General features: G+C 35.0%; 14 protein-coding genes across 20 annotated transcripts; 3 read left to right on the top strand and 11 right to left on the bottom strand.

Annotated features, from left to right (window-relative positions):
• Nucleotides 1-1,306: 1,306 nt before the first annotated feature.
• On the top strand, nt 1,307-5,755 carry LOC123911018 (cytochrome c-type biogenesis CcmH-like mitochondrial protein). Of its 5 annotated transcripts, none has more exons than XM_045962334.1 (4): nt 1,307-1,473; nt 1,736-1,933; nt 5,026-5,157; nt 5,261-5,755. In XM_045962334.1, exons 2-4 carry the CDS (start codon nt 1,742-1,744, stop codon nt 5,486-5,488), a joined length of 552 nt encoding a protein of 183 aa, XP_045818290.1. In that variant the 5' UTR covers nt 1,307-1,473; nt 1,736-1,741; the 3' UTR covers nt 5,489-5,755. The 5 variants fall into 5 exon arrangements, with proteins under 5 accessions (XP_045818290.1, XP_045818287.1, XP_045818289.1 ...); XM_045962331.1 differs by having other exon boundaries at nt 1,732-1,933; XM_045962333.1 differs by having other exon boundaries at nt 1,307-1,477.
• Nucleotides 5,756-6,155: 400 nt separating this feature from the next.
• LOC123911017 (expansin-A7-like) lies at nt 6,156-7,697 on the bottom strand. Its single transcript, XM_045962329.1, has 3 exons — nt 7,443-7,697; nt 6,901-7,216; nt 6,156-6,803 (listed from the first exon to the last, which is right to left on the bottom strand). The coding sequence occupies exons 1-3, from the start codon at nt 7,603-7,605 to the stop codon at nt 6,491-6,493; spliced, it is 792 nt and encodes a 263-aa protein (XP_045818285.1). The 5' UTR covers nt 7,606-7,697; the 3' UTR covers nt 6,156-6,490.
• Nucleotides 7,698-9,321: 1,624 nt separating this feature from the next.
• LOC123909936 (PGR5-like protein 1A, chloroplastic) lies at nt 9,322-12,899 on the bottom strand. Of its 2 annotated transcripts, none has more exons than XM_045960880.1 (11): nt 12,508-12,899; nt 12,177-12,295; nt 11,976-12,072; nt 11,804-11,904; nt 11,517-11,573; nt 11,198-11,274; nt 10,991-11,042; nt 10,758-10,868; nt 10,579-10,676; nt 10,336-10,450; nt 9,322-9,699 (listed from the first exon to the last, which is right to left on the bottom strand). In XM_045960880.1, the coding sequence occupies exons 1-10, from the start codon at nt 12,713-12,715 to the stop codon at nt 10,381-10,383; spliced, it is 990 nt and encodes a 329-aa protein (XP_045816836.1). In that variant the 5' UTR covers nt 12,716-12,899; the 3' UTR covers nt 9,322-9,699; nt 10,336-10,380. The 2 variants fall into 2 exon arrangements, with proteins under 2 accessions (XP_045816836.1, XP_045816835.1); XM_045960879.1 differs by lacking the exon at nt 9,322-9,699 and adding an exon at nt 10,071-10,278 and having other exon boundaries at nt 10,375-10,450.
• A 6,949-nt stretch (nt 12,900-19,848) lies between these two features.
• Nucleotides 19,849-22,071, top strand: LOC123909938 (leucoanthocyanidin dioxygenase-like). The gene is made up of 2 exons (XM_045960881.1): nt 19,849-20,412; nt 21,340-22,071. Exons 1-2 carry the CDS (start codon nt 19,916-19,918, stop codon nt 21,911-21,913), a joined length of 1,071 nt encoding a protein of 356 aa, XP_045816837.1. The 5' UTR covers nt 19,849-19,915; the 3' UTR covers nt 21,914-22,071.
• An 877-nt stretch (nt 22,072-22,948) lies between these two features.
• Nucleotides 22,949-29,536, bottom strand: LOC123909138 (subtilisin-like protease 3). Its single transcript, XM_045959908.1, has 2 exons — nt 27,504-29,536; nt 22,949-23,171 (listed from the first exon to the last, which is right to left on the bottom strand). Exons 1-2 carry the CDS (start codon nt 29,534-29,536, stop codon nt 22,949-22,951), a joined length of 2,256 nt encoding a protein of 751 aa, XP_045815864.1.
• A 939-nt stretch (nt 29,537-30,475) lies between these two features.
• Nucleotides 30,476-31,599, bottom strand: LOC123904708 (subtilisin-like protease 1). Its single transcript, XM_045954336.1, has 2 exons — nt 31,543-31,599; nt 30,476-31,429 (listed from the first exon to the last, which is right to left on the bottom strand). The coding sequence occupies exons 1-2, from the start codon at nt 31,597-31,599 to the stop codon at nt 30,476-30,478; spliced, it is 1,011 nt and encodes a 336-aa protein (XP_045810292.1).
• A 619-nt stretch (nt 31,600-32,218) lies between these two features.
• On the bottom strand, nt 32,219-34,601 carry LOC123904707 (subtilisin-like protease). The gene is made up of 2 exons (XM_045954335.1): nt 34,573-34,601; nt 32,219-34,520 (listed from the first exon to the last, which is right to left on the bottom strand). Exons 1-2 carry the CDS (start codon nt 34,599-34,601, stop codon nt 32,219-32,221), a joined length of 2,331 nt encoding a protein of 776 aa, XP_045810291.1.
• Nucleotides 34,602-36,412: 1,811 nt separating this feature from the next.
• LOC123908910 (subtilisin-like protease) lies at nt 36,413-38,736 on the bottom strand. Its single transcript, XM_045959637.1, has one exon. It carries the CDS (start codon nt 38,732-38,734, stop codon nt 36,452-36,454), a length of 2,283 nt encoding a protein of 760 aa, XP_045815593.1. The 5' UTR covers nt 38,735-38,736; the 3' UTR covers nt 36,413-36,451.
• Nucleotides 38,737-40,067: 1,331 nt separating this feature from the next.
• Nucleotides 40,068-42,708, bottom strand: LOC123909707 (subtilisin-like protease). Its single transcript, XM_045960584.1, has one exon. It carries the CDS (start codon nt 42,655-42,657, stop codon nt 40,288-40,290), a length of 2,370 nt encoding a protein of 789 aa, XP_045816540.1. The 5' UTR covers nt 42,658-42,708; the 3' UTR covers nt 40,068-40,287.
• Nucleotides 42,709-42,921: 213 nt separating this feature from the next.
• Nucleotides 42,922-48,577, bottom strand: LOC123908520 (protein TPX2-like). Of its 2 annotated transcripts, none has more exons than XM_045959186.1 (18): nt 48,075-48,577; nt 47,898-47,990; nt 47,736-47,807; nt 46,830-46,971; nt 46,449-46,557; nt 46,213-46,263; nt 45,818-45,915; nt 45,651-45,726; nt 45,497-45,559; nt 45,252-45,338; nt 45,031-45,092; nt 44,865-44,943; nt 44,174-44,239; nt 44,021-44,083; nt 43,822-43,866; nt 43,685-43,729; nt 43,396-43,484; nt 42,922-43,320 (listed from the first exon to the last, which is right to left on the bottom strand). In XM_045959186.1, the coding sequence occupies exons 1-18, from the start codon at nt 48,271-48,273 to the stop codon at nt 43,302-43,304; spliced, it is 1,458 nt and encodes a 485-aa protein (XP_045815142.1). In that variant the 5' UTR covers nt 48,274-48,577; the 3' UTR covers nt 42,922-43,301. The 2 variants fall into 2 exon arrangements, with proteins under 2 accessions (XP_045815142.1, XP_045815143.1); XM_045959187.1 differs by having other exon boundaries at nt 43,822-43,863.
• Nucleotides 48,578-49,531: 954 nt separating this feature from the next.
• Nucleotides 49,532-50,199, bottom strand: LOC123904706 (21 kDa protein-like). Its single transcript, XM_045954334.1, has 2 exons — nt 50,177-50,199; nt 49,532-50,085 (listed from the first exon to the last, which is right to left on the bottom strand). The coding sequence occupies exons 1-2, from the start codon at nt 50,197-50,199 to the stop codon at nt 49,620-49,622; spliced, it is 489 nt and encodes a 162-aa protein (XP_045810290.1). The 3' UTR covers nt 49,532-49,619.
• Nucleotides 50,200-52,960: 2,761 nt separating this feature from the next.
• On the bottom strand, nt 52,961-53,966 carry LOC123909901 (NAC domain-containing protein 7-like). The gene is made up of 3 exons (XM_045960831.1): nt 53,784-53,966; nt 53,357-53,661; nt 52,961-53,215 (listed from the first exon to the last, which is right to left on the bottom strand). Exons 1-3 carry the CDS (start codon nt 53,938-53,940, stop codon nt 53,072-53,074), a joined length of 606 nt encoding a protein of 201 aa, XP_045816787.1. The 5' UTR covers nt 53,941-53,966; the 3' UTR covers nt 52,961-53,071.
• A 3,218-nt stretch (nt 53,967-57,184) lies between these two features.
• Nucleotides 57,185-60,881, top strand: LOC123908119 (probable aminotransferase ACS10). Its single transcript, XM_045958655.1, has 4 exons — nt 57,185-58,368; nt 58,453-58,584; nt 59,441-59,601; nt 59,690-60,881. Exons 1-4 carry the CDS (start codon nt 58,000-58,002, stop codon nt 60,534-60,536), a joined length of 1,509 nt encoding a protein of 502 aa, XP_045814611.1. The 5' UTR covers nt 57,185-57,999; the 3' UTR covers nt 60,537-60,881.
• On the bottom strand, nt 60,803-64,379 carry LOC123908117 (probable LRR receptor-like serine/threonine-protein kinase At1g12460). Its single transcript, XM_045958654.1, has 2 exons — nt 62,684-64,379; nt 60,803-62,584 (listed from the first exon to the last, which is right to left on the bottom strand). Exons 1-2 carry the CDS (start codon nt 63,853-63,855, stop codon nt 61,078-61,080), a joined length of 2,679 nt encoding a protein of 892 aa, XP_045814610.1. The 5' UTR covers nt 63,856-64,379; the 3' UTR covers nt 60,803-61,077.
• Between the last annotated feature and the right edge of the window lie 3,817 nt (nt 64,380-68,196).

Raw genomic sequence — 68,196 nt, 5'->3', positions numbered from 1 at the left:
CGACTCAGTCACTCCACAGCCAAAAACACAAGCATCAGCGGTAGAAGACAAAACACCACGAATGACTAGGTTGGCTCTCGTGGGCAGCCTATCCCGCAATAAACGCCACGCAAAAATGGAAACCTTCAACGGGACCTGAGGGTGCCATATAAGGTTTTCCGCGTCATGTAAAGCAACTGAAGCCTGATGAGTCAAGATCTGATAACCTCCCGCAACAGTATAACCTGCGTCAGGATCTGGGCTCCACTGCCACCTGTCCAAAGTCTGATCCTGCAAAGAAATGTCAAGAAGTAAAAGCTGACACTCCCTCAACAACTCCTCCTCCCACGCCCTCAACCTCCTCTGCCACACCCACGCCTCTCCATCTGCCCCCCACCCTAAAGCAAACATCTCCGCGACTGAGCACGATTTGGTCTGAGCCAACGCAAAAAGGCGACCAAACCGCTGCCTCAACGAGATCCCATCCAGCCAAGGATCGGTCCAGAACAGAGTATCTGAGCCATCCCCCACCCTCTTCACAACATGCTCCCTAAACCACCTACCACCTAACTCACTCTCACCCTCTCTAAAACGCGCTATCTCCCTCCACCACACCGAACCTCGCTGACCACCCTCACAAAGTCTACCCTCCTCAAACCCATACCGAGCTGCCAAAACTCTAAACCACAGGCCCTCTCTGTCCACCAACATCCTCCAACACCACTTTCCCAACAACGCTAGGTTGAACTCACGCAACTGTCTAACCCCCAAACCTCCAGACTCCTTACGTAAACAAATGTCTTTCCAACTAACCCAAGAAATTTTCCTAGAATCCTCACACCCCCCCCAAAAAAATTTAATGAAAAGTTTAAAAATTACTATTTTCAGTTGATTCATCTATAAGTCATAAACAGATTATGATGCATCTAACTACTTTAAAAGCAGACCCTCGAACCCGAGTCGCAAAAAGATGAGGCTTAGAGCCCTGTTGATAATTGTAAATTTCCACCTCATAAAAAGAGGATCGGAATCAATTAAGATAAAGACATTGTAGAACAATAGAAGGCAGAATAATACGATCGAAACTCTGACCAAATAATTAGACATTCGCGACCATTTCTATTCAACATGACTTAATATGAAGTTTTTCCTAATAGCGCTCTAACATAAAAATAAAATGGCACTAAACAAAATAGTTTATAATAATTTTGTTATTTTGTTTATATAATAAAAAGAAGAATGATTGATTCGATTCTTAATATAAAAAAAATAATTTATTATTTAGATTTTCTTGAATGATCGATTATATAACCAAAAAATACAAACTTTTTCTTTTAAGGAGTACTGTACAGTGGAGTTGTGGTGTCCTACTCCTACGCCATTCAAAGAAATCAAAAGACCCCTTTTTCATTTACTTCCATCACAGGTTCCTGTAGCTTCATTTTATAACAAGGCAGCAACAACCCAATAACAAGTTCCGTTATTTCTTCACCAGTGAGTGAGTTTCTATGCCAACCCAATTTTCATGTTTACAATTCCACATATTATAATCATTTAGGTATTAAAGTTAAACTATCATGATTCTTTTTATTCTGTGTTTTAATGTTCGTGTCATGGTTGTGACTTGTAACTGTTTGATGAAATGCCTAGCTCAAATAAAACTTCCTTTGTCATTGCCTACAAGTTCAACTCACTAGTTTTTATTTATCTGTATGAAGAATAGTAAAAACCGCTAATATAATTGTTGTTTAGGTAGATTTGAATGGCGAGTAAGGATGATGATGTGAAAGAGACACTGATAGTTGATGCACGGGCAAAAAATGACGACGCTGTGAAAGATACGCTGATAGTTGATGCACGGGCAAGAAACATTAGTCACAATGTGAGATGTACTGAATGTGGGAGTCAATCTATTGAAGATTCTCAAGCAGACATTGCCATTATACTTAGGAAGGTACGTGGCTCTTACTTTCTCAATCACCCGCATAGTCAGTTTACTTATACAATTTGAATAGGAAAAGGGAACCTTGTTTCCCTGTCACTAGAAAATCACAGTTGCAAGGCATGGTTCATATTTTTTTTTGTACTCAGTTTATTAGTTTGTTTTCCGACTCTATGCAACTCTTTAAAATAAGATTCTAATGACCATGCTCCTTTTGAATATATATTAATTTCATATAATGAGTTATAAAATATCAATGCCTTATGTGGATATATTAATATCTGTTAACTTATCTTGCCCGTGCTATAAAACTTATGTGGAGTTACATAGTATTTTTACTGTCGCTTCCCAGGAACAATGATATGTCAATTAACTTAACCATTTTCAGTCCTAAAGGGACAACTATATAAGTATTCACATCATATTTTACAATCGTAACAACACTAGATAATTCTTACCACAAATGATGCATAGTTTATCAGTTTGCTCCCTGCCTTCCCTCCATGATACTATTAACAATCATAACCACGAGCCATTACCCATTTTTCAAGATCCTAGACACTCTAATACACAGTAAAGCAAAATTTTAGGAGGGAAAATTGAGTTGGGAATAAAAAAAGTCAACGAAAAGTCCACAACACCAAACACACATATAAAAGACTAATTTTTGTCGGCATTCATATGAAACTAGGAAAATTCACACAGAAACATAATCAGAAAAAATCCTAGGAGCATAATACTACGAAATTAAGAAAATCAAGAGCTACTACCTACTGACAAATTTGCATGGTCAGAGCATCCATTAGTACAACCACAGCCTTCTGGAGGGACAAGATTGCAACAATCAGGATATATCATCTTAGTTATGTATTTAAAGGGAGGGGGCTTCTCGTCATTTATGGTGTTCACAGCACATATGGGAATTCTCTCTTTACCGTAGGAAATATCTTTGACGCATTGACCTTCTCTTATTTCTCTCTTATTTTCAGTTCCTTCAAGGCAAGCTCTGGTTGACCTGGGATTCTTCGCAAGCGAAACTGATAAACCAGCTTCCCATGTGACCCCATTTCCTGTCAACATGACTCAACTAGATAAAGTCCATCATAAACATATATCTTGCTTTTTACATCCATTGATTCCGAACCCCGTATCACCCTAACAGGATTCTTTTCCTCACTGCTGTTCTTCAGAGCAAGGTTGCCCCTTACAAGCTTCTGATCTTTTGGGTCTTTGTCACTGCTCATCACATTTCCACCCTGCCCTGTATATATCAAAACATCTGTATTATCTAATTCATCAGAATAGCCCCCTGACGCAACAATACTAGTTGCAAGGACTTTATTTTTCTGCTTCACATAATATATACCACCCTGAATCTGGCGATGAAAGCCAATTATATTAAGCTCTATTCTGTATTGAAATTCATCACCGACTACAACCCCGGGGACAGATCCCAAGATCTTATCCCCTTCGTTAACATAGTTCCCTTTCTCCTTAAGTATTTTCTCAGCTTGTAAATCAAACCTCCTTCTTTCTTTCTCGTTTGACTTTGCTTTTGCTTCCGCTTCCTGCAAAAGCTTTCTAGAAACAGCTTGGAACAGGCGCAATGCATTCCTCACTTTATTACGGGCCATTGAGTCATTCTCATGACAACTGAAATTACTACAACCAAGAGGAGGAACATTAACACCATGTGATTTTGGGATGCTTTTAAAGTTTTTATGTATAGGGTATAGAGAATTATTCTCCCGTCTTACTAATTCACCCATTTAATCAGAAGTAGCATTTCCATTTTTCTTTTTCAACGTGCCCAGAATGATTCGGTACATGTTTTGTCTTGACAGCAGTTTTAGACCTGTCTAGCTGGGCATAATAATCAACTATCTTTCCCTTCCTTTCATCTGTGCCACCTATTGATGCTGGTTTAAATTTGGGAGAACTTGTATCAGATCTCCAAGGACATTCTGATTTAGACATCAAACCTAGCACTATTTTCCTGCCTGATGATCCCTCGACCTGTACAATGTTCGTGTTTTCCTCTTTAACCACTGCCTTTGGATTTATGTTAACCTGATGGTGATTATATTTTTCAGACTCTAGTAGAAACTCACAGTTGCAAGGCATGGTTCATTTTTTTTTTGTACTCAGTTTATTAGTTTGTTTTCCGACTCTATGCAACTCTTAAAAATAAGATTCTAATGACCATGCTCCTTTTGAATATATATTAATTTCATATAATGAGTTATAAATTTTGTCTTGAGTTATAAAATATTCAATGATTATGAATTATAACAGATATTAATATATCCACATAGAAGTAATATATTCATCAACGAAAAGTAAACCCCCAAAAACAAAAAGTAAGTTACCACAACACCGCACACACATATAAAAGACTAATTTGTGTCGGCATTCATATGAAGCTTGGAAAAGTCACACAGAAACATAATCAGAAAAAATCCTAGGAACATAATACTACGGAATTACGAAAATCAAGAGCTACAAACAACAATACCTTGAAAAATTGTTCATTAAAGTGATCAGGTGAAAACTCGTAGAAGAAGTAAGAGTAGTAACTGTGTGACTTTTCCATCATCTGCTGATGTTGCTCAAAGTCTCTAACACACTTGAAAACCGCTGGTGCACATACTTGACCAGGCAATGACTCTTTAAAACTTGCATCTGCACACCAAGAGATATTATCTATATCATATAACCATGTAGAGGAATCCCACATTGAAAACTTTAAGATATAGAGGGTGGAAAATGAGATATAAATTGAAGTGTAATGCATTGAAATTTATATCACACTGTCATGTTTTGGGTTAGTTGAGGCCTCCAATCCTGAAGTCCACTTCACCCAAAATGTTGTTTCTACATTTTTTAATTTAAAAAAAACAGTCCAACTTGTAAAACTAGCCCAACTGCCGATTTTTAGCAGTTTTCTCCCCAGTTTTAGTGCACTGCAGTTTTCAGGACTGAATGGACCGGACATAGGTCGGGTCCCTGGTCGAACCGCCGGTCCATTCCAGATTTGATTACCTTGTTTGAAAGTAAGTTTTTTTGTTATTATGTAAATCCTAAACATTTGAACAATTTTCCAGTTAATTCGTGATGAAATTCGTAAAGGAAAAAGTGACAAGGAGATATTCAAAAAACTTGAAGATGATTATGGAGAGACTGTACTCTATGCACCAAAGTTTGATATGCAGACAGCAGCTCTGTGGTTATCACCGGTAAATTTTTCCTCATGGATTGAAAGCACTTCTTGAACTTGTAATTTATTTTGTAGTGCATTTTATATCTGTACTGATTCCAGAAACACGTGCTTTTGAATAGCTCTTGGTCGCTGGTGCAGCTGCTGGAGTATGGGCTTACGGGAAGCATAAACAAAAGACTAATGTTCATATCATGGCTCTGAACCTTATTAGAGGTGTTCCATTGACCCCAAGAGAGAGGGAAACACTGCTTGACGTTCTTACGCCTCCTGCTTCACAGGGATTTAAATCACAGGAAGTTAAGACTTCCCTCTGGTGGAGGAGATTGCGAGGTCAATGGTCTCGTTGACTATTTCGATCGGGCTTTAACCTTTTAGGCAACTCTGCCAACTCAGTTTGTGGCTTTAAAGAACGACAAAAGTTGTCAACTTATATATGTTTATGACTATATATATTAGGTTTCACTTTGATGTTAATCCATAAATTTCCAAGTCTAGTATTTTAATTTTATGTGTCAATACCCAAACTTGGTGCAGATATACATTGCCAAGAAGAAGTTCATTTTGTAATAATAATGATTTCACCGATTAATTTTCATGCCAATCCTTAAACTCTATTCCGGACTTGATATCCAGCATTTCTGGCATTGTGATTCTGTCTATTGACATTGCATTTGAGCAATCAACAACAGATAGCCGCCACACTTTTCTAGAACTTAATAATATTCTTCTCGTTAACACTTTTATTATGACTGCCCAATGACACTGTAGATGTGTATTGAAACTATGGACGCATCCTTCTGATTTTTTTGTTTTGTAGAATTGTGAGAAGAATATATGTGCAAAAGGGGATGTTTGGATTTTAACCAAACCATGGTGCCATTGTTTTGTTGCTTCAAGAAGCCACGGTGAAAATGTCATCAACAATGGTAAGTACTTTAATTTAAACTTTATCCTTATTCTTCATAACTATTATAGTTCTAGTTCTAGCAACAGAAAAAAAAAACACCATTCAGTACGCCGAAGTCTATACTTTTTTTGTGATAAGCACTTTAATTTATAGTTTAAACACAAATTTCCAAAGTGTCAACCTTGTAGAAAGATTAAGTTGACTACTGGGGGTGGGGGTCACATTTGAAGTTTGCCAAACCAACAAAAAGATGGCAGATTCTTTACATTAGCAATAAGTACCTGCTGAGCTTGTGAAAATTTCATCTACAGGCTGCAAGCAGATACAATCACTTATTTACTAATAAAACCTAGAAAGCTAATAAAATAAGTGTTGCAGTTTATAGTATATATTATAAATAAGCAGTGGCTGGTCACACAGTTTGTGGCATGCCATGAATTCTTCAGTGGAAGTTGGTGCTAGCAGAATAAGTGAGTCCCACGTTCCAATTAGAAGGAGCAACATTCCATGCAATAATAGTTTCCTTAGTGGTGTAGGAAGTAATCCTGAAAGATAGAGCTTGACCACCTAGTGTTGAAAATGCTTGGTAGGAAGCACCCCAGTTATGGCTCATTTTAATCCATCCTGTTCTACTTCCTTTCACCATCATGCTTGAAATATCTCCTCCACCTCCTACATTCATCACATACACCAATAGCCAGTACCCATTTCCTTGGAAAGAGAATCTAATCCCTCCCTTTCTTTGGCATGGAACCCTATAAATAAATTAATCAACAAAACACATTATTTTAAGGAAAATGCTGATTATTTATTTCATACTAAGGAGAATTGAAATGAGCATTGTGAATTTACCTGCGGTACATAACAGGGACGATACCAGCTTTCCACTGTGCAATTTTCATGAAAGCGGGTTTGGCCATGTCGAAATGAACTCGTGGTGGGTTACACCATCCACCATTATCGGAGGGTTTCGACCAATTAGGAGGACAGAGATTAGTGGCTGTGACAGTGGTGAAGGCCACATTTCTATAACATGCACTTGATTGGTAGCATTTAATCTGGAAACAACTCCCACACGCATAACCATTGTTGAACAACGTCGAGCTTAATGCCACTGTATCTGTCCCATAACCATTCTGAAACAGATTACCGTATCCACATGCTCCTCCTTTAATTTTAATCCCACACCAAAAAATAATCAATATTGAGGATAGATAAGTAACACTAGTTGAATTAAGTGATAATATGATAAACCTTTACACCTACTGTGCATATTAATTAAATTCACGAGCACTAATATTAATTAATGTTTTTCTGTTAAGCTGTATTATTGTTGAAATGGTTTAAGCAAAGTGAAAAGTAATGAAATTTGAGATAGCATTTAAAATATATACCCATTGTTTCAGAAGCAGTTTCATCTCCATAAAATGTGGCATGAGCAAGAGACCATTTACTGGGTCTAAATATCACCACAGCTACTGTTGGTTCTCCCATCAAAGTGAACATCATTGCATAAGCAATCAACATGAAGCTACGAGCTTGAAAAATAGATGCCATGGCCAAGTTTTTTTTTGGACAACTAATAACTTATGAATTAGTTATATATCTTTGTATATAGGACAAGTTATTGATGCAATTCGATGCTCAATGAGGATAACAAGTACATGTATCCCTTTATATATGAAGTACAGTTCCTATATCACGTTGTTGATTAATTCTAATTTGTATGAGACGTGATCCCACGATGTATTAGATAGTGTTTCTTAAATTTCTACAAAGTCAACATTAACATATTGTTGATGTATAGTATATATTGTTTTGCAACAACAACATATGATTAGGCAACGATACATTGTTTGTACGTATGTCGGCGCCAAATAGAATTTGTGTGAAATATCTTATGATGAATCGATTTTATTTTATTTTTTGTTAATTAATTGAAAGGTGATTGATCCACGATTAATAATCCATAAAGTCAGGAAAAGAAATATAGTAGAATATAAGGTAAAGGTCATATACTCATATTGCACATTTTCTCATATGTATGACTGAAAAACGTGCCTACAACAAGTTTCATAGCTATGCATTCTCTCAAAAAAAATAATTAAAGTTTCATAGCTCTGCATGCCGAGAAACGATTAGAAAAATCATTTTTGTTTGTAGTTATTGTAACTCAACAAAGTATATTCAATAGCTGACTTTCATTTTTAATGTAAGTTTTATTAGTCAACTCTTTGAATCAAAGAAAAAGATGAATTAAAAAAAAATATAGAAAATAAAGCTGTCTTTAATTTTGTCATTTTGTGTGTGTCATTAGCAAAAAACTAGTCAGTAGCTTCAAATTTTACTCTTTTTGTCTAATTTTTTTTTGCTAATTTATTTTCTCCTAGTTTAATAAGTTCAATACACAAAAAAAAACTACAAACGTTGGTGTTAGTTGTGTGGACTTGTTATCCAGTAATCCCATCTTCAATACTTCAACATCTTGCATGCAATGTCACTATTGTTGTGTGCCTTAAAAATTAATGTCAAATTTTGGTTTTGGAAGATGACTGACTTAGGTGCACACGGTCATGCACTGGGCGCGTGGAACAACATTGGTATACAAAATTAAGTTTATATACCAATGTTGTGTGCCTTAAAATTAATGTCAATTTTCGTACCAATCTAGCAATTAAATTATTGTGTGCGTGACTCGCAACTTCAAGTGGCAGAAATGAACCTTCAAGCTTGGCACTAGCTAAGCGCGGCAACGGCTCCTCAATATAATTTAAACAGTCAGCTAAGTGAAAATCATTAATCCTTAATGAGATGGAAATCAATTCTTCTAATAGAAGACATCCATGCAAGAAACTGATCACGTTTCCACAAGTACAAAATTTAAGGTTGATTATCTAGAGTTTCTTCAAGAGGAGAAACTTGACATTGCATTCATAATTCAACCCAATATCACGCAGTGTAAGTTCAACGAGATGATTCAAGTTGAGAAATGAACTAGTGGTTATGGTAAGTGGAATGCATAAATAAAGCTATTCGATCATTTTCATAGCCAATCCATATAGAATGACCCTAAGTAGTGGGTTACTGAAAGTATTCTTATCTTAAAAAGAAAATAATATAAAGTTGTCATTTGATAATACACACATAATTGGTATTGAAAATGAAGCATAACTATTTATTCCATTTTCGTTACCAATATATTCGAACCATATCCAGCAGCATTATCCTTTGGATATGGGGAGTGTTGTTTAGTGCGAAAATTGTTTAAACGAATTTCAACGAATAAACTAAATATGTTATTTCTTTCAAACTATATCAAGCTACTAAAAACAAGGTTTTTTTTTTTTTTTTAGTGTAAATGAAGTTTTTTCCCTCAAATCATATGAACCAAATGCACAGCCCAGCCCAACCCAAATAACATATAACCCTTCCCTTTTTCTCTTTTCGATCGTCTTCTCTTTTGTAAAGCCGCAGAGAAAAAAGTACAGAAATAAAAAATGAGCTGCTCCAAATCCCGAGATTCAACATTGGTTCGTCAGTCGAGAATGACTCGAGGTTCAGGCTTTACAAAGAAAGCCATACTCATTGGTGTTACATACAAAGATTGTGACCCTAATGTGCTGCGACTCATTCCTCGTACGCCTGTTGATGCTGCAAAGATGAAGAAGATATGTGAAAAAATAATTTATGTGAAAAGTTATGTATGAAAAGTTAAATTAATTTTTAAAATCTACTATCATTCAAAATTAAAATATGACGCCTAAGTTATATTGTGACCCTAAGTTGTTTGGTTTCATACATATTTTATTATTATGTTAAGTTATAATTAAAATCAAGGTCATGTTATAAAATAAATAAAAGAAGTTTTATGTGAAAAAAATTAAAATTCTACTTCCAAAATTATATTTTTAGATTTAATTTTTTAACAACCTTAAAATTTTCTCCAGTTCTGATACCTTCTTAGAATTGAGAGTTAAGTCTAACTTAATCTATAAAAAATCAGTTTGTAAAGTGAGTCTTACTTTTACTTTATAAACATATATTCAGATTATCTTGCAATCGATGTGAAACTCTTAACGAACAAAATAAAATCCGACCCAGTCTCAATATACAAATTTCAAATATCATAAAATTACAAGTATAGTGACACATTTAAGCTTCTCTACCAATTATGAACTAATCCCTCCACATGTACAATGATATGACACACCACAGGCATGCCTGCATATCCTGTAATAGAGATATGTAAAAGATTAGTTACACTAATTAGGGATGAGTTGTTCTTACTAATTATATTCAGTAGAGATATTCAAGGAATTAATCTACCTCGACTTATGCATTACTTCCTTCTGGCAGTGTAATCAATCTTGTTGTTGAATCATATACCATCACAGTTCCACAACTGATGCATAAATTTGGATTGTTAAATTAATCTTAATTATCATAAATCATACTATTAACTTAATAACAAGAAAATGAATATGAAATTAATCACATGACTTAATAGTGCACAAATAGTTTGATACTTACTTCTCACATTTGACTTTGTTAGTTGAATTGCCACTTGAAATTGACAATATAGTCCCAAAGAAGGATGTGTTTTCAGTAGCACAATTAGGACATGGACCCTTTAATTAAAAATAACTACATCTTAGTATATATGTAACGGTTCAATATAACTTAACATATATAAATTACCAAAACAATACCTTCAGAATCAAGAAATCTTTTATAATTGCATTTGTAATTGACTGAGCAAACCACAGAATGAAGGGAACAGCAGCAAACCATGTCAAAATGAAACTAAAAGGTTCTGGAATCTGCATTTCACAATTCACAAAACCTATTACAATCATTAATTTTACAGGGCGAAATTCGAGCAGTAATTTTATATATTTGAGAATCGAGATAATTACACATGAATGAAAATGAGAAGATATACCGCTATAAGATAATTGATCTCGAATCCAGTCACATCATCAAGGAAGAAGAACCTGATATTATAGAGGAAACATTTTAAAAAAAGCAAATGTTATGCAAAATCCAAGTAAAATGTTCCTAACAAACACATATATTATTCAAACTTTCAGTTTCATCGATCGAATTGCATGCCCTGTGTGTAATCGATAAAAGAAGGAAAATTACTTACAATCCTAATGCAACAACAGTTGCTGGGACTTTCAGTAGGAATGCCTTTAAATAATCAACCGAAAGGTCACTGTAAACCTATAAAAGGGTATGTTTTGATTAGTAACTACTAGTAAACATTGACAATAAATACATAATATTACCGGCGTCCCTTTCCCCTGAGAACTGAAGAGTTAACGCCTATCAAAACTACGTGCTAAGCAAACATCTCATATAGACCTATAATATAAATGATCTATGGACCCTATGCTATGGTTTTCCCTTTATATATACTAAATTGAAAGGGAACAAACAAGCTACAAATTCAACATGAAACATACCTTTCTACTACGAAGACTGCACCGGGGACCCTCGGCAACAATATCACTCCCTTCAATCTAAAATAATGAAATCCACATAGAATCATTATTTGATACTACTACAAGAAAGAGTTACGTGCGCGCGCGCACACGTTATATAATAAACACCATATATTTTAAAATGATATAAATTTCATATATAATAGTACTAGTAGGTCCAAACTGCTTATGTCCTAAGGGTTGAAGTATCCCTTATACTCTCATTATATGATATACAATTTTTCGTTGATGAAATGAAAATAACACACCTTTAGCTTCATTTTTAATTCATCAAACTCTTTATCACTGATGATTGGTTTTCCAGACACATAAGCAATAGATGCTTCCAGAAATTTTTGCTCAGAAGAACCTGTACAAAAAAATTCATGCATTGTTATAAATTATAGTAACAGTAGTAACATCAGTCTGATTGGTTCATACTTAGCATTACAACAGTGCTTCCTTCCCACATGAGTTCTTCTTTGAGATTATCAAATTCCTCATTTGACATAGTTGCCTTTCCCTCATAGTAGAATGCCTATTCAAATATTCAATATAATAAACAGAGTACTCTGTTCTAAAAGTTGCTTAAAACAGAACACATAATAATAAGATGAAAAAATTGAAATGAATTGTATATACTTGTAGTGCTTGAAGAAAATCTTGCTCAAGTTCACCAAGTGATTTCTTCTCTTTTTGGTCAATGCTACAATATTGTAAGATTTTACTATCAACAACACCATCTTCTTCAACCTTGCCATCTGAAAGTGAACAACAGCAATTAAGTAGATAGAAAGATCATAAAGAGGAGGAAACAATGTTAGACCAATGAAAGAAAAAAAAATACTTCCTCCTGTCCTAAATATACGAGAAAGTTGGGTCAACGGAGGTTGATTTTTGGACCAGACACATTAACTTTTGTTAATCCAACTTTATGATATATTTAGGATCGAAGGGAGTACCATCCTAAGACCTTGTTGATCAGATGTAGCTTTGGCGGGAAACACAAATAGGCTTCGACGAAGGTAAGAGTGTCGGTCGGCATTGAGTTGAATAGGATGGAGTCTAGAAGCAAAAGTGGAGAATGTTGGAAGCAAAGTTGTTGAACTTGGAAATGGTGCTGTAGAGGCAGTAAATGGACGTGGACATGTTAATGTGAATGCTAATAATTTGCTAGCCATGATGATTATGATGATGATTTAATGAAGAAAATTATGTTGGTGGTGATGGAGGTAGTTGTAGTTATGTATTTGGTTTGGTATTAGCATTATTATTTTGTGCATTTGGAGAATTCATTAAGGGTCAATATTGTTTGGAGGGAAACAAAAGAGAGCCCAACGATAAGGTAACTGTTAATGTGTGGAGGGACATGGAAGTGCTTAATTCTTCCTTTCTTCTCCTCTTGTTTCACTATTTTTTTTTTTTTTTGTTGATAATTAATTTTGTGATGTGATAATTGTTAACAATGGTAATCATACAGAAACATAGAGAAAGAGAAAGACCTCTTTAATTTAGGGTTTCAATAGAATGAACAAATTAACTTAGAAACACAAGGGTTACAATAGAGTATATAAACAAAAGATTTGAAAAGGCCAAACTACCCTTACATAATAATATAATTACTATTATCTAACATCTCCCCTCAAACTCACGATGCAGTGATAGGCAACATCGAGAGTTTGTCAATCAAGAAACGAAAACGTTTAATAGAATGTGTCTTCGTGAATAAATCAGCAATCTGCAAGGAGGAAGAAATAAAAGGCAAAGCAATGGTGCCATGCTGAAGATGATGACGAGTGAAATGACAATCAATTTCAATGTGCTTAGTGCGTTCATGAAATACTGAGTTGTGGGCAATTTGAATGGCACTTTTGTTGTCACAATACATAGGAGTTGGTTCAGAAAGATGAACACCCATATCAGAAAGTAACCAGCGCAACCAAACAATTTCAGTAGTCGTGGATGCCATAGCACGATATTCAGCTTCAGTAGAAGAGCGGGAGACAATGTCCTGCTTTTTGCTCTTCCAAGAAATGAGAGAATCTCCGAGAAAGATACAAAACCCTGTGGTAGACTTACGGTCGGTAGGATCACCAGCCCAATCTGCATCAGAGTAAGCACGTAACTCTAATGAAGAAGATGATGGAAACAAAAGGCTTTGAAACTGAGTTCCCCGAAGATAACGAAGAATGCGAAGTACGGCTGCCCAATGCACAGTAGTGGGAGAAACAACAAACTGACTGACAACATGCACTGCATAAGCAATATCAGGTCTAGTAATAGTGAGATACACCAAGCTTCCAACCAGAGTACGATACAAACTAGGATCTGCTAAAGGAACACCATCAAATGGAACATATTTCACATTCAACTCTAGTGGACTATCTACTTCTCGAGTATCAGAGAGGCGAGCTTGCTCAAGAATGTTGGCAATATACTTGGATTGAGATAGAAGATAACCCCTAGGAGAGTAGGCAACTTCAATTCCCTAGAAATAGCGAAGAGGGCCCAAATCCTTCATCTCAAATATTTTTGCTAACTTTAATTTCAGCTCATCAATTCCATCAACATCATCACCTGTAATAATCATATCATCGACATATAAAGAAAGTATAATGCGACCATGAGAAGTTGTCTTAACAAATAAAGCAGAATCATGATCACTAGAGCAGAATCCAAGAGATATAATCACAGCAGAGAACTTCTCAAACCAAGCTCGTGGAGCTTGTTTTAGACCATATAGTGCTTTCTTCAACTTACACACTTCCCCCAGATTATGAGAAACACCTTCTGGGGGTACCATATAAACTTCCTCTTGAAGATCACCATTTAGAAAAGCATTTTTAACATCCATTTGAGAAATATGCCACTGACGAATAGATGCAACAGCAATAAGAGTACGAATAGTAGTCATCTTAGCCACAGGAGCAAATGTTTCTTCATAATCTATACCATACTTTTGAGAAAATCCCTTAGCTACTAGACGAGCTTTGTAACGCTCAACTGACCCATCAGACTTGGTTTTAATCTTGTATACCCAACGAGACCCAATAGCACGTTTTCCTGGTGGAAGAGGTACTATGTCCCAAGTATCTGTCTTGTACAAAGCAGCAAGTTCCTCATTCATAGCCTTCTGCCAAAGGGGATCAAGAATGGCTTCTTTATAGGTAGATGGCTCAAATAAACTGTGAATAGAGGTTAGGAAAGAAGCAAAAGAAGCAGAATAAGTTGAATAAATAAAATCAGGCAACTGAGTAGACTTACGATCACGAAGAGGATACCGAGGAGGAGGTGATGGAGGAGGATGTGGTGGTGACGGAGGAGGTGCAGTAGGAACAACAGTCATATGAGGTTGTTGAGTAGTCGTTGGGACAGAAGGGACATATGTATCTGGAGTAGCACTAGTACCATCCCTGCAATTCTCAAAATTACAGTCACTAGAAATATCATCATCAAGGCCAAAAGGATCAATATTAGTTAGTTCAGACCTGCTAGGAGTATTCGAATCAGAGGAAAGAGAGAAAAAAGGTATGTGCTCAAGAAACACAACATGACGAGAAACATACAATTTTTTACTTGAAGGATCATAACAACGATAACCCTTTTGACCAGCACCATAACCAAGAAAAACACATATAGTTGAACGAGGAGACAATTTATTACATTCTACTTGTGGACGAAGAACAAAACAAGTAGAACCAAAAACTTTCAAAGAAGAATAATCAGGAGTGGAACCATACAATTTTTCAAAGGGAGACAAACCTGAGGTGATCGATGACGGAATTCTATTAATAACATGAACAGATGTGAGAATTGCTTCACCCCAAAACTCACATGGAACTGAAGCAGACAACAAAAGTGAACGAGCAGTTTCAACAATATGACGATGTTTCCTTTCAGCAACGCCATTTTGTTGAGGAGTATCAGTACAAGAACTTTGGTGAATAGTATCATCATAAGCAAGTAACTCAGAGAATTTATTAGAAGTATACTCACCACCTAAATCACAACGGAAACACTTTATAACAGCATTAAATTGAGTTTTAACCATAGCACGAAACATATGATAAATATCAAAAAACTCAGAACGATTTTTCATAAGATAAACCCAACAATAACGAGTATGATCATCAATAAAGGAGACATAATATCTTGACCCACCTTTGGTAAGAATCGGTGATGGACCCCAAACATCAGAATGAACCAAGTCAAAAGGTGCTTTGGACACAGAAACACTTTTGTTAAAAGGCAAGGCAGAAAATTTGGCAAGTTTGCAACCACAACAATCAGAAATATCATTTATTTGCAATTCTCCTAAAGCTCCGGTAGAGGCTAAGTATTTTAATCTAGATGCTGAAACATGACCAAGACGAGAATGCCACAAATAAAACTTAGAAGATGATAAATTCAAACGAAAAGATGATAAATCAATAGTGGGAGTAGAAGTTGAGGCTGCGGTATCTGGAACTTTCAGCTCATCCAGAACATAAAGTCCCCCATGTCTACGGCCTGTCCCAATCAACCTCCCAGACTGTGGATCCTGCACATAACAATGAGTGGAAGAAAACATAACCGAGTAACCAGAATCACACAATTGACTAACAGAAGCAAGACTCAATGTGAGGTTAGGAATATAATAAACATCATGAAGAAACAAATTAGATGTGGACACTGACCCAATTCCTGCTATTGGCATAGGAGTGCCATCAGCAGTCATAACTGACATAGATGGTTTAGAATTTAAAGGCAAAAAGGACTTATAATCATATGACATATGATGAGATGCTCCAGAATCAAGGATCCATATGGAAGAAGACATACCTGACAAGTTAGAGGGGGTTAAACCTTTAATAGACGAGACAGATGTTGCATGTGGCTGAGTAGCAAGAAATTTTTGGAACTGCTCAACAAGATCAAATACTCGTGAAGTAGTCTCATGTGGATATACACAATCAATACCAGAACCAATAGGGAGAGGAGCAACCAAAGAATGAGCCATAGCCATATCAAACTCTCGTATAAACCAACCAATAATAAATCAAACACTAAAAATGGACCCAAATATCCACAATGTTAAATAACCAGAGTGCCAAGCAATGAAGAATCCAATAGATCATATGCCAACTAATTATCTGCAAGTTGCCCCTCACTAACAAACATGAAATTTTAGTTTTAAACCTCAATTTTCAAAGAACATAAAATATGCAAATTAACACCACGTAACCGAATGAAATCGATGGTCTCCACAACAAATTGCAAAACTACTTCTATCAAAATTGACTTCCAACAACCAATCATATACAAACCTTTAATTGTTGATTAACCAAAACAACTTGCGGAGGCTAAAATCAATTGAACAGATTTCTCAATTTTCAGAAGCGTGTTTACTGTTCGGCGGAAGTACTAGCTTGCTCTTTCTATTTTATTTTATTACCGATCAACCAAGCTCTTTGATACCATGTCAACAATGGTAATCATACAGAAACATAGAGAAAGAGAAAGACCTCTTTAATTTAGGGTTTCAATAGAATGAACAAATTAACTTAGAAACACAAGGGTTACAATAGAGTATATAAACAAAAGATTTGAAAAGGCCAAACTACCCTTACATAATAATATAATTACTATTATCTAACAATAATAATATCAATGTCAAAATCAATATCCTAGGTAGTATTAGGTTATTTGTTGGATGTATTCTATTTGCCGAATCTGGATTTACTAAAGTTGAAAAACCCCACAGTTTAACACTGTAATGAATCTTTATCGCTGATTTTTGATCAAATGATTTTGATTAAATATACTTTAAAGTAATCCTGACCATCCATTACAATCGGACGGTTCACACTGTAACTGCATTGACGCAGTTACAACATGGAATCTTTTTCCCTATTTGCTTCACGGTTGTCTTAAGTTATCACGTGGGCATTTATGGACCTATATAATTAATGTACTTTGCTATGACAAAAAATAAAATAAAATTAATGTACTACTTACCAAGATTGATTTTTCTAAATTTAATTTATAGAATATTAAATAGTTTTAGAATTTTTTTGAATTGTCTAGATTTATTTGAGCTGCATGTTTGTCGTCCATTTTTCGTCGCATTATTGGCTCTCAAATGGAGATATGAGTTTGAGTTATAAAAAAAAAAAGAGAGGTGTGATATGGATTCGAAAAATAAAATAAATGTGTTTGTGGGAGGAAAGAGATGAAGAATCGAGTATTTGGAAATGAGAAATATAGATGAAAGATTTTGGTTTGGGGTTGTGACGACAAGTTTAGGGTTCACAGAAAAAGAGAGATGAAAGGTTGACGAAAGATAGACAAAGACCAAACGAAATAGAATGATTTCATTCTTAGATGAAGTAAATATAAATAATTTTTATGAATGCTAGTTGAACTTTGCAGTTTTTCCCAATATAAGGATTAAATATCATGATTAAAAAAATTAGAAAAATATAAGGATTAAAAAAACAAAAGAAAGAAATTTTTATTTGAAACACATAATAATATAAGAGTTAAATATCATAATCTTATATGTCCTATATATTTCCGATAAAAATTATTCATCACAATTTGTAATATCATGATTAAAAAAAATTAGAAAAAGTAACTAATAGTTGAAAAAACACTTAAGAAGGAGGCATAGTGGGATATTCACGGAGCAAAGCAAATGCCCATTTCTGTGAATGAATTCTCCCACCCACCCCTCTTTCGTTGGAATAAAAAAAGATGTAATATAACCAACTTGAATTGGTGTAATGGTCTTAGTTTGAGGCTTTGGAGTGTGCTCCTCTTAAGATTTTAAGTTTGATTTTTTTTGGTGTCAATTTTGGTAGGCTAGTCCATACAGAGCAAAATAACTCCGACGTTAAATGCAGGGGCGGACCTGTGTGAGGCTTGGTGTGGCTATAGCCACACCAGCCCAGCCCAAATATTTTTTAAAAATAATAATAATTTTTTTATAAATAATTTTAAATTATTCTATATACATATTTGTACAAATATTAATGTAAATATTAGTTTAGAGTTTATTATTAATGACCGTAAGTCTCTCGATACATATTAGTTTAAATATTAGTGCAAATTAGTTTATAGTATTCAACTCGTTGGTTATACAAAGTGTATTATTTTAAGTTATATAATTTAATTGTATAATAATCAACTTTAACGGTTGTGGCATATAAATATGAAATGACATAAAACAATAGATTTAATTTTTTCAAGTAAGAAGATACGGGTAAAATTGGAATAAAAATTAATAAGTTATAAGTTAATTGAATTAGTTTATCAAAATAAACTATAAGTTAATAAAATTTTGGGTTATATATATTTTGGTCCAAGATAGAATCTTGTGATGTATCAAACAATAGTAATATGTATGATTTCACATATATTCAAAAAGTTATAGTCTTTTCTTTTTTTTCCGAATAGAAATTTTGTAGTTTTCTGGATATAGTTTGTTAATTTCTTTTTTTGAAATAGAAATTTTCTGAATTGTTGGTGTTTTTTTTTAGATACACATGTGTGTATTAATAATAATTTCATACGTTGTTCATTGTTTAACTGAATTATTAAAATAACGATGAATTTTTTTCCAGTAATGCCTAAAAATTTAGCCACACCAGTAATCATATTTGGGTCGGCCCTGTTAAACAAAGGTGAACATATAGAAATAAAGAAGAAGAATAACAAAAGGAGAAGAGAACACCCTTTAGGTTAGGGTTTCTATCATATGAGCAAAGCTTAATGAAACAATAGTACAATAGAGTATATAAACTAGAAATTAGAAAAGACTAAACTACCCTGTATAATAATAATAATAATAATATAATTATTATCTAATAGGCCCCTGGTTAAATGGAATCCGCAAGTGGACCCTAAAATTAGTCTCATAAATCACTATAGACTTGTTGTTGTTGCTCCCTACACTTCCCCAAACAAACCAACAACGATCATACAAATAAAATAGTAATTTTTGGGGGTAGCCAAATGATGATATCTTAATGAAGCTAATCATATATGTTTGGTAGAGATTTTGGAGGTTGGGGAAAGACGTAGGTAGTGCACGTAGATCAAACAAAAAAGTTCAATACGACTGTTAAGTTAAGCATAGTTGCACGAGGTTTCATTTCATATTTAGCTACCTTTCAATACAAAACATGTTGAATGTTAAGTTTCACGTGACAAGACAACTACTATTGTCATTTTCTTAGGCAAAGGTATATTGATCTATCCTTCATATAGTTGAAAGTGAAGTAGGTAAAAATAATCATTATAAATTTGATCAATCAAACATGTATATAAATACAAGACATAAAGATAGAAAATATATCATATCATATCATATCCCAAATAATAAAATTATTATTGTAAAAATGGCAACCGTGGCACAAAGAGTTGAAAGCTTAGCATTGAGTGGAATATCATCAATTCCAAAAGAATATGTGAGACCAAAAGAAGAATTAACAAACATAGGTAACATATTTGATGAAGAAAAAAAACAAGGGCCACAAGTTCCAACAATTGATATAAAAGAAATAAACTCTTCAGATGAATTTGTTAGAAGAAATTGTAGGGAGAAGCTTAAGAAAGCTGCTGAGGAATGGGGTGTGATGAATTTGGTGAATCATGGTATTTCTGAAGAATTACTTAACCGACTTAAAAAAGCTGGTGAAACTTTTTTTAAGTTACCTATTGAAGAAAAAGAAAAGTATGCTAATGATCAAAGTGATGGGAAGATTCAAGGGTATGGAAGTAAATTAGCTAATAATGCTAGTGGTCAACTTGAATGGGAAGATTATTTCTTTCATTGTATTTTTCCTAAGGATAAGCGTGACTTATCCATTTGGCCTAAGACTCCAGCTGATTATACGTAAGTCATTTCTTCTATACTTTGTAAATAAAAAAAACCTACAAAACTGGTTTATAAGATGAATAGCGCTCTTACTTATAAAGCCATATTTAAGCCAACTCACATGTGAGACTTCTTAATAGTAATAAACTATACTTTTGTTTTATTATGTTATTTTTAGATTTTATGTGCTTCGGTCTGCCAAGTTATTTTTATTGCATTTTAGCATGGTAGTATTTTTTTTCTTTCATATTACCTTGGTCTGTTATTTTTAATATATATTACCATGTATAGTACCTTGGTCTGTTATTTTTAGATTTTATGATGTTTGTAACTTCTCAAAATGAAATGAAAATGATTTTGAAAGAAAACAAATGATATTACTCTTTTCCAAAAAAAATAAAATGATATTACTATGAATTGGTCTATCTAATAAGAGTTTTATGTCGCTTACGCAATTATAAGTTCGATTTCTACTTTTTACGTATAAGAAAAATTTGGTTGAGAGAAAAAGTTAATATTGTTTGTCACACAAGTTCTTCAATAGAGATTAACCATCACTAAATTTGGGGTGAAAACATCGTACACATAACATCGTAACGTTAAAAAAAAAAAAGAAGCACAAATGATATTACCAAATTTTGTGTGTTACGAAAGAGGTTAGACTCACACAACGTGCAAACTAATATTTGTATCTCGGCTGAAAGATGTATTTGTATTTAATATTTGACATGCTTTAAATATAATTACCTCTAGTGGATGAAACTGAAATCTATGGAAATAAAACACAAATGACATTGATTAATCACTTCATTTTTATTTATAAAATTAATCTATTTCACTTATCTTTTTCAAAACAAAATTTTTATTAAATATTCAATGAAATAAAGTATATAGTACAATTAAACTCAAATATTTGTAGCTAAAAATTGTTGCATTCATGTGTAGTGAGGTCACAACTGAATATGCAAAGGAACTAAGAGGCTTAGCTAGCAAGATAATGGAAGTCTTATCTCTTGAACTTGGCTTAGAAGGAGGAAGGTTAGAGAAAGAAGTTGGTGGAATGGAAGAGCTTTTACTTCAAATGAAAATAAACTATTACCCAATTTGCCCTCAGCCAGAATTAGCACTTGGAGTTGAAGCTCATACAGATGTAAGTTCACTTACTTTCTTACTCCACAACATGGTACCAGGTTTGCAACTTTTTTATGAGGGCAAATGGGTCACAGCAAAATGTGTACCTGGTTCAATTCTAATGCATATTGGTGACACAATTGAGATTCTTAGTAATGGAAAGTACAAAAGTATCCTTCACCGTGGATTGGTTAATAAGGAAAAAGTTAGAATATCTTGGGCAGTGTTTTGTGAACCACCTAAGGAGAAAATTATTCTTAAGCCACTTCCTGAACTTGTCACTGAAATTGAACCAGCACGTTTTCCGCCTCGTACTTTCGCTCAGCATATTCATCACAAACTTTTTAGGAAGAGTGAAGAGGAGAAGAAAGATGATCCCAAAATTTGAGTTTTCATAAGTCATAATTTAACCGAGATTGTATCGTATTTATCGTATCTATCTTAGCTTATGAACTTTTTGTGTGTAAGTGTAATAATAGACTGTTTATATGTATGCAGTCTAAATTTGTTGTATGTTGTTTCTTTTAATAAGAAAACTATTAGTCATGTTTTTAGATTTTATTATAACAGTTGCTAAATATAATATTTAATTTACTCTTTTTTTTTTTATCCTAATCGGTTGGTTTTTAGAGGAGTGAAGTCGTAGTAATCAGACGCTATATATATGAGAAGTCTCATTCACACATTCCTTACATTAATTTTCTTTCAAAATGAGTTCACATGTGATGTTGGTCCATATAAAGGCAAGTTAACTTGTTGACCAAGAAACAGTAAGTTCACCTTAACTCTCAATTGAAGCACGTAGGTAATTGATCAAAAATGGTATACCTGATTCGAATTCACACAAGGGTGTATAGCCTTTTACATGAAAGGTTGTAAGTAAAGTCTAATCAAGAATTGTTTCCCATTAAGAATTTACTCGGATTCTCCTGAACAATTCGTCCTAAGGGAAACTTATTAACCACTTGAGCTTAATTTCTTGGTTATTGTCATCCTACTATTCAAACCATAGGAAACAACTATATATTCTGTTAGCATTAACCCGAGTATTAGAAATGGAATCGAACTCAGATTCTCCCGAACAATTCATCCTAGAAGTTTTATTTTTTTTTATTTTTTTTATTTTTTATTTTAAAAAAAGTCCTTTGTTGAAGAGCTTTTAACTTCAACCAAAGAATATAATCTACTATGGAAATGATGCTATAAAGGAATATTGAAATAGGAAAGTTGGTCAACACATTGTTTAATGTATTTTCTTAATGCACCCTTTATTACATACTGTATTCAGAGAGATGAACTTAAAATTAACATCTAAGTAATTGAAATAAGCTCCAAGGTTCCACACCATGTTTGCAAACATTTTGGTTCCTATATTTATTCGTTATAACATACCATATAGGAATTGATAAATTGTGCTAAATTGTCACACAAAGATGACAGATATAGGAATGCTAACAGAATACTTTCCAGAAACCCATTTGATAGACCCCTGAGCAATCATGTTATCACCTCTAATCTTGTTGTCTTCGGGTACAAAATCAACGAAGTATGTAACCTTTTGCTTCACCTCAGTGAATGTTATTTCAGATGGGCCTACACTTATACCGACTGCTAAAGGCGCATCAATTACCACATTGTAAGTGTAGAAAATAATAAGTGAATACTATTATGTGTTATTCCTCAGCTCAAGGCTGGTTTAAATAGGAAGAGTACAAACATAAAAGGAAATAATAGATAAGCTTAGAATCTCCTAGAAATAACAAACTAGGAAACTAAATATTTTCCAACACCCCCCCTCAAGTTGGTGCATAGATATCTGTCATGCCCAACTTGCCGATCAAATGCTCAAAGGTGGGTCTTGCCAAACTTTTGGTTAAGATATCTGCAGTTTGCTGACTCGAAGTTACAAAAGGTAGACATATGATTCCGGCATCTAACTTCTCTTTTATGAAATGTCGATCGATCTCAATATGCTTGGTTCTGTCATGTTGAACTGGGTTATGAGCTATGCTAATAGCGGCTTTACTGTCAGAGTATAATTTCAATGGAAGCTCAATTTTCATCTTAAGCTCTTCTAGGACTCTGTGGATCCATAATCCTTCACATATACCTTGAGCCATAGCTCTAAACTCAGCTTCTGCACTACTTCTTGCTACAACTCCTTGTTTCTTGCTCCTCCATGTCACAAGATTACCCCAAACATAGGCACAATATCCAGAGGTTGATCTTCTATCAGTAATCGAACCTGCCCAATCAGCATCGGTAAAGATAGACACATTCCTTTCACTAGTCTTCTTAAAAAATAATCCCTTTCCAGGATTTGCTTTCAAATATCGCAGTATCCTATAGACTGCCTCAAGATGTTCTTCAAAAGGAGAATGCATAAACTGACTTACTACACTAACCGAGAAAGCAATGTCAGGTCTAGTGTGTGACAAATAAATCAGTTTCCCAACCAATCTCTGGTACCTTCCAGTATCAACAGGAACACTACCTTCTTCCCAAAGTTTTGCATTAGGATCCATGGGAGTATCTGCTGGTCGACATCCACTCATTCCTGTTTCTTTCAATAAATCTAGAATGTATTTTTGTTGGGAAACTACAATACCATCTTTTGATCGAGCAACCTCCATACCAAGAAAATATCTCATGGATCCCAGGTCCTTGATTTCAAAGTCTAATGCTAATTTCTCTTTTACTCTTGCCATTTCAACTATATCATCTCCAGTAAGGACGATATCATCAACATAAACAATTAGGACAGCAATTTTTCCATCTTGTGAGAACTTTGTGAACAAGGTGTGGTCAGCTTGTCCTTGAATGTACCCTTGTTTCTTCATAGAATAAGTGAATTTTTCAAACCAAGCTCTAGGAGACTGCTTTAATCCATACAAAGACTTATTTAGTTTGCATACATTTGATCCAAACTTGTCTTCAAAGCCAGGAGGAATGTCCATATATACTTCTTCTTCTAAATCACCATTGAGAAAAGCATTCTTAACATCCAACTGATGTAGGGGCCAATCTAAGTTAGCAGCAAGAGACAAGAGAATTCTGACAGTGTTCAATTTTGCAACAGGAGCAAAAGTCTCCGAGTAGTCTATACCATAGGTTTGACTAAAACCCTTAGCCACCAATCGAGCCTTGTACCTTTCGATTGACCCATCTGAATTATACTTCACAGTAAACACCCATTTGCATCCAACCGTCTTCTTGCCATCCGGTAGTGTCATAACACTCCAGGTTTTGTTCTTTTCAAGAGCTTTTATCTCCTCAAGTACAGCTTCCCTCCACTTTGGAACTTCTAGAGCAACCTGTACATTTTTTGGAATCTCTACACTAGACAATTTTGAGGTGAAGGCAGAAAAAGACGAAGACAAATTTGAATATGATATAAAATTGGACAATGGGTATTTAGTGCAAGATCTAACAGGTTTTCTAACAGCCACAGGATCATCGATATCAGGATACAAAATACGACTCTCAGAAACAGAGATAGACTTACCTTTTCTTTTTTTAGGAAGTTGATCATCCCCCGGTTCAGATTCATGACAGTGTTGAGATGTGGACTCATCACTTTCTTTGTGATTCTTTCTCACAAAAACCTTTCCTTTCCAAGTCTTGTTTCCTGATTCAAACCTATTATCTTTATATGACTCATTATTTTGTGGCATTTCAATTAGATCACCATTATCATCGTTTTCAAGATTCTCATTGTTTTCTTCATGAGAAAATTTAGGCTCGGATTCACCAAGTTCACTACTCATAACAGGAGTAGGATTAGATAAAGAATCATGACCATTTTTTGTTGGTGCAGAAGTATAAGTCTTAGAACTTTGTGATACCGGCAAAGATAAATTATTAAAAAAACTCATGTCCTCAGTTTGAAACGAATCTTCATTTAAATTCCCCCCCTGAAGATGCGTGTCAAAAAAAGGTTTGTTTTCAAAGAATGTAACATCCATGGTGACAAACATTTTCTGGTTTTTTGGATCAAAACATTTATATCCCTTCTGGGTTGGAGAATACCCAACAAAAACACATTTTATAGCACGCGGTTCGAGTTTGCTAATATTCTTATGTTCATGAACAAATGCAGTGCAACCAAAGATTTTTAAGGTCAAATCGTTTGAAACACGATCATTAGGAAAACATTTTTTGAAAATATGAATTGGAGTTTGAAAATTAAGAACTTTGGAGGGCACTCTGTTAATTAAGTATGCAGCAGTTAAAACTGCTTCACCCCACAAATAATTTGGTACTTTACTTGCGAAAAGTAAAGCTCTAGCCACCTCCAACAAGTGCCTATTTTTCCTTTCTGCAACTCCATTTTGTTGGGGAGTGTTAGGACATGAACTTTGATGCACAATTCCATTTTCACGAAAAAAATCACTCAACATTGTGTTAAAATATTCTTTGCCGTTATCACTTCTAAATACTTGAATATTTGTTTGAAATTGATTTTGCACCATTTTAACAAAATCTTTTACGGCCTGACAAACGTCAGATTTCCCCTTTAACAAGTACACCCAACAAACTCTTGAGTGATCATCTATAAATGTGATAAACCATTTTTTATGAGAAAGTGTACTCGTTCGGTTAGGGCCCCAAACATCACTGTGAATAACAGAAAAAGGTTTTGATGGTTTGTAGGGCTGTAATGGAAAATGAGAACGATGATGTTTTGCAAATTCACATGCTTCACATTTAAACAAGGACAAATCCTTATTACGAAATAACTCAGGAAATAAGTGTTTTAAATAAGGAAAACTAGGATGACCTAATCGTGAATGCCATAACATAACATCATCATTATTATTATTCAGAACTAAAAAAGATTCAAAGCATGAACTTATTGGTTTGGAAGGTAGTTGTGATTCAGGTTCAATGTCGAAGTAGTAGAGTCCTCCACTCTCCTTAGCACTACCAATCATCTTCCCCGAGTTCAAATCCTGAAAAACACAATGAGTACGGAAAAAATTAGTTTGACAATTTCTATCTTGGGCTAATTTACTGACAGACATGAGACTACAAGATAGATTTGGGACATGAAGAACATCTTTAAGGGTTAGACTTGGAGACAACACAACCGAACCTTTACCCGCAATGGCTGAAAAGGATCCATCCGCAATTTTTATTTTATGGTTACCTGCACATGGACTATAAGAAGAAAACAAAGTAGAATCACCTGTCATGTGATCACTTGCACCAGAATCTACTATCCAAACACGACTGGGACTGACACTAAAAAGGGCAGAAGTACCTTTTGGGGCAACAGAGCCAGAAAGAGTGTTAGATTCAAGAATTTTGTACAGTCTGTCTAGTTGTTCCATCGTGAATGAAAGCTGAATTGAAGAAGATTGTTGCTCTTGATCAGAATTACTGGCTTGGAATGTATGACCCTCACCTCCACCTTTGTTCTTCCGATTTGAAGGTCGCGGAAGACCATGTAATTTCCAACATTGAAAAATAGTATGTCCCAAACGATGACAATATTTGCATTCACGACGGTATTTGAAAGTGGATGATCGTCGTCGAGAATAAAAAAACGTCATAATTAATAATCTTAGCCAAGTAGTACCGGAAGCAGCAAAGAAAAAAGTAATGCCGGTGAACAGTACACGCGAACAGTAATTCCGTGAACAGTGCGCGTGAACAGTGCCGTCGGTGAGCAGTACTGCTGGATGAACAGTGCCGTATGAACAGTACCGCGGGTGAACAGTGCCGCACAAAATCAGTTGTCGTGGTCGGATTGTAAACACGACGGCGGCTAGGGTTTTGCGGAAGCGAGACCCCCAAAATCGGGAGCTCTCGATACCATGTAGAAAATAATAAGTGAATACTATTATGTGTTATTCCTCAGCTCAAGGCTGGTTTAAATAGGAAGAGTACAAACATAAAAGGAAATAATAGATAAGCTTAGAATCTCCTAGAAATAACAAACTAGGAAACTAAATATTTTCCAACAGTAAGTTGTGTTAACAGGTCCAACATTTGTCAGTGTTCTAGTATAAAACTGCGACGAAGACCCTAAAATAATAGAAAATGATGGATAATTAAGTTGTGCCTGTGGTATGCTCTTTACCTCGGAGCATTTCACTTTCTGTTGCAAAATTACTCCAACTTGTATATCGGTGTAATTCAAACCACACAAATAAGGAACATAATCATTTGCTTCAATATCATAAACAAGTCCTGGATCGTTCGCTTTTAAAGGGTTAACATGTCCGGCACCAACGGCAAATAAATCAGCTGGTTTAAGCCTTTGGTCCAAAATAGGCTTTTCATGAAGGTTGAGAGTATTAGCAGTTGTCATGATTGCTGATTTTATAGCAGCTGGTGACCAATCTGGATGAGAGTTTTTCAACAGCGCGGCAATGCCACTGAGATGAGGACAAGACATTGAGGTACCTGAAATTATGTTAAACGGAGATATAGTACTATTGTCTAATGATATAGGCCATGCTGCTATAATGTTCAATCCAGGTCCAATTATGTCCGGTTTAAGAATTCCAGGGCTTGATTTGCTTGGACCTCTTGAGGAAAATGAAGCAACTTGAGGGGCAAGTGGATTTCCAATAACAGTTCCTTTGAATATGATTGTGGCTATAGGTGTTGAAGTTGAGTTTATATAATCTTTGATGGATAAACCAGCAGAGTAACTTACATGGACTGCTGGTAGAACATGAACATCAGCAATTGGATTGAAAGCTTCAAGTTCACTGTTAACAAGTATCATAGCAGCGCCGCCAGCATCTTTAACCGCTTGACCTTTAACTACTCTTCGAACAAATCCGCCTTGCTCACATAAAACTACCTTTCCCTTAACATCAACGTTCTTCATGGAAAAAGGGTCACAAAAGGCAATGGAATCATCACTTGTATTAAGTGAACCTGCATACACAAGTGGCAATAATGTTGATGCAAAGTCTTTTGGTTGGAAGACTGATTCTCCGAGATATTCCTTCCCGTTTCCGAGCTTAGCTATTGCCTCTATTTTTCTGTCAATTGTGCTAGCACCAACAGTTAGAATCCACGGTGCTTCATTAGATAATGTACCATAAGCAGGACCTGAATTTGCAGCTGAACAACTAACAAAAATTCCCTTTTGTATCGCACTAAATGTGCCGAGTGCAATTGCGTCTTCAAATAAAGGTTTGGCGGGTCCTCCAAGGGAGAGAGAAAGTACATCAACACCATCATCAACTGCAGCATCCATTCCAGCTAATATTGCACTTTCAGCACAACCGTAGATGCTGCATACTTTGTACATTGCCAAGTGTGCACCTGGTGCCATGCCAGTTGCTGTACCATTAGCATTTCCAAAGACATTGGCACCTTGCACAGACCTTCCGGCGGCTGTGCTAGACGTGTGAGTTCCATGGCCAACATCATCGAACGGGAGGGATGAATTCACAAAGTTCCTTGCTCCAATGAGCTTATTATTACAAATCCTCTTCCCTGTGAACTCACAATGACCATTCCATTTTGCAGGCGGAGATGACATTCCTTCGTCAGAAAAAGAAGGATGCAAAGGGTATATTCCTGTGTCCAGGACTCCAATTATGATCCCTTTACCGAGATTAGAATTCTGCCACAATTCTTGATTCTGCTGCAACCCCAAGAAGCTCGGAGTATGAGTTGTGTGCAATGAAAAGATTTTCTCCGGTCGAGTTGACAGAACCTCCTCCTTCTCTTCTAGAGCCTTGGCTTCTTCCGCGGTCAATTTAACCGCAAATCCATCGATTATGTTTTGGTATGAGAAAATAACGCGCTGTTGGGTTTGAGTTTTGGTAGTATCTGGCAAGAGTGAATGATACCAACCATCCAAACTCTCCTTAGATTGAAGAGAAGGCTTGTTGACATGAACAATGTAAGTCAATAAGCTACTATCATCTTCAAGGTGTTCATTTGCTGCTATGAATTCTTGGTATTTATTATGTGCTGAAGTTGAATAGAAACTTAGCACAAGAATGAAACCAAGAATCAATAGTGTTGGAGTTAGTTCCATCTTGGTTAAGATCATGTTTGTGAAAGATACATGAAAATGTGTTTATGAAAAATCAATCTCTTGCAAGTAAGTTATATAGTGTGAAAGGAAAATCATGGACATGGGTGATAACGTTAACACGGCTAACATAGATTCTTGTTGGATAGACATGTAGAAATAAATTAAGGTACTTGCATGGTGATGTCCGTACATTGGATTTGTCTGGTTCATAAATTAAGGTACTTGCATGGTAATGTCCGTACATTTATCATCAGATTATGTACTACAAGGAGATCTGCTTAATATATACATTGGAGAATCTCAATTTCATATGAGTATAATTCATTGAATTCCTTTAGTTTTTAGTGAATTATTATTATAAATAAATGTTTTGATTTTCCAGCTTGCTAATCTGTTTTCTGGTTATGGCTACATTTTCTGTGTTTAATCCAAACGGCTAAAGAAAGAATCTTCAGCAGGCTAATATGAAAGAGAAGGAAAACTGCACTAAGTTACTTTTCAATTACTTTGTATCTTATACTATATCTCAACCATTCGATTAAACACTTCTTTGCCTCGCGATACTCATGCACAATTTTCACATTCCATCGTCAATAGTTCGCGTATCAGTTTCACATCATTCAACACCGATCACCCGCTCGCGAAGTCCCGAACTAAACCATTGTAGTTTATTATTTTCTTTTATTTTACATTATATGTTGTGAATTCGAACCTCTTAATGAATCAACAATCACAACAGAGTGGAGCAAAAGTTCAATGGCAACCAACACTAAGTAATCCGAGCAATAATAATTCTAACAACCTAAGTGTAAGCAAAAACCAACTAATGAGCTCCCAACCAACTAATGAGCTCCCAACCATTCTAGAACTTGCCCTTCCCCAACTGATCTATTCTTGCTCTAAGTGATGCTCCCACTACTTTCTACTATCTTTCAACTATCAAATAAAGTCTTCGCCCCTCTCAATAATTTTTCTGATATTGTACCTGTATACTTTGAACAAAAACATCCATCTCTGTATCATAAGAACCGAAAACACAGTAACAACAATTGTGCTTGCACCCATTGTGAAGATCCAAGTAGCTGAGGGAGTGCTGTATTCAGGGCCGGAGTTTGCAGCAGAACAACTAACAAAAACTACTTTTTGTGTAGCAGCAAATGCACCAATTGCAATTGGGTCTTCAAAAAATGAAACAGAAGAATCCAAACTAAGAGAGAGTGAAAGAACATCTACACCATCTTCAATAGCTATATCCATTGCAGCTAAGATAGAACTTTCGTAGCATTCCCAAGTGCCACTAGCACAAACTTTGTACATTGCTATGTGAGCATTAGTTGCCATAACAGCTGCTACACCTTTAGCATTTCCAAAAACACTTGCATCTTCTACGAATCTCCCTGCAACCTTTGCAGCTGTGTGTGTTCCATGGAAGAAATTTTCAAATGGAGGCTCTTTAATTGCACTTTTGACTAAATTTCTTGCACCTATGAGCTTATTGTTGCATGTTGCTTCTCCGGTGAATTCGCAACGTCCTTTCCATTTTGCAGGTGGAGACGGCATTCCTTCGTCAGAAAAAGAAGGATGCAAAGGGTATATTCCTGTGTCCAGGACTCCAATTATGATCCCTTTACCGAGATTGGAATTTTGCCACAATTCTTGATTCTGTCGCAACCCCAAGAAACTCGGAGTATGAGTTGTGTGTAATGAAAAGATTTTCTCCGGTCGAGTTGACAGAACCTCCTCCTTCTTTTCTAAAGCCTTGGCTTCTTCCGTGGTCAATTTAACCGCAAATCCATCAACTATGTTTTGGTATGAGAAAATAACGCGCTTGGTAGTATCTGGCAAGAGTGAATGATACCAACCATGCAAACTCTCCTTAGATTGAAGAGAAGGCTTGTTGACACGAACAATGTAAGTCAATAAGCTACTATCATCTTTAAGTGTTCATTTGCTGCTATGAATTCTTGGTATTTATTATGTGCTAAAGTTGAATAGAAACTTAGCACAAGAATGAAACCAAGAATCAATAGTTTTGGAGTTAGTTCCATCTTGGTTAAGGTCATGTTTGTGGAAGATATATGAAAATGTGTTTATGAAAAATCAATCTCTTGCAATTAAGTTATATAGTGTGAAGGCTAAATCATGGACATGGGTGGTAACGATAATACGGCTAGCATAGATTTCTTTTTTTTTTCTACCACAAGTATATGGCCTAGTGGACCGCCTAATATGGCTCGAGGGTCAGTTCTGACATCAAGTGGTTTCAGCCCCCTCTCGGTCACAGTTGCGGGGGATCGAATAGTGGCCCTCCCTACCAAGTTTAGCGCAATCACCACTGGACCACCTAACGATTGGTCGGTAGCATAGATTCTTGTTGACTAGAAATGTAGAAATAAATTAAGGTACTTGCATAAGGATGTCCGTACATTGATTTGACATCGCTTTTGTCGATAACATTTACCAGCTTATATATAAAAACAAAGATAACTTATCATAAAAACAATGCTGTTGCATTTTCAATAACAAATATAAATATAAGTGCCAAGTGAATTATCAATAAACTAGTACAAAGGAACTTCTTAGTAAGTTAATTAGTATCTCTAGAATTTCCCAAACCAATATATTCCATTCCCTTATTTATTTCTGAAGCATAAATATCATCACACTCTCCCTTTATATGTATCACTTGAAAATCACAGAAATAGGTACCCTAACAGCATGTTTATCAGACACCCAAGTGAGAGACCCTTGAGCAAAAGTATTGTTACCTCTATTTACCTTAACTTGTGGTATAAAATCGACCGAGTAGCTAACCTTCTCATTAATCTCACTAAATGTTATTTCACTAGGATTAACACTCATGCCCAAAGCCAAAGGCACATCAAGTTCAACTCTATAAGTAGCATTTACTGGTCCAACATTAGTCAAAGTTCTTGTATAAAACTGTGATTCAGACCCTAACAGAATCGAAAAAGACGGATAGTTCAGTTGTGCTTCTGGTATACTTTTCACATCAGAACACTTGACTTTCCACTGAACAATAACTTCAATCTCTCTGTCAGAATAACCCAAACCACACAAATAAGGAACATAATCTTCCGGTTGAATATCATACACAAGACCAGGATCATTTGCTTTAACAGGATTAACATGTCCTGCACCAGTAGCGAAAACATCAGCAGGTAAAAGTCTTTGATCCACTATAGGAGTCCCGCCGAGGTTGACAGTATTAGCAGTTGTCATGATTGCTGATTTTATTGCGGCAGGTGACCAATCAGGGTGAGAACTTTTGATCAATGCAGCAATACCACTTAGGTGAGGACAAGACATTGAAGTACCAGAAACAATGTTATAAGGTGGGAGTTCGTTGTCGACAGAAATAGCCCAAGCAGCTAGAATGTTGACACCTGGTCCAATAATGTCTGGTTTTAGAATTCCAGGACTTTCTTGACTTGGTCCTCTAGAAGAAAATGAAACAACAGTTGGAGCAAGCGAATCACCGATTACCGTTCCTTTGAATAGTACTGTTGCTGTTGGATTGTAGGTTGAGTTAATGTAACCTTTGATTATTAAACCAGCTGCATAACTCACTTCAACAGCTGGAAGAACATGAGGAATAGCGAAAGTGCTGAATCCAATAGCTTCTGAGTTTGCAACGATCATTGCCACACCGCCAGAATTTAGAACTTCTTGTCCTTTGACAACAGCTGGAACACCTCCACCTATATCACACACCACTACTTTACCACTTACATCAATGTTCTTTAAGGAACCTGGAAGACAGAAAGACTGATTCTGGTTCTGGTTTGAATTTCCATTTGAACCTGCATAAACAAGTGGCAACAATTGTTGAGAAAAGTCTTTGGGTTGGAACAATGTTTCACCATAAAATTCATCTCCATTTCCTAGCTTTGCTGATGCTGCAATTTTTCTGTCAATTGTGCTAGCACCAACTGTGAGGATCCAAGGAGCTTCATTTGACAGAGTACTGTATTCGGGGCCGGAGTTTGCAGCAGAACAACTAACAAAAACTCCTTTTTGTGTAGCAGCAAAAGCACCAATTGCAATAGGGTCTTCAAAAAATGAAAGAGAACCTAAACCAAGAGAGAGTGAAAGAACATCTACACCATCTTCAATAGCTATATCCATTGCAGCTAAAATAGCACTTTCAGTGCATCCAATTTTGTCATTACAAACTTTGTACATTGCTAAGTGAGCATTAGGTGCCATACCAGCTGCTACACCTTTAGCATTTCCAAAAACACTTGCATCTTCTACGAATCTTCCTGCAGCCTCCGCAGCAGTGTGTGTTCCATGGAAGAAATTTTCAAATGGAGGCTCTTGAATTGCACTTTTAACTAAATTTCTTGCACCTATGAGCTTATTGTTGCATGTTGCTTCTCCGGTGAATTCGCAATGTCCTTTCCATTTTGCAGGTGGTGGTGGCATTCCTTCGTCGTTGAATGATGGATGAAAAGGGTATATTCCTGTGTCTATGACTCCAATAATAACACCTTTTCCAAGGTTATCGTCGCTCCACAATCCTTGTCCTTGCTTTAACCCCAAGAAAGTTGGAGTATGAGTTGTGTGCAGTGAAAGTGTTCTTTCAGGTCTTGCTGACACAATTTCACCTTTTTCTTGAAGAGACTTGGCTTCTTCTGGTGTGAGCTTCACGGCGAATCCAGAGGCTACGTTGCGGTAAGTGAAAACCATTCTCTGTTTGTGAGCAAAAGTTTGTGGGAGAAATGAATGGTACCAGTTATGAAAATCTTCTGATTGAAAAGAAGCAGCATTTTCTGATTTTTTGACATGAACAATGTATGTCATTAAGTTCTGATCATCATGTTCTTGATTCACCTCTGCAGCAAGTACTGATGTACTTTGGTTGATGCTGCAGAGAATGAAAATGAGACCAACAAGAAATGCAAGCTTCATTGTGTAATTGGTTTTTACAATGATACAGAAAGAATTGCTTGTGATTTTCCTAGTGCCATGCACATGGTATATATATAGATAGATTAGAGATAGATATATACAATAGAAAACAAAATAGCAAAATGGCCATAGTTTTAGTTTTATTTTAATTACTTACTACATAGGAAGGAGAACAAGGAAATGCATTGTGTGCTGGCTGGCTGGCTTAGGACGGCTTATGAGTGACAAAAGATTTTTTAATTTTTTTTGTTAAAATAAAATTTATGGTGAGGGGATGGTTCCCCATGTCAAGATTGTGAAGACCTTAAGGTTCAAATAGTACTTATGAAGCAGAGACACATACATCAGACGCGAAACATACACTAACACGTGACAGTGCGACACTGAGACACATTTAATTTAAGGAGTTTTTATACTTGCAATATATTTAAATTTATCTTTGTTCAAAAATATTAGCGGAGCTCGAACCGCAACCTCTCGTATTCAAGTCTTGTTTTGTTTAGGTAATTTGAATTAAGCAACTTTCATAGTAATGCTCGCTATATATTTGATGTTAATTTGTATGGACTGTCCAATGCTAATAGCTAAATTGTACATGGTACATTGGTGTTTCACAAAATACAAAAATGGTACATTGGTACATTCATTTTCTGGACATATCTGGCTAACATTGTCATATGTTGTTTTTGGTTTGGAAAAGTTTATCAACAAAAAGACAAGTTTTGTAGTATTATATTAGAGAAATTCAACATATTTTTTTACGACCAGTATGAATATGTTTGTTACAACTTTTAAAAAATAAATTATTTTATAGTATTTCATCTCTATATTAAAACTTTTTTGAAAGAATTTTTCTAAAAATATGTTCTAGATGAGAAATTTGTTTGAATAGTTTCTTTCTTATAAAAAATATTTTAATTATTTCATCAATTTGCTACGATTTTTTTTAGAAGATAAAATTTCAATAAACACCAATTTTGAGAGATATCTTTTTGAAAATAAATGTGACTTTTATTATGTTAAAATCTTTAACAATTAATATATGGATATCTAAGTTTTTGAATGTTTAAAATTACTCTTTTAATGGATAGAAAGTTACTTTAGGTGGCAAAAGCACTTAGATGAGATGATGCGAGTCTCTTCTAGCTTAACCAATAGGTCTTGCGTTAGTTCTAGGCTTGAGCATGCAATAGTGTTAAAACTCTTGGGGATAGTTTGTCTCTCATTTGGGTTCCACAAGACTCGAAAGTTTAGTTTCTACAGTTTCACGCAGAGGATACTCGATTTACGCAAAAAAAAAAAAAAAAGAGTCTACTTTAGATTATCGTACGTATGTATGGGAAAACTTGATAACTTGTAGAGTAAGAAGCAAATAGTAGTTGCAAGAAGCAGTCCATATTCCAGGGGCTAAGTTTAGGGTAATGGCTCAAAGAATTTCTATTGACAATTATATTGTGACAACATGATTGAACAAAACATATTAACTAAAATTGATCGTCACTTTACTCTGTCTAACTTTTGTGTCTTAATATTAGCATACATCAATACATATCATATATTTTGCGGGAAGGCGGTGGATGTGGCTCAAGCCGTCGATATGCGCAAAACTATGTGATGGTGCACGGCTTGGCGTATCAAAGAAGCGCTTCATAAGACAACTAGCGCGTGTCTATGGAGGTTGCGGTGGTAGTGGCTCTTATGCTGCTTGACAACACAACCAAACTAAAAAAAACAACGATTAGCCTCGACGAAAGCTGAACCGAAAGAAAATCTTTGCTCTAGATAGTAGATACCAACTTGAATATGAATATTTCTCATTAACCATAAGAAGGGTTGAACAAAATATTTATTATATGCATATAAAATGTAATCTAAATAGGAATAATATCATATCATAATGCTAAAGGACACTAACAAATCTTAATATAATAAATCTAATAATCTCAACACATATCATCACCCTGTCCCTACTTATAAATATCACTTGAAAATCACAGATATGGGGATCCTGACAGCATGTTTATCAGATATCCAAGTGAGAGAACCCTGAGCAAAAGTATGGTTACCTCGATTTTCTTTGACTTGCGGTAAAAAATCGACCGAGTAACTAATCTTCTCATTAATCTCACTAAATGTTATCACACTAGGATTAACACTCATACCTAAAGCCAAAGGCACTTCCAGTTCAACTCTATAAGTAGCATTCACTGGTCCAACATTAGTCAAAGTTCTTGTATAAAACTGTGACTCAGACCCCAACAGAATCGAAAAAGACGGATAGTTCAGTTGTGCTTCTGGTATACTTTTCACATCAGAACACTTCACTTTCCACTGAACAATAACTCCAATCTCTTTATCAGAATAACCCAAACCACACAAATAAGGAACATAATCTTCCGGTTGAATATCATAAACAAGACCAGGATCATTAGCTTTAACAGGATTAACATGTCCTGCACCAGTAGCGAAAACATCAGCAGGTAAAAGTCTTTGATCCGTTATAGGAGTACCGCCGAGGTTGAGAGTATTAGCAGTTGTCATGATTGCCGATTTTATAGCGGCCGGTGACCAATCAGGGTGAGAGCTTTTAATCAATGCAGCAATACCACTAAGATGAGGACAAGACATTGAAGTACCGGAAACAATGTTATAAGGTGGGAGTTCGTTGTCTACAGAAATAGCCCAAGCAGCTAGAATGTTGACACCTGGTCCTATGATGTCTGGTTTTAGAATTCCAGGACTTTCTTGACTTGGTCCTCTTGAAGAAAATGAAACAACAGAAGGAGCAAGTGAATCACCGATTACGGTTCCTTTGAATAGTACTGTTGCGGTTGGATTGTAGGTTGAGTTTATGTAATCTTTGATTATTAAACCAGCTGCATAACTCACATCAACAGCCGGCAGAACATGCGCGATAGCAAATGTACTGAATCCAGTAGCTTCTGAGTTTGCAAGGATCATGGCCACACCGCCTGAATTTAGAACTTCTTGTCCTTTGACAACACTTGAAACACCTCCACCTATATCACACAACACTACTTTGCCTCTTACATCAATGTTCTTTAAGGAATCTGGAAGACAGAAGGACTGATTCTGGTTCTGGCTTGAAATACCATTTGAACCTGCATACACAAGTGGCAATAATTGTTGAGGAAAGTCTTTGGGTTGGAATAATGTTTCACCTTCAAATTCATCTCCATTTCCTATTTTAGCTGATGCTACAATTTTTCGATCAATTGTGCTTGCACCTACTGTGAGTATCCAAGGAGCTTCATTTGCGAGAGTGCTGTATTCAGGGCCGGAGTTTGCAGCAGAACAACTAACAAAAACTCCTTTTTGTGTAGCAGCAAATGCACCAATTGCAATAGGGTCTTCAAAAAATGGAACATTAGAATCCAAACCAAGAGAGAGTGAAAGGACATCTACACCATCTTCAATAGCTATATCCATTGCAGCTAAGATAGAACTTTCGTAGCATTCTCGAGTGCCACTAGCACAAACTTTGTACATTGCTATGTGAGCATTAGGTGCCATACCAGCTGCTACACCTTTAGCATTACCGAAAACACTTGCATCTTCTATGAATCTTCCTGCTGCCTCTGCAGCAGTGTGTGTTCCATGGAATATTAAGGTTTCAAATGGAGGCTCTTGAATTGCGCTTTTGTCTAGATTTCTTGCACCTATGAGCTTATTGTTGCATGTTGTGCCACCAGTGAATTCACAGTGGCCTTTCCATTTTGCGGGTGGCGGCGGCATTCCTTCGTCGTTGAATGATGGATGAAAAGGGTATATTCCGGTGTCTATGAGTCCAATTATTACGCCTTTTCCGAGGTTATCATCGCTCCACAATCCTTGTCCTTGTTTTAACCCTAAGAAAGTTGGAGTATGAGTTGTGTGTAATGAAAGTGTTCTTTCAGGTCTTGCTGACACAACTTCACCTTTTTCTTGAAGAGATTTGGCTTCTTCTGGTGTAAGCTTCACGGCGAATCCAGAGGCTACGTTGCGGTAAGTGAAAACCATTCTCTCTTTGTGAGGAAAAGTTTGTGGGAGAAATGAATGGTACCAGTTATGGAAATCTTCGGATTGAAAAGAAGCAACATTATCTGATTTTTTGACATGAACAATGTATGTCATTAAATTTTGATCATGTTCTTGATTCACCTCTGCAGCAGCAAGTACTGATGTAATTTGGTTGATGCTGCAGAGAATGAAAATGAGACCAACAACCAATGCAAGCTTCATTGTGTGGTTGGTTTTTATCATGATTTGATGAAGATACAGAAAGAAATGCTTGTGATTTTCCTAGTGCCATGCTTGTGTATATATATACAATAGAAAACAAAATGGGAAAATGGCCATAGTTTTATTTTAATTACTTACTACATAGTAAGGAAAACAAGGACAAACATTGTGCTGGCTTGGGACGGCTAATTCGTTTTCAATGAAGGGTAAATCCATAAATAACATCTCATTGTATGGACTTTTTGTTGTTAGATTATACATGGTACATCTATTTTTCTGGACATATCTCCCTAACATTGCCTATTTTTCTGGACATATCTCCCTAACATTGCCATATATTGTTTTTGACTTGGAAAAGTTTATCAACAAAAAGACAACTTCAACAATTTTTTTTTCCTTTTTCTAGTAGTATTATAATTGTTCTGTCATGAGGGGAGTACAAAGGATCATTACATTGTGTAAAAGCAACTACTTAAGTTACTCTGCTTAATAACTCATAATCAACAATGAATTTCATTAATTCAACAAAGTAATTTATCCAAGAGATACAAATGATGCACTTTGAAATCTATGCTTACTTATGTTCTAACAAAGTAATTTTGTATGACTCTTTGTACAGATAGAACAATCTGAGAAGATCTAAGTGTTGACCCCTATCAGGTTTGGTTATGTCTATGTCGGCTCTCAAATTAGCCGAGAAAATTCTGATGTTGCATGGCTAAATTCTTTCGCAAAATTGCCTAGTTTTAGTTTCTGACTTGCCGTCACCGCATTATCAAGCTCCTGGAACATTTCAGTTAAGAATGGAAATAACAAATCAAATTTAAACATGTAAAGTAGTAGCACCAATTATGCATACCTCCGTTCACTCACTCGCACTATGAATTCATTGATTGGTGCTACTAGTAACCAATCTAATACATCAGCAAATTCATTGGAGAGTTTGAGTTCATTGATTCGAACTTTTGAACCATGAGTCTTCACACTTATAGAACACAAACTAATTCACTACTATAATACCATGATACCATCCAGAATGAGTGAAAATTTAACAAGTATATTTCACCAGGTGGATGAATGTACCTTTAGACTTGGAATTCTTAGAAAATCCTACAATTCAAAGAGGACTCATATACTCAATGACTCAAGGTTTTGAATTAAAATGTGGTGTTCAATTCACTTGTGTGGTTGCTCAAAACCCAACGTGCTGATCCACAAGCTCCTCACATGACCCAAGAGAACCAGAAGATCCAATCCACACAAAGGAACTTCTTACTATGCTGTTGATATTTCATTCAACATCTCTTTTGTTGATAACATTATATGGCTTATATATAAAAAGAAAGATAACTTATTATAATAATAATAATGTTTCTTTTCAAAAAAAAAAAAATTATAATAATAATGTTTTTTCAATAACAAATATAAGTGCCAAGTGAATTGCTAATAAACTTGTACAAAGGAGCTTCTTAGTAAATTAGCATCTCTTGAATTTTCTAAACCAATATATTCCATTCCCTTATTTATTTCTAGAGTATCATAACTATCATATCATCACACTCTCCCTTTATGTATCACTTGAAAATCACAGATATAGGTACCCTAACAGCATGTTTATCAGATATCCAAGTGAGAGAACCCTGAGCAAATGTATGGTTACCTCGATTTTCCTTAACTTGCGGTAAGAAATCCACCGAGTAACTAATCTTCTCATTAATCTCACTAAATGATATCACACTAGGATTAACACTCATACCTAAAGCCAAAGGCACTTCAAGTTCAACTCTATAAGTAGCATTTACTGGTCCAACATTAGTCAAAGTTCTTGTATAAAACTGCGATTCCGACCCTAACAGAATCGAAAAAGACGGATAGTTCAGTTGTGCTTCTGGTATACTTTTCACATCAGAACACTTCACTTTCCACTGAACAATAACTTCAATCTCTTTATCAGAATAACCCAAACCACACAAATAAGGAACATAATATTCAGGCTGAATATCATAAACAAGACCAGGATCATTAGCTTTAACAGGATTAACATGTCCTGCACCAGTAGCGAAAACATCAGCAGGTAAATGTCTTTGATCCGTTATAGGATTCCCACCAAGGTTGAGAGTATTAGCAGTTGTCATGATTGCTGATTTTATGGCGGCCGGTGACCAATCAGGGTGAGAGCTTTTAATCAATGCAGCAATACCACTAAGATGAGGACAAGACATTGAAGTACCGGAAATAATGTTATAAGGTGGGAGTTCGTTGTCTACAGAAATAGCCCAAGCAGCTAGAATGTTGACACCTGGTCCTATGATGTCTGGTTTTAGAATTCCAGGACTTTCTTGACTTGGTCCTCTTGAAGAAAATGAAACAACAGAAGGAGCAAGTGAATCACCGATTACGGTTCCTTTGAATAGTACTGTTGCGGTTGGATTGTAGGTTGAGTTTATGTAATCTTTGATTATTAAACCAGCTGCATAACTCACATCAACAGCCGGCAGAACATGCGCGATAGCAAATGTACTGAATCCAGTAGCTTCTGAGTTTGCAAGGATCATGGCCACACCGCCTGAATTTAGAACTTCTTGTCCTTTGACAACACTTGAAACACCTCCACCTTTATCACACAACACTACTTTGCCTCTTACATCAATGTTCTTTAAGGAATCTGGAAGACAGAAGGACTGATTCTGGTTCTGGCTTGAAATACCATTTGAACCTGCATACACAAGTGGCAATAATTGTTGAGAAAAGTCTTTGGGTTGGAATAATGTTTCACCTTCAAATTCATCTCCATTTCCTAGTTTTGCTGATGCTACAATTTTTCTGTCAATTGTGCTTGCACCTACTGTGAGGATCCAAGGAGCTTCATTTGAGAGAGTGCTGTATCCAGGGCCAGCATTTGCGGCAGAGCAACTAACAAAAACACCATTTCGAGTAGCAGCAAATGCACCAATTGCAATTGGGTCTTCAGAAAATGAAAGAGACCCTAAACCAAGTGAAAGTGAAAGAACATCTACACCATCTTCTATAGCTATATCCATTGCAGCTAAGATAGCACTTTCGGGGCATCCTAGTTTGTTATTACAAACTTTGTACATTGCTATGTGAGCATGTGGTGCCATACCAGCTGCTACACCTTTAGCATTACCAAAAACACTTGCATCTTCTACGAATCTTCCTGCAGCCTCTGCAGAAGTGTGTGTTCCATGGAAGATATCTTCAAATGGAGGCTCTTGAATTGCGCCTTTGACTAAATTTCTTGCACCTATGAGCTTATTGTTGCATGTGGTTCCTCCAGTGAATTCACAGTGACCTTTCCATTTTGAAGGTGGCGGTGGCATTCCTTCGTCGTTGAATGATGGATGAAAAGGGTAGATACCTGAGTCTATGAGTCCAATTATTACACCTTTTCCGAGGTTACCATCGCTCCACAATCCTTGTCCTTTTTTTAATCCCAAGAAAGTTGGAGTGTGAGTTGTGTGTAATGAAAGTGTCCTTTCAGGTCTTGCTGACACAATTTCATCTTTCTCTTGAAGAGATTTGGCTTCTTCTGGTGTCAACTTCACGGCAAATCCTGAGGCGACATTGCGGTAAGTGAAAACCATTCTCTCTTTGTGAGCAAAACTTTGTGGGAAGAATGAATGGTACTGGTTATGCAAATCTTCCGATTGAAATGAAGCAATATTTTCTGATTTTTTGACATGAACGATGTATGTCATTAAGTTGTGATCAAATTCTTGATTATCCTCTGCAGCAAGTACTGATGTATTTTGGCTTATGCTGCAGAGAATGAAAATGAGACCAACAAGCAATGTAAGCTCCATTGTGTAGTTAGTTTTCATCATGATTTGGAATTTGATGAATATAAAGAAAGGATTCCTTGTGATGTTCCTAGTGTCATGTATATTTAGATAGATAGATATATCATATATAATATATGCCATAGAAAATGAAATGGGAAATTGGCCATAGTTTTATTTTTAATTACTACATAGGAAAACAAGGACATGGTGCTGGCTAGGGACTGCCAATTTGTTTCCAATAAAGGGTAAATCCGTCAATATGAGTTGGATATATTTGGTGTTAATTTTTATGGACTTTGTTGGAGCTAGATTATACATGGTCCATATCTAATTTTCTGGAAATATCTGCCTAACATTGCCGTATGTTGTTTTTGACTTTGAAAAGTTTATCAACAAAAAGACAAGTTCAACATAAATATTTTTTTTTTCTAGTAGTATTATAATTGTGGGGTCATAAGGGGAGTACAAAGGTTCATCACATTGTGTCAAAAGCAACCACATAAGTTACTCTCCTTAATCTATAAACAATAAATTTCATTAATTCAACAAAGTAATTTATACAAGAGATACAAGTGACGCACTTTGAAATCTATGCTCACTTCTGTCCTAACAAAGTAATTTTGTATGACTCTTTGTACAGATAGAACAATCTGAGAAGATCTAAGTGTTGAGCCCTATCAAGTTTGGTTATGTCTACGTCAGCTCTCAAATTAGCCGGGAAAATTCTGATGTTGCATGGCTAAATCCTTTAGCAAAATTGCCTCGTTTTAGTTTCTGACTTGCCATCACCGCATTCCCAAGCTCCTGGAAATTTCAGTTAAGAATGGAAATAACAAATCAAATATAAACATGTAAAGTAGTAGCACCAATTATGCATACCTCCTTGCACTCAATACGGTATCAGCTTTGCTGATGCAACACTCCATCCCACTATTAATTTGCTTTTCTCCAAATATAAAAGGCTTTTCCTACATTATTTGTCAGCCACAAGATGACATTTCAATGTCTATGAATATGATGTATAATTAAAAGATAGAAATAGAATGAAATTGTGAATTATTCAAAATTATTAAAGGAGGAAAAGAACAAGATGGATATTAAAATCATTCATAGACTAATAATATAAAAGGGTGCGTCTAATGTTTTTCAGATAGGGTGCCATATTTACCTTTTGGTTCAGATGAAAAGAAGTTCCCATATTTTCTTTTGAATCCTTGTACCAAAAACAAATAATTCAATATGACTAGGAGTAATGAAAAATAATCCAAAATTCTGACATTAAACATAAAGTTATAGAAGGAAAACCTTGTTAAACATAGTTGACTGCACTCCAGATTTCAGGGACAACTGCTAACATTTCAAAAAATAAGAATGAATGAGAATTGTGAAATTAATTATCTTATGAAGTGAGGAATTTATAATACGAAGTGACCCCTAATAAATTTAAGGAATGACAACCAACAAGAGAATGAAAAGGATTTTTTTTTTTTTGGTATGAATTCACCTTACTAAAGAGTTCAATTGGTGGGTCATGCTGAAGCCTCTTTTCTGTACGAAAATTAAATTCCTGCATGAATTAAAGTAACATGTATGTGATCTCATTAAATCTCTTTAAATTTTTGCATCCAAGGGGTGACAAAGTTATAAACAAACTCACCATTGGCACAGTGGGTTCCTGCTTAATGTTGCGAAAAACACCAATATCTCCTTTGCTTGAAAATATCTGCACAAAATTTTATACAGTAGTTAGTACAGCGGATCGAACATATAACAGAGAAAAGAAAGGTATATCCTACTTGATACAAATAATGGAAAAATGAAGAATTCTATTAAAAAATTATCTGAACTTTCATCTTTTGTTTGACATCTTTCAAGGACCAAACTACTTCAGTGGTGATAATTATTATATTTCCTTTAAATTTAAATATCATCATCTAAGTAGAGTAAAGAACAACATTTAACGTAATACATTTATTACAAGGTTCTACTTATATTGACTTTAAGTCAGATTTGAACCTTGTATGTAGATTTAATGCGGAATTGTTTCAGAAACAGTATTTCTATACAGCTCAAGTTTATTATTGCACTTGACACTTCAAAATCTGACTTCGTTTGTTCATAAATTCACTCGACCACTTGTTAGTCTTGCTACACGACACGAGTCTAGAGAAGTTGGGATATAAATCATGGAATCTTGAGCCAACAACTCATATGTGCTGACTGCAGCGGCAAGGTTATGAGTTATGATTGCAGAGAACCTGGGTCCAATGTTTATAGTGCATTTCTAGCAAAAGAGAAGTCTCTGTCTAAGTATCTTCTTCCTAAATTTATTTAAAGTGTCTTGTTACCTTCTTATTAAATGGTCGAGCTTTGAAATCATGCCCACTATCCAATCCATCATGCTTTGGAGCACCCATCACAGATGGCCTGTGCAGAGAGATAGCAATTCAAATTAGGACCATTGTTTCACGGATTATCAAAGTATGAACTATAATTTATCCTTGCATTAGTTACCTTCTAAAATTCCAAATTCTGTTGTTTTGTGGAGCAGAAACAGTAGCATGTTTGTCCAAATCCTGTAAACAACAAAATTCAGTTTCCCAGAGATTAGTTATATCTGTATTACAAAAGGAAACTAAAGCAAGAAAATGCAGGCCAATCATAGCTCATAAAAAGTTGTGGCTTCAAAAACTTCAAAATGATGCAAAGAAACACAAATATATCAACTAATTAACCTTATCAGAATCATTGCATGGAAGTGTAGATGATGAAGCAGCAGATTTGTACTGCACAGCTCTCTCCGAAGTTTTGAGGTGAAATTCCTTAGAAGCAAGACATAAAAAATATGAGCTTCAGTGTATCATATATATCTAATAATTAGGAAAGTTATACCTTTGTATTTACTATACTATAATATTACATAAATATGAATCATTTGAAACCCAATGGGTTTCAGCATATGAAAGTATCAAGAGCTTACTTGAAATTCGGGCAACCGTGCAGGGGTTCTCTTATGAAGTGGTAATGAAGGAGCATTAAGAATCTAGATTATAAGTATAATTAGTTAGAGAGGATGGAAAAGATATACCAAAATTAATCTAACAAAACTAAATTTATCTACAGAAAATACCCACTTTTCTGTTTAACGGCCGTGCTTTGAATTTCGGTACAGCCACTGTCATGACTTCTGCTTCTGCAGCATTTTTGGGTCTGAAAAGCACATACAAGTGTCTTTACTTAATTATACGAGGAAGAAAATTCAGCTTCATCAAAAAATTTACTGAACAACACAATAACAAACCTAATCCTTTGTGCTCTATGAGAAGTTTCTAGGTCAGGCACTCTAGGAATAGTAATCTTAAGCTTGGAATATCCAGTGTTTTGATCAGCAGTTACAATCTGCAAGAATATACAAATTTAATGGAAACTTTTTCTTGTCACTTGATAATATACAACTCTTTGCCTAAGGGATCTCAACTGCTCTTGCTAATCCAATTTGTAATGGAAACTATGATTAACGAACCATAATTTGACAAAAAGTGGATAAAAATATATATGGTAATGGGACACAATATGAGCACCATGCAAGTCATATGAAATGTATTTGGCAGGTCTGCACAATCTAATATCTAATATTAATTAATAAGAAAGTTAGATATTAATCCAATATCTAGCATAATGCATTAGGGTTCGTACCTTCTTAGGTGTCTTGTGGACAAAATTAGCTTGCTGCTTCACATCACCAACCTGTCACGGGAAAGTTATGGTAAATATGTCAAATGCTGTCTAAAATGAATAGAAAACCAACGGTATTATTAAAGACTCAACTAACTCTCCATTTAATCTAATAGTTCAAGTATTTCTATTCTACAAACCAAACATGAGGCCAACTTTAATTCTAATAATCCGTAATCTAACAAAAGCTATTGAACCTTGCGCGAGAGACCACCATCTAATTTCTGCCGCTTGGTAGCTTGACTCTCTATCTCAATAGATTTAGCTAAATAAATCTCCTTTTTATGAGCTTCTGCCTTCTGAAACCTGAAAAAAATTGGAAGTTGTAGATGATGTAAGGAAATGCAGTTCATTTGGCATCCACAGATTAGATAGCTTCTTCCAGTCTAATATCAAAGGCCAGAGCATGAAAGAGAAAACCTAAGGAAACAATGCAATAATACATCGTTTGTGGTAGAATGCACCATGATACATTTCAAATGCTTGCAAATTAATCCATTAATCAAGTGTGGCTTGGTTTTCCCTGATAGTTCATGTCTTTTGAACCATAATAAAGGACAAGTTCCTCCAATAATCACCTTGAGCCAACAAATTGAGAGGGCCGATTTTGCTTAGCCAACTGACTAGCTGTAGGTTTCATCAGTGTTGATGAACCCTTTGACACAGCAGATTTAGCCTTCGAATTCAAACCTTCACCAGTCCTGCTGTTAAAGGTCATTCCTGGAAAGAGTGAAAACACACATATCAAGCTCAAAGAAAAATGAAATGTTGAGATACAGACTAACAGAATATATACATATATGTAAGCCACTAGGTTTGGTCTAGTGGTGATGGGTTTGGGTAGTATGCAGGAGGTCCTAGGTTCGAACCTCTCTGACTCCATATGTAGAGAAAAAAATCAAAGCATAATAATGTATAAATAATGGGCAAACCACCATTTTGATCTCTGGAAGTGTTACTCGATGTCACATTCGTCTCTAAAATGTATCGAAATTGAAAATACATGTATCTCTATTATTAGTCATGTTGGTCCTCAGATATGTTTTTCATCGATCAATTTAGTCCACTAACAAAAGAGACACTAGGGATGTGTTTGCAATTTTGACATATTCAGGGACCAATGTGACAACGAGTTACACTTCTAGGGACCAAAATGGTGTTTTGCCCTATAAATAATAGAAGTAGAATCTAATATATTATCAGAAAATGAAAAAGAAAAAACTACAGTTCATAAATCACAAAAATAATTGCCACCCCACGGCACAAGAGTTTAATTAATAATTTCAAACACTAGTGTGAGTGAAATTGATGAAATCGAGTAGAATTAATAATTGCCACGGCACAGCCTGGAGGCTGGAACTATATAGATTTGATTTGAACAAATTGATGAAATCGAAGTCGTCGCAATGCAATTAGTGAATGGATGCAATGTCATTGTTAGCATCAAATTTCTACCAAAACTAATTTCTGATCAGCTTAATTACCTGATTGCATAGCAACATTTTGATGAACTCCTCCCAATAATCCAGAAATTTTGCCACTCGCTACTTTTGAACCTATCAAATAAAAACCAGATAGATTTATAAATCAATTTGAAAGCAATACATAATAAGCAAAAAAAAATAAAAAAAGCATAATAATAATACCGTAATGCTGAAAAACTTTAGGTTTAGGTTGATGACCGGTGGCTGCATTAGCAACCGCAACCTCTTCTCTCATCACAAGATTTGCCACAAAAGCTGAAATCAAACAACAACGGTAATCGTAAAACAAAATCAAAATGCGATCGATTATTGAAAGAGAAAGGTTGAAGGAGAACGAACGAGAAGGAGCGTAAGTTCCGGCGGTTTGGAACCATCGTTCAGCTTGTTGAGCTTGATCGGGAGTTTCTTGTGAAGTGAAATCGAAGAAATTAGGAGCATGAAATTCATAATCAAAATCAATATTATCTTCACCAAACACTTCGTTTTCGATTTCCATCATCATAACTTCTTGCTTCCACATTCCAACATTGTTTTCCATTTTAGTAGAAGCTTTGAGTTTGAGCGTTCAATTTCATGTTAACGATTCAATAAAAAAATAGAAATCGTAATCTAGTGAACTAAACATGAAATAAAATACTAGATTAATTAGTTAATTATTATTAATTAATAATAGTATTGTCTTGTAGCGCCGGGAAGTGTGAGAGATGAGGTGAGTGTGTAACGACTACTAGTAACGATACAAAATTTGAATTATACGGAGAGTTTGACGGATTTACCCTTTTGGATATTGGATGGGATGCATTGGGTTTTGTTAAGTCTGGTCACTGGTCACATTCTGTCTGCCCAGTGTGCACCACTGAAAACTGCAATTTCGGCGCCTCTGCCATTTTTCTCTCGATATCCATCAAATTCCAATACTACCCCCTATTTCTACATCACCACACCAGTACTATCATTTGACCAAGTCAACACCTAAAAGTAGGGTTATAGATGGACATATATTTTTATATTTTTATAAGGCTTAGTAAAATACTCCCTTAAAGAGATTTAGTTTCACATTGGTTCTTTAAAGAAGAAAAAAAAAAAGAACTAAATAGGTCCCTTAAAAGAAAAAAATGTCTGAATATGTTCCTACATATATATATATATATATATATAAGTATTAAATCCCCGTTTCAAAAAAAAAAAAATATTGAATCCTTACCAAAAAAATATAAGTATTGATTCCTATTAATCAGCTACAAGTCGGTTTATTCAAAAAGAAGTTACTGAAATATTCTCTTCTTCTAGATTCTGTTTGGCAAAACTTGAAATTAGGCTTTCTTTGGTAAAAATAAACTTATAGCTGAAAAACTAGTAGAATAAAATTAAAGTTTTGTAGAAGAGATAGAATAAAAAAATACACGTGTCACCTTGTTATTGGCTAGTTGTGCCACATCAGCGTTCTGTTAAAAAAACTAACGGCGACTAATTTTGATGACGGAAAAAAACGTAGGATTTTTTTTTCACCATAAAAAAAAGTAAGGATTATTCTTGATCTTGACAATAAGGTAAAATATAGAAACTGAAAACATATTTAACCCTTAAAAAAAACAAAATTTCTTTTAATAACGGGACGGTGCTTCAGACATAACGAAAATATCACTATCAGTTAGTGACATGGATTAAAGAATGACGTGTTGTTTTTTATTGGGGGAACGGTATCAACAATGTATATGTAACTGTATCTAAGTTTTTTTCATATGTTTAATGCTTTTAATTTCAATTTCAAAAAAAGAAAAACACCATCCAACTCATTGGTAGAAGAGAGACTTTTCATCAGTTAAGGGAAAACATTGACAATAGTACAGTTGAACAAAGCGGTTGACAATACAACTGACCAATTTAAGGAGTTTCAACAGTTCGATGAATCGAGGCAAAGCGATTGACCAAAGCGAGTGCGTTGCTTGTAATTTGAGTAACATTGACAACTCTATTCTTGATGGCAGCCTTGACATTTCCCTTCATGGAAGGACCAGAAAAGCCATCAAGACAAGTGTTATCATCAGTAAGGGCAGCACTGACCCAAGTTTGCACGTTGCTCATGTGCCAAACGAAATCCTCTCCAACAGCATGACCAATACTGCCTAACTCCCTAACCGATTGGCTAAGACTGTCCAAACTGTCACCCATGTTTTCTATGCAGTCTTGAATGGCTATGTACTCCCTTGGTTTGATGCCTCTTGCTTTTGATATCTTCTTCACAAATGATGCACTCGATCGTGTCCTGGATATGCTCACTGATAGAGCAGTCATGGCTAGTTGTCGCTCACTTAGGCCAATCACGCTCGCATACCCCAAATTAAAAAGACTTCCAATTCAGAAACTTTCAATTGCACATATGAAAAACCAAAATCAAGAAAATTCACTCACAAGGCTTCATCTACTACATAGTATATAACCTTAGAGATGCTATGAGTACCATAGAACAAGGTTGTCAGAATCGAGTTTTTACGTCAACTCATTTAGTCTAGGTGGAAGCGAAACGTAAACTCGACTCGTAAACTGATAGAGTTTACGTCATATATATATATATATCTCTGATATTAAGAATTTTATTTTTAGTCTAGAAATTTAAGTCTGGTGAATATTAATTAAAGAAAATATAAAAAAATTAATATATTATTTATTTTCAATTAAAAAATCTATTTTAAATATTAGATAATTCACATCCAATTGATTTTCTCTTATTCTCATGAATTAATTATGACTATAGTCATGCATTTCAATATTAAATATTGTTGGTGTTGATTGAAAATATACATATCAAAAAATCTTGATTTTCTCAACAAATAGCACCAATAACTATATACGTACCCATCAATATATATTGCAAAGAATAATAATTCTTTCATTTTTTTCCATGTATTAAATATGACTCTTTAAATCATGCATGTCATGTAAGAATGACTATTATATATGATAAAAATATAAAGTGATTTGTATTGTAAATTTTAACCCCACTTATTTTATTTTTACGAAACCCCTATTACATTTATGTATCTATTATTTATTAAAAAACTTATTATATTTAGATTGCATAAAATTTTGTAATATTTTATTATTTCATCAAAATATAATTACTTATATGTTTCGTGTATGTGTCCCTTGTTTTCATAATTCTTTTGTATTTTTTTTTCAATTTCTTATTTTGGGACACATGCATTAAAAGAAGACATATTGTTATAAACACATGAGTACTAAAAATTCTTATTTTTCTAACGTACTTCCTCCATTTCCTACTATAAGTGAAAATTCACTTTTAGAATAATCGATGTGTTGATCTATAATATACACCATATACATTAATGATTATTCATTGAACCTAATAAGAAAGAAACAGATGAAGTACACTATTATAAAAAGTAAGTATAAAAAAATGTTACTCCTCCAATTATTAACATGTACTATTATTAAAAAAATAGATTCTTTTGAGATTTTGAATCATCCAAGTAGATAAAAAACATGTGAATTTAAATGATTTTATTGTAGGTGAAAACGTGCGAGTTTAGATGATTTTACCGATTTTACACAGAGTAAAATCATGTAAACTCGTTTTGACGTGTGATTTCACTCAAAACTAATTTAGCTTTGATTTAACACGCAAGTCATACATAAAAACATAGAATTGATAGAGTTTGCGTTTTAAAACGAGATTTTAACAACCTTGCCGTAGAATAGAAAAAGATAAAGTTTGAATGAATTGAGGAGAAGACCTTATTTGTGACGCAATTTCTTGATATTCATTCAAAAAAATTCAAAAAAGAAACGCATATGATCACAAAAAAGAGAATTTCTTGGTTAAAGAAAGAAATAACCGTTCTTGATACGCATTCAAAAAAGAAACGCATATGATCACAAAAAAAGATAATTTCTTGGTGAAAGAAAGAAAGAAATGTTCTTGATACTCATTCAAAAAAAAACGCATATGATCGTAAAGAAACAAAATTTCTTAGTTACGGTAGCAGGTGGTGGTTGCCAGACTACAGACCCGTCTTCATTGTATTCTCTGGGACGATTTCAAAAATTATTTAAATGTTCATAATAAAATTATCAAATCAATTACAAATTAACATTTTATTTAAAGAATCTATTTAAATTTTTTTAAAATCATTTAGTGATCAACATGGTAATTAAACATACTTTTTATTCAACATTCAAACTCCACTTCCAATCGAATTTTTTCTCCATACATATGAGTCGAAAATCGAACCTCTGACCACAAGCTTAAGGGGACCAAGACAAACACTTAATAATAATAGGATAAAAATGAGTAACATTAAAATTGATAGATAACATCATGCACAATAATGTGTTTTTACGAATTTGAAAAATAAATAGTCTCACATTAGAGGGTATATAAAAAATAGATAATAAATAGAAAAAAATCATGTCGAACTCTTAAGTTGAGTTTCGAGTTAAAAACGAACTGATTCCAATTAACGAGCTGAACCGAATTGTCCGTGAACTCTAAATGAGCCGAATTCGAGCTAAAAAAATAGCTCGTGTTGAACTCGAGTTGAGTTTCAAGCCGAGACAATTTTTATCAAGTCAAGTCGAGCTCAAATAGATTCGACTCGACTTATTTACAGTCCTAGTGAAAATATTTATTTTGTGAGACATGTGAATGGGGACACGTTTAATAGATTCAAGTGGTGTGGTGACAATTGGCAAAGTACCTTTAATTTTAAAATAAAAAACCAAAATTATATAACTAAATAGCTAAATAGTAGGCTTTTTGGATCGAAAATGAACACATTACACATAGTAAAAGCGTTCGTGATATATTCGTGAATTCAAATGGCACAACTAATTTGAAACTGAATGTTACATCTCTTGATAAAGTTTTTAACCGATATAAATTTTATAAACTTCACCATTTGATTGAAAGTTTATATCATATAGATCGTAAAACTTCAGACAAATTCAAAATCATTTAATATGTTATTGCGACACATAAAAATTTACGGCATATAATTTTTTTTTAATATTAATAAAAATATGAATATAGACCTTGTAAAAATGAAATATTTCGGGACGGGCTGCGGCCCTCCCAAGACCATAGGGAGCTCCGCCCCTGCTTCGATATATCTTATATAGAAATAGAAACTAGAAGTAGAAGGAAAAATATTCACTTTCTCATAAAAACTAATTAATATTCATACATCATCACGAATATAAAGAAAAGACGAAAACAATTGAGCATTAAAGGAAATCAATATAATGAATTCATGTATAATTTGTTAATCTCTCTTAGAAATTCATGGTTTGAAATTTTCTAACAACAAAAAATTTGTCTAGTACTGGCCAATCCTTTGATTGCTCTCCTCCACTGTTGCAGCCGGTAAACCCTTGAGCAATGGCCTAAGTTGATTCTCGAGCAATAGTAATTTTTGCAATAATGGTTCCTTGAACATTTTATATAAAACCCAACTTTCTTCCTGAAAATTTGTAATTCATGTAAAATAATAATAATAATAATAATCAACACAATCTGTAGCGTAGACAAAAATAGAATTCGAAAATAGACTATGGTTTTTATCGAAAAGAAAGGCGATATTATGAGTAAATAAATATATAACCTGAGCCTGAAGAAGAGTGCCACTTTCATCTTCATTAGTTTCTAAGCGGTACTCAAACATGAACCATTGACTTAATAGTCCATTAGGTTCCCTTCCTTGAAAGAAGGCTAGAGGCTTTTTCATTCCAATGAGACTATTATGGTCATTCTCATCATCAGAGTAGATTGCACAGCCAGTTCCTTCTGCTCTCCAGTATCCTGCTTTTGTAGTTATATATGTATGATTCCTACTAACTGAAAACTTGTCTTTTCGACCGAAAAAATACCATCCTATTTGTCTATCACCAAATCCTATATTGCATAATTCTGCATGCATCTCAACACAATTAAAGATTTAAGATTAGATATCTAGTTAGAGTTAGCATTGCAAATAATTAACTAATATATATAGATATATCAATTATATCTTACAAAAGTACCATACATACCTGGTATATCCCATGGCTCAATTTCATTGAGATCAAGATCTATGAAATCAAAATCCATCTTTTCAGAAGCAATTTTATTCTTAAGGTAGTGCTCAATAAGTTGTTCATCGGTGGGTTTGAAGATTACTCCACGAGGAAGTGGTAAGAAATCATTCATATCGATCTGCACGAATTTATTAACACGATGATTAAAAGGCAAAGGCTCAAATTGTATAGATGAAAAAGAGACCACTTAATTTGCAATGCGATTGATTGATTTTCTTTACATATTTATAGGTTTTCGTGGATCGGCTCAAAAGCCCATTCCGTGTGTGACGGCAACGTCAAGTTGGCAACAACGGTAAACTTCAGCAAAAAGCACTCGCGCCGCTACGTGCGTTTTTAGTTTTACATTTAAGTTTTTTTTTTTTTTTTACAACTTCAAACATCTCCGTTAATCAGTTTGGTCCCTTAAAGACATCTCCGTTAATCAGTTTGGTCCTCGAAAAAATGGACGGAAATGACCAAACTGATTAACGGATATGTCTTCAAGGGACCTATTCAAATTTTTTTTTTCTTTAAAGACCTATTCAAACTTTTTTTTCTTTAAGGGATAAATATGAAACCAAAAATATCTTTAAAGGACTATTTTAGTAATTAAACCTTTTTAAAAATAAATTAAAGAAATTTTAAAACATTGAGTTGCATCTACAACAGATCTACTCATTTTTTGATATTTAACTTACACATAATTTATTTATAATTTGTGTAGTTAAGGAAGCAAGTATGATAAAGTCTTCTCGAAACTTGTGTATCAACCTCTAAAAAATGTAAAAAGTGTTTTTTTTTTTATGCGGAATTTTCTTTTTATTGGTATCCTTAGCAAGACCCATTTTTAAATAATAGTAGTACTTAATAAACATTTAATTTACTGCAACTCAGCGTCTATTTAAAAGTTCTAAATATTATGCATTAGGTTTTAGGTTCAATTTTCATTGCAAACATTGTAAAAAGAAAAAGTAACTTTACATCTCACTAATAACTCTCTACATCATTATAAATAAGTCTCAGTTAAACATATATGTATCAATGCTAAGAAATACTTGGTTAGGCACAACACTAAATATTACTACCTCCGTCCCATTTAATAAGACCTCATTTGACTAAATACATTATTCATATGTCTTATTTTGACCGTATTTTTCTAAAAGTATATAAATGTAAATATTATCATATAAGATCTTGTTTGATTTTTTCTTTTAATTTTTTTGATTTATGTGTGTGCGCTTAAATTTTGTGCCTAAGTGCATGTGCTATGTAAGACTATCTCATCAATGCTTATTTAAGAAACAGTATCTATTAGGTAATAAGTACTCTTTTGTGTTTTGCTCTAATGGGGTACCTATTAGGTACTGGTACTTAAAAAAAATAATTACCACCATTGGAGATGATCTAAGAAATATGATTATCCACTACTAATAAGTAATGTGGGCTGGCTTGGATTACTTAGTGTTTCGCGCTTAGGAGGTCAGCATGCTTTGGGATGCGGAGGAACGAAGCAACTCCAACGAATGAATATGAGAGAATGTGAGAGGAGCGAATATCATAGTGGATAATTAATAAGTTATTACGATAGCTTATAACAAATTTATTAGTTGATTGAATTTATAATGTTCAGAAAAACCAAAAAATTGAGGCCCCAACATGCACGATGAGGCCAAATTATATGAGCTTTAGCTATAGTTTGGTATAACTTGTTTTCCCTAATCTTCTCATCGACGCTTTAGCTGTTTGATATAATTTGTTTTCCCTAATTTTCACGCGCATTTCTTAAAATCTAAAAAATGTTCGGCTTGAATTCTAGAATTAAGAGTATTGAAAAATCTAGGCTTAATTAGTAAAATGGTCCCTTAAAGATATTTTTGATTTCATATTGGTCCCTTAAAGAAAAAAAGGTCCAAATAGGTCCCTTAAAGAAAAAAAAGTCTGAATAGGTCCCTTAAAGACATCTCCATTAATAAGTTTGGTCCTATTTAGACCTCTTTTTAGGGACCAAATTGATTAACGGAGATGTCTTTAAGGGACCTATTCGGACTTTTTTTTCTTTAAGGGACCTATTTGGACCTTTTTTTCTTTAAGGGACCAATCTGAAACCAAAAATGTCTTTAAGGGACCATTTTACTAATTAAGCCAAAAATCTAATATTAAAAAAAGAAAATGTTCAAGTTTTAGAACTCAAAATATGATTTTGAGGTTTCAAATTCTATAACTCGAACCACTAAGTGGCCTCTTCTTATTGGCCTTTGGAGAGGCATTACCATTTTTTGGCCAATCGTTTGCCTTGTTGAATTCTAAAAATTTGAAGCATTATCATCCACCCACGTCTTATTTCTTCTCAGTTCTCAGCACCATAGTTTATTGTCAATTAAGGGGATGATATGTATATAGTTTGTGTTTGAAAATCCATAAATCAGGAACATTTCGAGTTCTAAAATTCTTGAAAGGTTTTTCTAAAAGGTTTGATGGAGGTGTGAAGGAAGGGAAATAAGACAAGACAGGTTTAGTGAAAAATTTTTTAACGTTTGAGTTTTAGAACTTGAAACCTGACTCGAGTTCTAAAGCTCAGGCAGAATATTTTTGAAAAAATACCGAGCTAGAGACATTGCATGTAATATGCAGACCTGAATTTGAACGCTGATACTTTCATTTTAAAAAATGAAATTCTAGCAACCAGATTATTTGGAAGAAAAAAAATTCTCATAATTTGATGATTTATAAAGTTATAAAAATGAATAAGGCAGTATAGTTTGGTGATTTGTAAAGTTCATCCACTAAATGACATTTTGTGTCCTTAATCTTTGGTACCCAACAAAAACTCCCGAGTTCACTTTAACATTCACTTCCTTCAGAGATATCAATGTCATGACACGAGCTAATATTTCTTACATTGTCCCATCTAACTTAATCAAAGCACAATTGAATGGTGCATAAACTAATAGGCCCATGTATAAGATGAAAATACAAAATTGTTGTTCTATAATACAGCATGTAAACAGGGCCAGCAAATACAATGAAGGAAGTAAGGAAAAAATTAGTAGAAGAAAGGTTTAAAAAAAGGAAAGAAAAGAAGAGGAGTTGGATGTGGAATGGGTGGAGGAGGATAGTGTGCAGCCAGCTAGCTATGTGAGTTTTAAAAAGAGACATAGTGATAACTGATACCTAAAATGAGCGGCAAATATCAAAGTAGAATACCACAACAAGGACCCGCAGGAGATGAAATTGACACATATGTTATGAAATCATCACATCCTTCTACTCCTATCTTCAATCTTCCACACCCACACACTATAGTCAACTCACATTAGCCCAATTGGCAAGGAAGGAATCGTTTAAACCTTATAACAATATGAGTTTTGTAACAGCCCGAACCCTTTTTTTTTAACAGATATAGTAGGTAATTCCGATGCTGCCACCTCATAATCTTCTCTACTCCCCCTCTCTAGTAGAATTTTTGCCTTCCGTGGGAATCGTACCACGTATCCTGAGATTCAGGTATATGTTCAATTCATTCCCAGTACCAATTGAGCATGTACCTGAACCCCAGGGTATGTCGTTCGATTCCCACTGAAGGCAAACACTCTATTAGAGAGGAGAGTAGAGAAGATCATAGGTGACAACGTCGCGTCGGGATTGCCTACTAAAACCTAGAAAAGGGGTATGGGTTGTTACAAGTTCAACTTGGCCTAAGAATTTTGTTAATGGATAATCTAAGTGGATATATAATTTAACATGTAGTTTTACCAGCTCTTTCTTAATCTCGAGCGCGTTCTAACTATAATGAGTTTTGAGATTCAATTCATCTAAACTTTTAAGTCATGAGTAAACCTACCTATAATCAACTCTTTATAAATCCAAAAATTATATTTTTGAAAACAATTTTTTTTCTTTCTTTTAGTACCTTAATAATTGATATTAGCATGAGGTGCATGACCTTATAATGACATAACATAACAATAATACAACTCACGACATGATTGAATGAGTGTAGGCTTTTCGAAAATCCAAAATTCCTTTCCCTCTCACTCTTTTCTTCTTCAGCAGCCTCCTCTTTCCATCAACCCAATCCACTACTCCTTAACTATAGTAGAATTAATCAAACACAATATTGCTGCTGATATATTATACAACATAACATAAACTTCATTGAATTAATAGCCAATGGTTTAATTGCCATGAAATGAAAGTGATAGTGCCTTTGCAAGGAGTAGTTCAACAAGGAACATGGGGTCTTTTTTTAGGTTCAGTTATTCCATGTGCTCTTTTATACTTTCTTCAATTCTATTTTAAGACACGTCATCGTAACGCCAACACTCCTCCTCCAACAGCTACCAACAACAACCTTCCGCATCCGGAACTCGCTGCCTTGTCACGCACTCTCTCGCAGCGAATCAGAGGCTCAACTGCCTCCGCTTATGTCTCCGGTCGGGTTAATTCAATCATCGTAGATTCTCCTTATTATGTAGGTTTAAACATGGTTGCAGATAATCCTTACCATCGGATTCATAATCCTGATGGTGTTATTCAGCTTGGTTTGGCACAAAACACTGTGAGTTCTTACTCTTTTCTCGTTCATGGCTAGAAATAATTGCGTTTGTGACTGTTTTCAAATCCATCTTTGTTGTACTTGTAGCTATGTGTGGACTTGATTCAAGAATGGATTCGTCACACCGGAAGCGCTGCTATACTGGAGACACAATCAAATTGCGGTTGCCTCAGTATCACTGACCTTGCTACTTACCATGGATTCATGGACTTCGAAGTGGTGGGTAATTTGTTCCTAATTCATTCAATTCCTCGCCTATGAAACTCGAACATACACACATATATACACCGAACACTATACTCGACACAAATTTTTTATTTAGAAAATGATATAATTCAATGTAATCATATGTGTCGGTGTCAAACACCGAGGAAAACACATTCAATGTGTCGGTGTTATAAAGCTTGTCACTGAGACTAGATTAACTCCATCTTGATTTTATCTTACTTATTTGTTTTGGCATAATGATTTTGTTTATCATACAAAATAAGAGTATAAAAGACTACATTACTCTAAATACTAGTAATATATTACATATTAGTTATCTAACTCTCGTGTTCGAGTCTTGTGAACAAAAAACAAATATTAGAAGGAGAGACTCCACAAAAGATGGTCAGTCAAATTTCTCGACAAAGATTAATAATTACAAAGATGATGTATACCTTGCCCGCTATTAAACATTTTCAGTGTCATTTTATATACAAATATTAAACTGTTTTTTAGGCCATATTAAACAAAAAACAATTATGATCCATGATCAAATGCAAGACCATGGACTATTTGATCCAATATGAGAATCTTAAAGCTTACTAGATGTCATGGTCAGTAAACTATAATGTTCAGTTGCACAAATATGGTGAGCATAACATTTTTATAGTAAGATATGAAACCTTAATTGGTTATATTATCTCAATTTGATATATATGCATACTATTACTAACTTACAAGATAAGCATATAGATGGGTGTCTTCTCTGTTTCTATGGCATGTGCATGCCTTGCATTCACTTGAAGTTGCTCTTTTAACTACATCACTACAAAGCCTGTGTTTCAATCTTAATTATCTAATCATACAGGTTGTGGCTGGTTTCATGTCTCAAGTTTTGGAAAAACCAGTTTTCTTCAACCCCTCACATATGGTGCTAACTGCAGGTGCCATCTCTGCCATTGAAATTCTAAGCTTCTGCCTTGCAGATAATGGAAATGTGTTCCTTGTTCCGACACCTCATAGTCCTGGGTAATAGTCAATTTCCTATCTTCAAAGTCCTTGTCTAGTTATCTGCTTTATTGCAGGTAAAAAAATGATAGTTTTACCTATACTGCAGCTTTGATGAGGCCGTAAAATGGAGAACTGGGGTGGATATAGTATATGTTCCATGTCGCAGCGCTGATGACTTCAACCTAAGCATAACTGCACTTGACCAAGCCTTCAACCAAGCGAAGAAACGTAGTCAAAAAGTTCGTGGAGTAATAATATCAAACCCTTCAAACCCTGCTGGCAAATTGTTAAATCGAGAAACACTACTTGATCTTCTGGACTTTGCTAGAGAGAAGAACATTCACATAATCTCTAATGAAATATTTGCTGGCTCTGCTTATAGAAACGAAGAGTTTGTGAGCATGGCAGAAATCATGGAAGCAGAAGATCATGATCGGGACAGAGTTCACATAGTGTTTGATTTAGCAAATGAGCTATATGTTCCGAGTTTTAATGTGGGAGTTATCTACTCCTATAATGAGAATGTTGTGTCTGCTTCCAAAAAATTGGCGAAATTCTCACCTGTTTCTGCTCCAACTCAGCAATTGCTTATCACCATGATTTCAGATACAGGGTTTATTCAAGAACTCATAAAGACTAACAAATTGAGGCTGCACAAAATGCATAATGCATTTGTGGCAGGATTAGAGCAGTTGGGTATTGAGTGCACCAGAAGCAAGGGTGGTTTTTGCTGCTGGGCTGACATGAGTAAATTCATCCGATCTTACAACGAAAAGGGGGAACTTGAGCTCTGGGATAGATTACTGAATCTAGCTAAGATCAATGTTACCCCGGGTTCCTCTTGTCACTCTATTGAACCTGGATGGTTCCGTTTTTGTTTCACTACATTGACTGAAAAGGATATTCCTGTAGTAATGGAACGGCTTGGGAGAATTTCTGAGACTACAAGTTGATGCGGCGTCAATTTTTTCAGCAAATTTAGTTGCTTTACTGATTCTTTATTCTTGTGGTGAAGCCAACATCACTTCTTATAGGAATAATCAGCTGTCTGTGTTATATTTTTTCAGCAAAGTTAAAAGTCAGTCAAGTTAAGCAGTATGTGCATGAATCCAGAGTCCGTACACGAATTGATGCAAGTTTGTTTGCAACAAAAAACGTGTCCTTTGTAACCTCAAATAAATAAAAAACAATATTGGAAGGAAGAAAAAAGCAAAGAGGATGCGAATAATAGGCAGTTTTTCCCTTGAAAACATTTGAAACAATGGAATGAATAACTGCTTTTATTGCAATGTTACAAATTCTATATAAAAAAATGGTAATACTGATATAAAATGAATTACTAAAGAATTTTCATCCTCTCCTCCCCCCCTCTAGCAACCAGAGTTGATCTGGATTTCCTTCCATGTATGCTCCATCTGATACTAACGTTCCGGGAAGAGTTTAATAATTAACCAATTACTCTAACTCTGAGTTGCATGGAAAAGCTCTTACTGGTTAATGAGATTCCAATCCATTTCTGATGGACTCAAGGACCTGAACAATCTCATCCATGCTTGGTCTCCTTAAAGGATCCTCCGAAGTACATATTATCCCCAATCTCATAACCTGAATCAATTCACTCTCAGTAAATCCCAGTAAATTTCTATCAAAACAATGTGAAGCCGAGCCAGTCTCCAACAGGCCTCTCACATATTCACACAAAACCACAACCTCACTTGTGGTTGGACTTTCTACAGGCTTCCTCCCTGTAACCAGCTCCAAAAGAATGACTCCGAAACTATAAACATCACACTTCTCACTCTGCCTAAAGCTTTGAGCTAACTCTGGTGCAACATAACCAACAGCATTGTGGAACTTGGTCAAACCGTAATTATCCAAAATCGGTAACAACTTTCCTAATCCAAAATCAGATAACTTGGCTTCATACTTGTCATTTAAGAGAATATTAGAGGATTTAAGGTTGAGGTGAAGGATCGGAGGTCGACAGTCGTGGTGGAGATAGGCAAGGGCTCTTGCAGTTCCAAGTGCAATTTGGAACCTTCTAGACCAATCTAATTCCCTATTACCTCTACTTGTGCTTGTTCCAGGATAACCATGCCCGTGTAGATTATCATAAAGATTCCCATTTGAAACAAACTCTGACAAAATCAATTGCATTGAAGAGGACCAGTAGTAACCTTGAAAGGCAACTAAATTATGGTGTTGAATGTTACCTAGTCTCCCGATTTCGTTTTCGAATTCCTCCTGATTTCTGATCCTTCCCAAAGTCTCAAGCTTCTTCACTGCAATTGAGATGCCACCTTCAAAATCGGTTTTGTAGACTGTACCAATCGATCCACCACCTATCAAAGACTCTTTATCAAGCAATGCTTTAGTGCCTGCCTCCCAATCTTCATATTTTGATGGTAAACTTTTGCTGAAGAGAACCAACTTTCCAATTATAACATTTGATTCTGTTGATCTTGATCCTAGAGGTGTACTCTCATCAATAATCATAATCTGATCATTGTCCTTTTTTCTACGTTGGGCTCTAATACTCATGATGGTCACCAAACAAACCCCAGTAAGAATGACAGCTGCAGCAACAATGGCAATAATTGCAGAGACGCTGAGAATTTTAGTCTTCCCAGGAGGTGAAGACGATGATCTAGTTCCGTTTATTGAGCAAGTGGTTTCCAAAGGAGCGCCACAGAGGAAAGGATTATTGGAAAATGCAGGTGCACCAAAATGCTGTATGGTTGCAATATCAGGAATGACACCAGAGAGATTGTTGAATGAGAGATCAAAATGTGTCAAGTTATTTAAATCTCCAAGAGAAGGAGGGATTGAACCAGCAAGTGAATTATGTGATAGATCTAGGTATTGGATCCTTGACAGGTTTCCTAGGCTTGAGGGGATGCTTCCCTTAAGCTGGTTATAACGTAGGTCAAGGGCTTCAAGATTTGTCATTTTGTAAATGGCCGGAGGAATCTCACCATCTAAGTTATTACCAGAGACATCCCTGCAGCAACACGAACGAATGAACTAAGTTTTGATTCACAGTTCAGATGTTCAATCAAGTTAATATACAACAGTTTGAGAAAGTTATAGCAGAACTCACAGCTCAAGAAGAAACTTGCAATTTGTTATGTCAACCGGAATTTCGCCAGTGAGGTTTAGGTTGCTCAAATCCAGCAATTCAAGCAGCTCAATGTTGCCGAACCCCTCAGGAATCATTCCGCCTATCGAGTTATTGCCCAGTTTGATAACCAATAGCCCTCGCAACTCCTGAATATCAGCCGGGATACTCCCCTTCAGCCTATTCAACTCCAATGACAAGAGTTTTAGGTTCTTGCATCTAGTTATGCTGGATGGAATCACCCCATCCAAATTATTCCCCGAAGCATCACAGATCTCTAATCTCTCACTACATGAAGTCATATCAGGAATTTGACCTTCAAACCCATTATAGGATATATTGAAATAGGTAAGATTTTGCATTCCAAGGATGCTGAATGGAGCCAAATCAGTAAATCTATTACTACCAAAATCCAAATGCATTAGACTATGGCATGCAGAAATGTACTCTTTCACACTCCCTGATAAGGCATTGCTTCTCAGAGATACATATGATAACATAGGAATATCACAGATTCTAGAAGGGACAACACCACTAAGATTATTGAAAGAAAAATCAAAGCCTTCAAGGTTTATGCAATTCACCAGAGATAAAGGAATTGAACCAACAAGATTGTTATGAGAAAGAGAAACAAACTTAGTTTTGTAACAGTACCTAAACAAAGCAGAAGGTATCTCTCCAATAAAACCATTCTTTGATAAATCTAGAAACCGAATGTTAGGCAAATCACCAATAAAATCCGGTATCGAACCGGATAACACATTGGAACTCACATTGATCTTCCACAATGACTTAAGTTCAGCATAATCATCTGGGATATTACCCGAAAATCGATTTCCAAACAATGTCAATGTCCTCAACCTCTTCAACCCTGAGAGTGCTGGTGACAACACACCACCTAAGCTAGTGTTCCAAAGCACTATTCTTTCTACAAATCCTTCAATGTTACAGAAAATACCTTTGTAATTTTGACAAGGGTCTCCACTTGAAACCCATGAACTCAATGTATTGTATGGATCCTCTGTGATGTTACCCTTGAATTGAAGTAAAATCTCTTTCTCAGTTGCTGGTGAAACAGTTGCAATAGACCAAAACAAACAGAAAATGGGAATGAATAGAGCATGAGAAAGATGAATTTGACACAGTGTTCTCATGCTGAAAACAATGTGATTTTGTGATCACCCTTCAGACATTATTGTGTTGTTTTCTCAGCTACAATGTTTGTGGTTTTTGCAAAATGTCGGTCCAATAAGAAACAAAACATCATTATTGTCACCAACACTTAGAGCATTCTCATTAAGAAAGAGAGAGAAAAAAAAATGACAGCTTGAACAAAGTGAAGATTTTTTAAATCACTATTATTTGTTCAAGCATCTAGAACAAAGATTCCATAATGTTGTGTTAAAAAAAATGAAATGGGTTATGTGGGGTTGAAATGGGTAGCATAAAAATGGAAGCTTTAAGTTGTTTTGTTGTAGATGAAGAGAGAGAAAGAATGGAGAGCAAGAAGGAAGGCATGGGTGAAGTAAATGTAAAATATAAAGTATTACTAATAATTAATGAAATGAAATTGAAGTAACTGATGAGAGGGTGGAAATGGAAATGGAAATGGTGGCTGTACATTTGCTGGAAAGGAAGCAGGTGAGATAGTCAGATGTAATTAAATAAATTTTCTTGTAATAGTTTTGTGATTATGTGAATATAAATTCAGAGAATGCCAACAACCTTAGGTTTGAACCACGTGCATCAGAGAGTTTTTTATTTTTATTTTAATCGAGTCAGCTAATTTAAAGTTCGGCGATATATGTTAAGAAGTCTCACATCGATTGCGAGATGATCTGAATATGTTCTAAGGTGATATTAGAGCCTCTCCATGATCCGTTAAGCCGTTTGCTATCAAGTTTTGATCGGGTGATCCACCATTTATATTTGTGTCACAAGCCCAACCGTATTGAGCGCGAGGGAATGTGTTAACAAGTCCTACATCGATTGCGAGGTGGCTTGAATATGTTCTAAGACTACCAAAAATTAAACTCCAATTCTCCCAAACAATTTGTTGCAAAGCTCGTTAACCATCGGAGAGTTCTTTCTTGTTTTGTTTATTTTTTTCTTTGTCTCTAATTATTCTAAAAATATGACTTTATGAAGCAATGATACCTTTTTAACTATGTAAATCCAATTTGTGTTGTGTATGTGTGACTGTGAACATGAGTTACTTTGATGGTCCAAAAGGGCACCTTCATGTTGTCCTCTGTAGTGTAGGTCCAGCATTTATTCTTCCCCACCAGCCAGAACAAGTCACCACCACAATCACTATCTTCACAATAAGTGTGCCAGAGAAAATATAGGTAATGAGTTATTATGAACATCGGGAAGACCAAAAAAAAAAAATTAAGAAGAAGATAGATGATGAAAAGTAGAAGAAAGAGTCAAGAGTTTGTGTTTGTTTGTCTGTAGTACAGTTTGGCAATAACGGGTTTGCTTTTATTCAATCTATCTCTCCGTTTCATTTTAGTGACACTTTTAGTTGGAATTCATTCCTCTTAATTAGTAACTGTGATTAGTTAGTTCATGTTTGACTTTGTGATACGCTATTCAAATGTGATTTTGCTTTTAGCTACACATTTTTGCAAAATTATGTTCGATTTTCTCAGATCCGGATTGTTATTTAACTGCTTTTTACGATTTTAATCACAACCGTTCAATTTTGATGGTTGAGATTTTACTAAATGATATATCTCGATGGTTGAGATTTTACTAGATGATAATGTGTTTGATGCAAGTATAAAATTATACAAAATATGAATGACAACATTAATAAATAAACAAAGATATCAAGGTATAAGCAACTAAATTTGGTCTAATGATAAGAGATTTGAGTAATATATTAAAGGTTCTAGATTCGATTTTCAGGTCGATCGTAAACCAATATATATATATCAATGTAAATTTTCCATCATAGGAAAATAATGAACCCTTCCCACCTTAACGTAACCGTGAAACGATAGTGAATGAGGATCATCATCACATCACATTGAGACAATTGTTCAAGACATTGGATTTAATTTAAGTAGATGTAATATTATGTTCACTTACTCTAAGTTCTAACATTTGGACAAGGATGGATACAATACAACAAATATTAAAAACAAACACAAAATGGTCTGCTGAGCTGTGAGATATGGAATCTAAGATGGAAATCTGCTCACTCCAAAACATATCCTTGTACTAGTACATATGGATAATGTTATTCCTATACCCATATATACATTTTTAACTCAACACTTCCTTTTCAGTAAAAAAAAAAATCTCTATACTTTTTTTTCTTAAGTTTTTTTTTTTTAATTTAATTTATATATCCAAGATAATTAGACATGGATCAAAGTAGGCGGACATAATTTAATTTGTAATTTTGTATGAACACATAATTAGAATGAATCTTTATACTCACATAGGCTCTTCTAAGGTATTTCCACAATCTTGATTATCTGAATCCGAAACTAATTTTGAGTCAGAGGCATTGAGACAAATGAGTTTTTTTATCAGAGCTAGACTACCTCTCAAATAGACGACTCTAATTAAGAATCATCAAATCCATTTTGTTTTTTTGTGAAGAAGAGTCATGTTATCAACTCTCTCAATACATGTCGGTTACCTTCCTTTTTATTTATCGATAAAAAAAGAAGTGTGATGACTTTCTTCTTTATACAAACAAAATTAAAGTATACATATCAGGAGCTAAATTTTATATCATAAAAAAGCCGTTTCACAAGAAGTGTGGTTTCATGTTTTATATCATATAAAAGCCATTTTACAAGCAGTGTGGTTACATAGATTGTTCACAAGAGACCACTTGCTTTGAGAGGAGTTTTACATTATGTATAACCATGATGAAAAACCATATGCATTTATTCTTTGTTTGGTACTATTTTAGTAAGTGTGGACAGCTATTCATGTAATAATTAATAATTAAGAATCGATATATTATATGAAATTAGAACACACTTACTTGATAGTCAGCAATCATGTTTACCGGAATAGCAGATATCGGAACCACCGATATGTTAGACAAGGTCTTCCTTTGCCTATCACATGCTCCAGTCTTTGAGGTCTTTGATGGGGAAGACAACAAATGAGCGTTCAGCTGATTGCTAGCTTGACGACGTGACGGCAAAGGGGACCTAGCCTATCTATTTATAAGATAACAACCCTAGTACCACCCATCATGGACTCTAGAGTTGGGCCTACACTTTGTTTCTACACAAATCAGAATTAGTGTTCAAGCCCATTATTACTGATCACAATTATCGGGCTTAAGCATCATCAAATGGATCACAACAACATCAACCCGTTTTTATTAAAACCAAAACCCACAATTGATTGCAGCCCACAGAATATTAGAAAATATTCTAACATTCTCCCACTTGGGCAAAATCAATTGTGTATATTTAATTTGAAGAAAACATTTTGAAAACGACTCTCGGGTTGATAACATATTTTAACGTGGCCACATTGATCCCAAGATGCAACATCTAATTAAGACTCCGTCCAACAAAAGTTAAATGATATCGAATCATAGCGGTAATTATATCATTATCGACACAACACCTTCCATGGTTATAAATACCACCAAACTCCGTCGACTAGTCATTTGTGTAGAGTGTAGCGAGAAAATGATATGTTTGTGATCTCAACCATACTATCATTTTCTTCGTCAGTCCTCAATTTCTCTCAAATGCCTTAAAGCCAGAGAAATTCTATGGTCCATAAGATACCACAAGTCCAAGCTCCAAAACAATGTTGACTACCGCGGTATAATGATCTAATCAACATCGAGCTCCAATATTTTAGACATAATTTCTCTCAAATGCCTCAAAGCCAGAGAAATTACATGGTTCTTAAGATACCATAATGCCTCAGCTCCAAAATAGTGTTGATCACCGGCTAAGTGATCCCGACAACACTGAGCTTATTTATTTATGTTTTCACATAATGCCTCAGCTCCAAAATAGTGTTGATCACCGGCATAGTGATCCCAACAACACTGAGCTATAATATTTATTTATATAATGCCTCAGCTCCAAAATAGTGTTGATCACCGGCATAGTGATCCCAACAACACTGAGCTCAAATATTTTTATATTTCAAATAATTTCAAATTTATAAAAGGAGTTAATAAAATTCAAACTCCCACTAATCAAGCATATCAAAAGAATATAAGTTATCTCCCACTAATCAAGTGGTATATTAAAACTCTCACTTATCCAAATGTTCCTTCACAATTTTTAAAGAAACTCCAAGTCTTGCATCCATTTCTTATAATTTAAGATATTCAACATTTCAATGGAAATATAACTGGAGAAATTCATTTGAATCAAAACCAAATTGGATTAGTATTATCAAAAGAGGCCAATATAATAGTACAATCACCTTTGGGCAGAATGCACCAACTAAAGTCAAAACCTTAGTCAAAACCTCAGATGAGTTAATCAATG

The sequence above is a fragment of the Trifolium pratense genome, linkage group LG2 (assembly GCF_020283565.1).
Source record: "Trifolium pratense cultivar HEN17-A07 linkage group LG2, ARS_RC_1.1, whole genome shotgun sequence".
Lineage (NCBI taxonomy): Eukaryota > Viridiplantae > Streptophyta > Magnoliopsida > Fabales > Fabaceae > Trifolium > Trifolium pratense.
This window is presented reverse-complemented; position numbering and strand designations above follow the sequence as displayed.

Bases quoted from the DNA above. Each gene is read 5' to 3' on its own strand.
- LOC123911018 (XM_045962334.1), top strand. From the start codon at position 1,742: ATGGCGAGTAAGGATGATGATGTGAAAGAGACACTGATAGTTGATGCA. The intron at 1,934-5,025 runs GTACGTGGCTCT...ACAATTTTCCAG, and splicing joins TTGCCATTATACTTAGGAAG to TTAATTCGTGATGAAATTCG. The intron at 5,158-5,260 runs GTAAATTTTTCC...GCTTTTGAATAG, and splicing joins CAGCTCTGTGGTTATCACCG to CTCTTGGTCGCTGGTGCAGC.
- LOC123911017 (XM_045962329.1), bottom strand. From the start codon at position 7,605: ATGGCATCTATTTTTCAAGCTCGTAGCTTCATGTTGATTGCTTATGCA. The intron at 7,217-7,442 runs GTATATATTTTA...TTAAAATTAAAG, and splicing joins AACTGCTTCTGAAACAATGG to GAGGAGCATGTGGATACGGT. The intron at 6,804-6,900 runs GTAAATTCACAA...ATTTATTTATAG, and splicing joins GTCCCTGTTATGTACCGCAG to GGTTCCATGCCAAAGAAAGG.
- LOC123909936 (XM_045960880.1), bottom strand. From the start codon at position 12,715: ATGGCTAGCAAATTATTAGCATTCACATTAACATGTCCACGTCCATTT. The intron at 11,905-11,975 runs GTATGAACCAAT...TTTTTTGTACAG, and splicing joins AAGCACTGTTGTAATGCTAA to GTTCTTCTGAGCAAAAATTT. The intron at 11,574-11,803 runs GTGTGTTATTTT...TCATTATTTTAG, and splicing joins AATTAAAAATGAAGCTAAAG to ATTGAAGGGAGTGATATTGT.
- LOC123909938 (XM_045960881.1), top strand. From the start codon at position 19,916: ATGGCAACCGTGGCACAAAGAGTTGAAAGCTTAGCATTGAGTGGAATA. The intron at 20,413-21,339 runs GTAAGTCATTTC...ATTCATGTGTAG, and splicing joins AAGACTCCAGCTGATTATAC to TGAGGTCACAACTGAATATG.
- LOC123909138 (XM_045959908.1), bottom strand. From the start codon at position 29,536: ATGGAACTAACTCCAACACTATTGATTCTTGGTTTCATTCTTGTGCTA. The intron at 23,172-27,503 runs CACAACTTACTG...ACTTATTATTTT, and splicing joins ACAAATGTTGGACCTGTTAA to CTACACTTACAATGTGGTAA.
- LOC123904708 (XM_045954336.1), bottom strand. From the start codon at position 31,599: ATGACCTTAACCAAGATGGAACTAACTCCAAAACTATTGATTCTTGGT. The intron at 31,430-31,542 runs GTGCTAAGTTTC...CGTGTCAACAAG, and splicing joins TGATTCTTGGTTTCATTCTT to CCTTCTCTTCAATCTAAGGA.
- LOC123904707 (XM_045954335.1), bottom strand. From the start codon at position 34,601: ATGGCCATTTTGCTATTTTGTTTTCTATT. The intron at 34,521-34,572 runs GTATATATCTAT...GCATGGCACTAG, and splicing joins TTGCTATTTTGTTTTCTATT to GAAAATCACAAGCAATTCTT.
- LOC123908910 (XM_045959637.1), bottom strand. From the start codon at position 38,734: ATGATAAAAACCAACCACACAATGAAGCTTGCATTGGTTGTTGGTCTC.
- LOC123909707 (XM_045960584.1), bottom strand. From the start codon at position 42,657: ATGGCATATATTATATATGATATATCTATCTATCTAAATATACATGAC.
- LOC123908520 (XM_045959186.1), bottom strand. From the start codon at position 48,273: ATGGAAAACAATGTTGGAATGTGGAAGCAAGAAGTTATGATGATGGAA. The intron at 46,972-47,735 runs GTAATTAAGCTG...CACTCTTTCCAG, and splicing joins AAATGTTGCTATGCAATCAG to GAATGACCTTTAACAGCAGG. The intron at 45,727-45,817 runs GTTTGTTATTGT...TGTGCTTTTCAG, and splicing joins CATAGAGCACAAAGGATTAG to ACCCAAAAATGCTGCAGAAG.
- LOC123904706 (XM_045954334.1), bottom strand. From the start codon at position 50,199: ATGGTACTCATAGCATCTCTAAG. The intron at 50,086-50,176 runs GTTATATACTAT...CTGAATTGGAAG, and splicing joins GTACTCATAGCATCTCTAAG to TCTTTTTAATTTGGGGTATG.
- LOC123909901 (XM_045960831.1), bottom strand. From the start codon at position 53,940: ATGAATGATTTCTTACCACTTCCTCGTGGAGTAATCTTCAAACCCACC. The intron at 53,662-53,783 runs GTATGTATGGTA...AGATGCATGCAG, and splicing joins TGAGCCATGGGATATACCAG to AATTATGCAATATAGGATTT. The intron at 53,216-53,356 runs GTTATATATTTA...ACAAATTTTCAG, and splicing joins GCACTCTTCTTCAGGCTCAG to GAAGAAAGTTGGGTTTTATA.
- LOC123908119 (XM_045958655.1), top strand. From the start codon at position 58,000: ATGAAAGTGATAGTGCCTTTGCAAGGAGTAGTTCAACAAGGAACATGG. The intron at 58,369-58,452 runs GTGAGTTCTTAC...TTGTACTTGTAG, and splicing joins TTGGTTTGGCACAAAACACT to CTATGTGTGGACTTGATTCA. The intron at 58,585-59,440 runs GTGGGTAATTTG...CTAATCATACAG, and splicing joins GATTCATGGACTTCGAAGTG to GTTGTGGCTGGTTTCATGTC.
- LOC123908117 (XM_045958654.1), bottom strand. From the start codon at position 63,855: ATGAGAACACTGTGTCAAATTCATCTTTCTCATGCTCTATTCATTCCC. The intron at 62,585-62,683 runs GTGAGTTCTGCT...GTGTTGCTGCAG, and splicing joins TGCAAGTTTCTTCTTGAGCT to GGATGTCTCTGGTAATAACT.